Here is a 72,089-nt window from a genome sequence, read left to right as displayed (position 1 = left end):
GGAGTTCAATGATGTGGAGATTGATGAGGAAGATCCCGGCATCAAGGAAAGCGTGAGGTGGCTGGCCCTGGCTAGGGTTCACACCGACAAAACCTTCTCACCGGCGGCCTTCTACAAGGATACGAGGGCGGCCTGGAATCCGGCGCAACCAGTACGGTTTTGTCCGGTTGGCCCCAATAGATTCGCTGTCCAGGCCTCGTGCCTTGGGGATTGGGAGCGGATGATGAAGCAAGGGCCCTGGCTCTTTCGCAACATGGCAGTCCTTATGTGCTCGTATGATGGTTTTACCAAAGCATATGATGTAGTCTTTGATCACATGCCTATTTGGCTCCAGATACATAAGCTACCGGATCCCTACTCTAAACAGGGGATCGTGGAGAGGCTCCTCAAGGGGGCTGGTGAAATCTTGGAGATGAGATTGAACGGCAACACCCGTGGGGATTATGTTAGGGTTAGGGTTAACCATGACATCAAACAGCCGCTTACAAAGTTGGTGAGCGTTGTAAATGCTCAGGAGAGACAAGTCTATCTGGTTCGATATGAGAAGGTGGCTCGTTTTTGCAATTTCTGTGGTCTAATTGGACATGACCATAAGGAGTGTGGTTCTGGTGTTCACGATCAGAAGAAACTTAAGTTTGGAGATTGGTTGTAAGCGGATGGGCCTAACCACCAGTGTCCTGAGCAAAACCCTAGCAGGGCTAGCGAGCCACTACAAACGAAGAACAACGGCAGCCCGAGTGCTCTGTTGGTTCCTGGCGGTAAGGGAGTTGATCCTGAGACCCTGGATACGGCCACGAGCCCTGTGAAGAACCTGGGGGTGAGCATGGAGGTTGATAGAGAAGCTAGGAAGAGACTTAATATGGACAACCCTGGTGATGATGTTCTGAATACTACCAGCACCCCGAAGGCGATCTTGGCAATCACTGATGACAATGGTCAGGACTTAGGGGATAATGCCTCCCCCTCTAGCAGCACCTCTAGCAGTAACGTGTTAAACTCAGTTTGATCCATGACACAAATGAGATATCAGCGGCTTCCCGTGAGGAAGACCGCCGGACACAATGAATACCATGTTCTGGAACTGCCGGGGGGGAGGGATGTTGGAAATATGCCCTAGAGGCAATAATAAAAGTGTTATTATTATATTTCTTTGTTCATGATAATAGTCTTTTATTCATGCTATAACTGTATTATCCGGAAATCGTAATACACGTGTGAATACATAGACCACAATATGTCCCTAGTGAGCCTCTAGTTGACTAGCTCGTTGTGATCAACAGATAGTCATGGTTTCCTGGCTATGGACATTGGATGTCGTTGATAACGGGATCACATCATTAGGAGAATGATGTGATGGACAATACCCAATCCTAAGCATAGCACAAAGGTCGGTTAGTTCGTTTGCTAGAGCTTTTCCAATGTCAAGTATCTCTTCCTTCGACCATGAGATCGTGTAACTCCCGGATACCGTAGGAGTGCTTTGGGTGTATCAAACGTCACAACGTAACTGGGTGATTATAAAGGTGCACTACAGGTATCTCCGAAAGTGTCTGTTGGGTTGACACGGATCGAGACTGGGATTTGTCACTCCGTATGACGGAGAGGTATCTCTGGGCCCACTCGGTAATGCATCATCATAATGAGCTCAAAGTGACCAAGTGGTTGATCACAGGATCATGCATTACGGTACGAGTAAAGTGACTTGCCGGTAACGGGACTGAACAAGGTATTGGGATACCGACGATCGGGTCTCGGGCAAGTAACGTACCGATTGACAAAGGGAATTGTATACGGGGTTTAATCGAATCCTCGACATCGTGGTTCATCCGATGACATCATCGAGGAGCATGTGGGAGCCAACATGGGTATCCAGATCCCGCTGTTGGTTATTGACCGGAGCGTCTCGGTCATGTTTGCATGTCTCCTGAACCCGTAGGGTCTACACACTTAAGGTTCGGTGACGCTAGGGTTATTAGGAAGACTTGTATGTGATTACCGAAAGTAGTCCGGAGGTGAAGTTTTATATATGGGAAGTTGTCATACGGACACCGGAAGAATTCGGGGTCCTATCGGTATTGTACCGGGGCCACCGGAGGGGTTCCGGGGGTCCACCGGGAGGGGCCACCCCTCCCGGAGGGCCACATGGGCCACAAGGGGCAGGGAGTCAGCCCCTGGAGGGCTGGGCGCGCCCCCCACCTTGGGCCCATGCGCCTAGGGTTGGGGGGGAAACCCTAAAGGGGGCGCCCCCCTTGCTTGGGGGGCAAGCCTCCCCTCCCTGGCCGCCCCCCCCTCTAGATCCCATCTAGAGGGGTCGGCCCCCTTGCCCCTTCCCCTATAAATAGAGGGGTGAGGGGAGGGCTGCTGGACACAACTCAAGGCGCAGCCCCTCCCCTCCCCAACACTTCTCCTCCTCCGTACGTGCTTGGCGAAGCCCTGTCGGAGTACTGCTGCACCAACTACACCACGTCGTCGTGCTGCCGTTGGAGCTGCCTTCCTCAACCTCTCCTTCCTCCTTGCTGGATCAAGACGGAGGAGACGTCATTCATCCCGTACGTGTGTTGAACGCGGAGGTGCTGTCCGTTCAGCACTTGGTCATCGGTGATCCGAATCACGACGAGTACGACTCCATCATCACCATCCCCTTGAACGCTTCCGCACTCGATCTACAAGTGGTATGTAGATGCAAACTCACTCCCTTGACTCGTTTCTTAGATGAACTCATAGATCTTGGTGAAACCGTAGGAAAAATTTTAATTTTCTGCAACGTTCTCCAACAGTGGCATCATGAGCTAGGTCTATGCGTAGTTCTCTTTGCACGAGTAGAACACAATTTTGTTGTGGGCGTAGATCTTGTCAACTTGCTTGCCACTACTAGTCTTATCTTGCTTCAGCGGTATTGTGGGATGAAGCGGCCCGGACCAACCTTACACGTACGCTTACGTGAGACCGGTTCCACCGACTGACATGCACTAGTTGCATAAGGTGGCTGGCGGGTGTCTGTCTCTCCCACTTTAGTTGGAGCGGATTCGATGAAAAGGGTCCTTATGAAGGGTAAATAGAAGTTGACAAAATCACGTTGTGGTTATTCGTAGGTAAGAAAGCGTTCTTGCTAGAACCCAATTGCAGCCACGTAAAAGATGCAACAACAATTAGAGGACGTCTAACTTGTTTTTGCAGCGATTGTTCATGTGATGTGATATGGCCAGAAGTTGTGATGAATGATGAATGACATATTGTGATGTATGAGATCATGTTCTTGTAATAGGAATCACGACTTGCATGTCGATGAGTATGACAACCGGCAGGAGCCATAGGAGTTGTCTTTATTTTTGTATGACCTGCGTGTCATTGAAGAACGCCATGTAACTTACTTTACTTTATTGCTAAACGTGTTAGCCATAGAAGTAGAAGTAGTCGTTGGCGTGACAACTTCATGAAGACACGATGATGGAGATCATGATGATGGAGATCATGGTGTCATGCCGGTGACAAGATGATCATGGAGCCCCGAAGATGGAGATCAATGGAGCTATATGATATTGGCCATATCATGTCACTATTATATAATTGCATGTGATGTTTATTATGTTTATGCATCTTGTTTACTTAGAACGACGGTAGTAAATAAGATGATCCCTTACACCAATTTCAAGAAGTGTTCTCTCCTAACTGTGCACCGTTGCTAAAGTTCGTCGCTTCGAAGCACCACGTGATGATCGGGTGTGATAGATCCTTACGTTCACATACAACGGGTGTAAGACAGATTTACACATGCAATACACTTAGGGTTAACTTGACGAGCCTAGCATGTACAGACATGGCCTCGGAACACGGAGACCGAAAGGTCGAACACGAGTCGTATGGAAGATACGATCAACATGAGAATGTTCACCGACGATGACTAGTCTGTCTCACGTGATGATCGGACACGGCCTAGTCGACTCGGATCGTGTAACACTTAGATGACTAGAGGGATGTCTAATCTGAGTGGGAGTTCATTATATTAATTTGATTAGATGAACTTAATTATCATGAACTTAGTCTTAAACCTTTGCAAAATATGTCTTGTAGATCAAATGGCCAACGCTCATGTCAACATGAACTTCAACGCGTTCCTAGAGAAAACCAAGCTGAAAGATGATGGCAGCAACTATACGGACTGGGTCCGGAACCTGAGGATCATCCTCATAGCTGCCAGGAAACAATATGTCCTAGAAGGACCGCTAGGTGATGCTCCCGTCCCAGAGAACCAAGACATTATGAATGCTTGACAGTCTCGTGCTGATGATTACTCCCTCGTTCAGTGCGGCATGCTTTACAGCTTAGAACCGGGGCTCCAAAAGCATTTTGAGCATCACGGAGCATATGAGATGTTCGAGGAGCTGAAACTAGTTTTCCAAGCTCACGCCCGGGTCGAGAGATATGACATCTCCGACAAGTTCTATAATTGTAAGATGGAGGAAAATAGCTCTGTCAGTGAGCACATACTCAAGATGTCTGGGTTGCACAACCGTATGACTCAGCTGAATATTAACCTCCCTGATGAGGCAGTCATTGACAGAATCCTTCAGTCGCTCCCACCAAGCTACAAGAGCTTTGTGATGAACTACAATATGCAGGGGATGGTAAAGACCATTCCTGAAGTATTTTCTATGCTGAAGTCAGCAGAGGTTGAAATCAAGAAAGAACATCAAGTGTTGATGGTCAATAAGACCACTAAGTTCAAGAAGGGCAAGGGTAAGAAGAACTTCAAGAAGGACGGCAAGGAGGTTGCCGCGCCTGGTAAGCCAGTTACCGGGAAGAAGTCAAAGAATGGACCTAAGCCTGAGACTGAGTGCTTTTATTGCAAGGGGAAGGGTCACTCGAAGCGAAACTGCCCCAAATACTTAGCGGATAAGAAGGCCGGCAACACTAAAGCAGGAGCTGCGGAATGAGCGGAGACTGGCGAAGGACGAGGTGACGATGCGCGTCGGGAATGGTTCCAGAGTCGATGTGATTGCCGTCGGCACGCTACCTCTACATTTACCTACGGGATTAGTTTTGAACCTTAATAATTGTTATTTCGTGCCAAGTTTGAGCATGAACATTGTATCTGGATCTCGTTTGATATGAGATGGCTACTCATTTAAATCCGAGAATAATGGTTGTTCTATTTATATGAGAGATATATTTTATGGTCATGCTCCGACGGTCAATGGTTTATTCTTAATGAATCTCGAGCGTAGTGTTACACATATTCATAGCGTGAATACCAAAAGATGTAAAGTTGATAACGATAGTCCCACATACTTGTGGCACTGCCGCCTTGGTCACATTGGTGTCAAGCGCATGAAGAAGCTCCATGCTGATGGACTTTTGGAGTCTCTAGATTATGAATCATTTGACACATGCGAACCATGCCTCATGGGCAAGATGACCAAAACTCCGTTCTCCGGAACAATGGAGCGAGCAACCAACTTGTTGGAAATCATACATACCGATGTGTGCGGTCCAATGAGCGTTGAGGCTCGCGGAGCATATCGTTATGTTCTCACTCTCACTGATGACTTGAGTAGATATGGGTATGTCTACTTAATGAAACACAAGTCTGAGACCTTTGAAAAGTTCAAGGAATTTCAGAATGAGGTAGAGAATCAACATGACCGAAAGATAAAGTTCCTACGATCAGATCATGGAGGAGAATACTTAAGTCACGAATTTGGTACACACTTAAGAAAATGTGGAATCGTTTCACAACTCACGCCGCCTGGAACACCTCAGCGTAACGGTGTGTCCGAACATCGTAATCGCACTCTATTGGATATGGTGCGGTCTATGATGTCTCTTACCGATTTACCGCTATCATTTTGGGGATACGTTCTAGAGACAGCTACATTCACTTTAAATAGGGCACCGTCTAAATCCGTTGAGACGACACCGTATGAATTATGGTTTGGGAAGAAACCTAAGCTGTCGTTTCTAAAAGTTTGGGGATGCGATGCTTATGTCAAGAAACTTCAACCTGAAAAGCTCGAACCCAAGTCAGAAAAATGCGTCTTCATAGGATACCCTAAGGAAACCATTGGGTATACCTTCTACTTAAGATCCGAGGGCAAGATCTTTGTTGCCAAGAACGGATCCTTTCTGGAAAAAGAGTTTCTCTCGAAAGAAGTAAGTGGGAGGAAAGTAGAACTCGATGAAGTGCTACCTCTTGAACGGGAAAGTAGTGCGGCTCAGAAGAATGTTCCTGTAATGCCTACACCAACAGAAGAGGAAAATAATGATGATGATCAAAGTACTTCAGATCAAGTTGCTACTGAACTTCGTAGGTCCACAAGGACACGTTCCGCACCAGAATGGTACGGCAACCCTGTCCTGGAAATCATGTTGTTAGACAACGGTGAACCTTCGAATTATGAAGAAGCGATGGCGGGCCCAGATTCCAACAAATGGCTTGAAGCCATGAAATCCGAGATAGAATCCATGTATGAAAACAAAGTATGGACTTTGACTGACTTGCCCGATGATCGGCGAGCGATAGAAAACAAATGGATCTTTAAGAAGAAGACGGACGCGGATGGTAATTTCACCATCTATAAAGCTCGACTTGTCGCTAAGGGTTATCGGCAAGTTCAAGGGATTGACTACGATGAGACTTTCTCTCCCGTAGCGAAGCTTAAGTCCGTCCGAATCATGTTAGCAATTGCCGCATACTATGATTATGAGATATGGCAGATGGACGTCAAAACAGCATTCCTTAACGGGCATCTTAAGGAAGAACTGTATATGATGCAGCCGGAAGGTTTTGTCGATCCTAAGAACTCTAACAAAGTATGCAAGCTCCAGCGATCCATTTATGGGCTGGTGCAAGCATCTCGGAGTTGGAATATTCGCTTTGATGAGATGATCAAAGCGTTTGGGTTTATGCAGACTTATGGAGAAGCATGCGTTTACAAGAAAGTGAGTGGGAGCTCTGTAGCATTTCTCATATTATATGTAGATGACATACTCCTGATGGGAAATGATATAGAACTTTTGGACAGCATTAAGGCCTACTTGAATAAGTGTTTTTCAATGAAGGACCTTGGAGAAGCTGCTTATACATTAGGCATCAAGATCTATAGGGATAGATCAAGACGCCTCATAGGTCTTTCACAAAGTACATACCTTGATAAGATTTTGAAGAAGTTCAAAATGGATCAGTCCAAGAAGGGGTTCTTGCCTGTGTTGCAAGGTGTGAGATTGAGCTCGGCTCAATGCCCGACCACGGCAAAAGATAAAGAAGAGATGAGTGTCATCCCCTATGCTTCAGCCATAGGATCTATTATGTATGCCATGCTGTGTACCAGACCTGATGTAAACCTTGCCGTAAGTTTGGTAGGTAGGTACCAAAGTAATCCCGGCAAGGAACACTGGACAGCGGTCAAGAATATCCTGAAGTACCTGAAAAGGACAAAGGACATGTTTCTCGTTTATGGAGGTGACGAAGAGCTCGTCGTAAAGGGTTACGTCGACGCTAACTTCGACACAGATCTGGATGACTCTAAGTCACAAACCGGATACGTGTATATGTTGAATGGTGGAGCAGTAAGCTGGTGCAGCTGCAAGCAGAGCGTCGTGGCGGGATCTACATGTGAAGCGGAGTACATGGCAGCCTCGGAGGCAGCGCATGAAGCTATTTGGGTGAAGGAGTTCATCACCGACCTAGGAGTCATACCCAATGCGTCGGGGCCGATCAAACTTTTCTGTGACAATACTGGAGCTATTGCCCTTGCAAAGGAGCCCAGATTTCACAAGAAGACCAGGCACATCAAGCGTCGTTTCAACTCCATCCGTGAAAATGTTCAAGATGGAGACATAGAAATTTGCAAAGTACATACGGATCTGAATGTCGCAGATCCGTTGACTAAACCTCTCTCGCGAGCAAAACATGATCAGCACCAGGACTCTATGGGTGTTCGATTCATCACAATGTAACTAGATTATTGACTCTAGTGCAAGTGGAAGACTGTTGGAAATATGCCCTAGAGGCAATAATAAAAGTGTTATTATTATATTTCTTTGTTCATGATAATAGTCTTTTATTCATGCTATAACTGTATTATCCGGAAATCGTAATACACGTGTGAATACATAGACCACAATATGTCCCTAGTGAGCCTCTAGTTGACTAGCTCGTTGTGATCAACAGATAGTCATGGTTTCCTGGCTATGGACATTGGATGTCGTTGATAACGGGATCACATCATTAGGAGAATGATGTGATGGACAATACCCAATCCTAAGCATAGCACAAAGGTCGGTTAGTTCGTTTGCTAGAGCTTTTCCAATGTCAAGTATCTCTTCCTTCGACCATGAGATCGTGTAACTCCCGGATACCGTAGGAGTGCTTTGGGTGTATCAAACGTCACAACATAACTGGGTGATTATAAAGGTGCACTACAGGTATCTCCGAAAGTGTCTGTTGGGTTGACACGGATCGAGACTGGGATTTGTCACTCCGTATGACGGAGAGGTATCTCTGGGCCCACTCGGTAATGCATCATCATAATGAGCTCAAAGTGACCAAGTGGTTGATCACGGGATCATGCATTACGGTATGAGTAAAGTGACTTGCCGGTAACGAGACTGAACAAGGTATTGGGATACCGACGATCGGGTCTCGGGCAAGTAACGTACCGATTGACAAAGGGAATTGTATACGGGGTTTAATCGAATCCTCGACATCGTGGTTCATCCGATGACATCATCGAGGAGCATGTGGGAGCCAACATGGGTATCCAGATCCCGTTGTTGGTTATTGACCGGAGCGTCTCGGTCATGTCTGCATGTCTCCCGAACCCGTAGGGTCTACACACTTAAGGTTCGGTGACGCTAGGGTTATTAGGAAGACTTGTATGTGATTACCGAAAGTAGTTCGGAATCCCGGATGAGATCCCGGACGTCACGAGGAGTTCCAGAATGGTCCGGAGGTGAAGTTTTATATATGGGAAGTTGTCATACGGACACCGGAAGAATTCGGGGTCCTATCGGTATTGTACCGGGGCCACCGGAGGGGTTCCGGGGGTCCACCGGGAGGGGCGACCCCTCCCGGAGGGCCACATGGGCCGCAAGGGGCAGGGAGTCAGCCCCTGGAGGGCTGGGCGCGCCCCCACCTTGGGCCCATGCGCCTAGGGTTGGGGGGGGAACCCTAAAGGGGGCGCCCCCCTTGCTTGGGGGGCAAGCCTCCCCTCCCTGGCCGCCGCCCCCCCTCTAGATCCCATCTAGAGGGGTCGTCCCCCCTTGCCCCTTCCCCTATAAATAGAGGGGTGAGGGGAGGGCTGCTGGACACAACTCAAGGCGCAGCCCCTCCCCTCCCCAACACCTCTCCTCCTCCGTACGTGCTTGGCAAAGCCCTGTCGGAGTACTGCTGCACCAACTACACCACGTCGTCGTGCTGCCGTTGGAGCTGCCTTCCTCAACCTCTCCTTCCTCCTTGCTGGATCAAGACGGAGGAGACATCGTTCGTCCCGTACGTGTGTTGAACGCGGAGGTGCTGTCCGTTCAGCACTTGGTCATCGGTGATCCGAATCACGACGAGTACGACTCCATCATCACCATCCCCTTGAACGCTTCCGCACTCGATCTACAAGTGGTATGTAGATGCAAACTCACTCCCTTGACTCGTTTCTTAGATGAACTCATAGATCTTGGTGAAACCGTAGGAAAAATTTTAATTTTCTGCAACATTCTCCAACAGTGGCATCATGAGCTAGGTCTATGCGTAGTTCTCTTTGCACGAGTAGAACACAATTTTGTTGTGGGCGTAGATCTTGTCAACTTGCTTGCCACTACTAGTCTTATCTTGCTTCAGCGGTATTGTGGGATGAAGCGGCCCGGACCAACCTTACACGTACGCTTACGTGAGACCGGTTCCACCGACTGACATGCACTAGTTGCATAAGGTGGCTGGCGGGTGTCTGTCTCTCCCACTTTAGTTGGAGCGGATTCGATGAAAAGGGTCCTTATGAAGGGTAAATAGAAGTTGACAAAATCACGTTGTGGTTATTCGTAGGTAAGAAAGCGTTCTTGCTAGAACCCAATTGCAGCCACGTAAAAGATGCAACAACAATTAGAGGACGTCTAACTTGTTTTTGCAGCGATTGTTCATGTGATGTGATATGGCCAGAAGTTGTGATGAATGATGAATGACATATTGTGATGTATGAGATCATGTTCTTGTAATAGGAATCACGACTTGCATGTCGATGAGTATGACAACCGGCAGGAGCCATAGGAGTTGTCTTTATTTTTGTATGACCTGCGTGTCATTGAAGAACGCCATGTAACTTACTTTACTTTATTGCTAAACGTGTTAGCCATAGAAGTAGAAGTAGTCGTTGGCGTGACAACTTCATGAAGACACGATGATGGAGATCATGATGATGGAGATCATGGTGTCATGCCGGTGACAAGATGATCATGGAGCCCCGAAGATGGAGATCAATGGAGCTATATGATATTGGCCATATCATGTCACTATTATATAATTGCATGTGATGTTTATTATGTTTATGCATCTTGTTTACTTAGAACGACGGTAGTAAATAAGATGATCCCTTACACCAATTTCAAGAAGTGTTCTCCCCTAACTGTGCACCGTTGCTAAAGTTCGTCGCTTCGAAGCACCACGTGATGATCGGGTGTGATAGATCCTTACATTCACATACAACGGGTGTAAGACAGATTTACACATGCAATACACTTAGGGTTAACTTGACGAGCCTAGCATGTACATACATGGCCTCGGAACACGGAGACCGAAAGGTCAAACACGAGTCATATGGAAGATACGATCAACATGAGAATGTTCACCGACGATGACTAGTCTGTCTCACGTGATGATTGGACACGGCCTAGTCGACTCGGATCGTGTAACACTTAGATGACTAGAGGGATGTCTAATCTGAGTGGGAGTTCATTATATTAATTTGATTAGATGAACTTAATTATCATGAACTTAGTCTTAAACCTTTGCAAAATATGTCTTGTAGATCAAATGGCCAACGCTCATGTCAACATGAACTTCAACGCGTTCCTAGAGAAAACCAAGCTGAAAGATGATGGCAGCAACTATACGGACTGGGTCCGGAACTTGAGGATCATCCTCATAGCTGCCAGGAAACAATATGTCCTAGAAGGACCGCTAGGTGATGCTCCCGTCCCAGAGAACCAAGACATTATGAATGCTTGACAGTCTCGTGCTGATGATTACTCCCTCGTTCAGTGCGGCATGCTTTACAGCTTAGAACCGGGGCTCCAAAAGCATTTTGAGCATCACGGAGCATATGAGATGTTCGAGGAGCTGAAACTAGTTTTCCAAGCTCACGCCCGGGTCGAGAGATATGACATCTCCGACAAGTTCTATAATTGTAAGATGGAGGAAAATAGCTCTGTCAGTGAGCACATACTCAAGATGTCTAGGTTGCACAACCGTATGACTCAGCTGAATATTAACCTCCCTGATGAGGCAGTCATTGACAGAATCCTTCAGTCGCTCCCACCAAGCTACAAGAGCTTTGTGATGAACTACAATATGCAGGGGATGGTAAAGACCATTCCTGAAGTATTTTCTATGCTGAAGTCAGCAGAGGTTGAAATCAAGAAAGAACATCAAGTGTTGATGGTCAATAAGACCACTAAGTTCAAGAAGGGCAAGGGTAAGAAGAACTTCAAGAAGGACGGCAAGGAGGTTGCCACGCCTGGTAAGCCAGTTACCGGGAAGAAGTCAAAGAATGGACCTAAGCCTGAGACTGAGTGCTTTTATTGCAAGGGGAAGGGTCACTCGAAGCGAAACTGCCCCAAATACTTAGCGGATAAGAAGGCCGGCAACGCTAAAGCAGGAGCTGCGGAATGAGCGGAGACTGGCGAAGGACGAGGTGACGATGCGCGTCGGGAATGGTTCCAGAGTCGATGTGATTGCCGTCGGCACGCTACCTCTACATTTACCTACGGGATTAGTTTTGAACCTTAATAATTATTATTCCGTGCCAAGTTTGAGCATGAACATTGTATCTGGATCTCGTTTGATACGAGATGGCTACTCATTTAAATCCGAGAATAATGGTTGTTCTATTTATATGAGAGATATGTTTTATGGTCATGCTCCGACGGTCAATGGTTTATTCTTAATGAATCTCGAGCGTAGTGTTACACATATTCATAGCGTGAATACCAAAAGATGTAAAGTTGATAACGATAGTCCCATATACTTGTGGCACTGCCGCCTTGGTCACATTGGTGTCAAGCACATGAAGAAGCTCCATGCTGATGGACTTTTGGAGTCTCTAGATTATGAATCATTTGACACATGCGAACCATGCCTCATGGGCAAGATGACCAAAACTCCGTTCTCCGGAACAATGGAGCGAGCAACCAACTTGTTGGAAATCATACATACCGATGTGTGCGGTCCAATGAGCGTTGAGGCTCGCGGAGGATATCGTTATGTTCTCACTCTCACTGATGACTTGAGTAGATATGGGTATGTCTACTTAATGAAACACAAGTCTGAGACCTTTGAAAAGTTCAAGGAATTTCAGAATGAGGTAGAGAATCAACGTGACCGAAAGATAAAGTTCCTACGATCAGATCGTGGAGGAGAATACTTAAGTCATGAATTTGGTACACACTTAAGAAAATGTGGAATCGTTTCACAACTCACGCCGCCTGGAACACCTCAGCGTAACGGTGTGTCCGAACATCGTAATCGCACTCTATTGGATATGGTGCGGTCTACGATGTCTCTTACCGATTTACCGCTATCATTTTGGGGATACGCTCTAGATACAGCTACATTCACTTTAAATAGGGCACCGTCTAAATCCGTTGAGACGACACCGTATGAATTATGGTTTGGGAAGAAACCTAGGCTGTCGTTTCTAAAAGTTTGGGGATGCGATGCTTATGTCAAGAAACTTCAACCTGAAAAGCTCGAACCCAAGTCGGAAAAATGCGTCTTCATAGGATACCCTAAGGAAACCATTGGGTATACCTTCTACTTAAGAATCGAGGGCAAGATCTTTGTTGCCAAGAACGGATCCTTTCTGGAAAAAGAGTTTCTCTCGAAAGAAGTAAGTGGGAGGAAAGTAGAACTCGATGAAGTGCTACCTCTTGAACGGGAAAGTAGTGCGCCTCAGAAGAATGTTCCTGTAATGCCTACACCAACAGAAGAGGAAAATAATGATGATGATCAAAGTACTTCAGATCAAGTTGCTACTGAACTTCGTAGGTCCACAAGGACACGTTCCGCACCAGAATGGTACGGCAACCCTGTCCTGGAAATCATGTTGTTAGACAACGGTGAACCTTCGAATTATGAAGAAGCGATGGCGGGCCCAGATTCCAACAAATGGCTTGAAGCCATGAAATCCGAGATAGAATCCATGTATGAAAACAAAGTATGGACTTTGACTGACTTGCCCGATGATCGGCGAGCGATAGAAAACAAATGGATCTTTAAGAAGAAGACGGACGCGGATGGTAATTTCACCATCTATAAAGCTCGACTTGTCGCTAAGGGTTATCGGCAAGTTCAAGGGATTGACTACGATGAGACTTTCTCTCCCGTAGCGAAGCTTAAGTCCGTCCGAATCATGTTAGCAATTGCCGCATACTATGATTATGAGATATGGCAGATGGACGTCAAAACAGCATTCCTTAACGGGCATCTTAAGGAAGAACTGTATATGATGCAGCCGGAAGGTTTTGTCGATCCTAAGAACTCTAACAAAGTATGCAAGCTCCAGCGATCCATTTATGGGCTGGTGCAAGCATCTCTGAGTTGGAATATTCGCTTTGATGAGATGATCAAAGCGTTTGGGTTTATGCAGACTTATGGAGAAGCATGCGTTTACAAGAAAGTGAGTGGGAGCTCTGTAGCATTTCTCATATTATATGTAGATGACATACTCCTGATGGGAAATGATATAGAACTTTTGGACAGCATTAAGGCCTACTTGAATAAGTGTTTTTCAATGAAGGACCTTGGAGAAGCTGCTTATACATTAGGCATCAAGATCTATAGGGATAGATCAAGACGCCTCATAGGTCTTTCACAAAGTACATACCTTGATAAGATTTTGAAGAAGTTCAAAATGGATCAGTCCAAGAAGGGGTTCTTGCCTGTGTTGCAAGGTGTGAGATTGAGCTCGGCTCAATGCCCGACCACGGCAAAAGATAAAGAAGAGATGAGTGTCATCCCCTATGCTTCAGCCATAGGATCTATTATGTATGCCATGCTGTGTACCAGACCTGATGTAAACCTTGCCGTAAGTTTGGTAGGTAGGTACCAAAGTAATCCCGGCAAGGAACACTGGACAGCGGTCAAGAATATCCTGAAGTACCTGAAAAGGACAAAGGACATGTTTCTCGTTTATGGAGGTGACGAAGAGCTCGTCGTAAAGGGTTACGTCGACGCTAACTTCGACACAGATCTGGATGACTCTAAGTCACAAACCGGATACGTGTATATGTTGAATGGTGGAGCAGTAAGCTGGTGCAGCTGCAAGCAGAGCGTCGTGGCGGGATCTACATGTGAAGCGGAGTACATGGCAGCCTCGGAGGCAGCGCATGAAGCTATTTGGGTGAAGGAGTTCATCACCGACCTAGGAGTCATACCCAATGCGTCGGGGCCGATCAAACTTTTCTGTGACAATACTGGAGCTATTGCCCTTGCAAAGGAGCCCAGATTTCACAAGAAGACCAGGCACATCAAGCGTCGTTTCAACTCCATCCGTGAAAATGTTCAAGATGGAGACATAGAAATTTGCAAAGTACATACGGATCTGAATGTCGCAGATCCGTTGACTAAACCTCTCTCGCGAGCAAAACATGATCAGCACCAGGACTCTATGGGTGTTCGATTCATCACAATGTAACTAGATTATTGACTCTAGTGCAAGTGGGAGACTGTTGGAAATATGCCCTAGAGGCAATAATAAAAGTGTTATTATTATATTTCTTTGTTCATGATAATAGTCTTTTATTCATGCTATAACTGTATTATCCGGAAATCGTAATACACGTGTGAATACATAGACCACAATATGTCCCTAGTGAGCCTCTAGTTGACTAGCTCGTTGTGATCAACAGATAGTCATGGTTTCCTGGCTATGGACATTGGATGTCGTTGATAACGGGATCACATCATTAGGAGAATGATGTGATGGACAATACCCAATCCTAAGCATAGCACAAAGGTCGGTTAGTTCATTTGCTAGAGCTTTTCCAATGTCAAGTATCTCTTCCTTCGACCATGAGATCGTGTAACTCCCGGATACCGTAGGAGTGCTTTGGGTGTATCAAACGTCACAACATAACTGGGTGATTATAAAGGTGCACTACAGGTATCTCCGAAAGTGTCTGTTGGGTTGACACGGATCGAGACTGGGATTTGTCACTCCGTATGACGGAGAGGTATCTCTGGGCCCACTCGGTAATGCATCATCATAATGAGCTCAAAGTGACCAAGTGGTTGATCACGGGATCATGCATTACGGTACGAGTAAAGTGACTTGCCGGTAACGAGACTGAACAAGGTATTGGGATACCGACGATCGGGTCTCGGGCAAGTAACGTACCGATTGACAAAGGGAATTGTATACGGGGTTTAATCGAATCCTCGACATCGTGGTTCATCCGATGACATCATCGAGGAGCATGTGGGAGCCAACATGGGTATCCAGATCCCGTTGTTGGTTATTGACCGAAGCGTCTCGGTCATGTCTGCATGTCTCCCGAACCCGTAGGGTCTACACACTTAAGGTTTGGTGACGCTAGGGTTATTAGGAAGACTTGTATGTGATTACCGAAAGTAGTTCGGAATCCTGGATGAGATCCCGGATGTCACGAGGAGTTCCGGAATGGTCTGGAGGTGAAGTTTTATATATGGGAAGTTGTCATACGGACACCGGAAGAATTCGGGGTCCTATCGGTATTGTACCGGGGCCATCGGAGGGGTTCCGGGGGTCCACCGGGAGGGGCCACCCCTCCCGGAGGGCCACATGGGCCGCAAGGGGCAGGGAGTCAGCCCCTGGAGGGCTGGGCGCGCCCCCCACCTTGGGCCCATGCGCCTAGGGTTGGGGGGAAACCCTAAAGGGGGCGCCCCCCTTGCTTTGGGGGCAAGCCTCCCCTCCCTGGCCGCCGCCCCCCTCTAGATCCCATCTAGAGGGGTCGGCCCCCCTTGCCCCTTCCCCTATAAATAGAGGGGTGAGGGGAGGGCTGCTGGACACAACTCAAGGCGCAGCCCCTCCCCTCCCCAACACCTCTCCTCCTCCTTACGTGCTTGGCAAAGCCATGTCGGAGTACTGCTGCACCAACTACACCACGCCATCGTGCTGCCGTTGGAGCTGCCTTCCTCAACCTCTCCTTCCTCCTTGCTGGATCAAGACGGAGGAGACGTCGTTCGTCCCGTACGTGTGTTGAACGCGGAGGTGCTGTCCGTTCAGCACTTGGTCATCGATGATCCGAATCACGACGAGTATGACTCCATCATCACCATCCCCTTGAACGCTTCCGCACTCGATCTACAAGTGGTATGTAGATGCAAACTCACTCCCTTGACTCATTGCTTAGATGAACTCATAGATGGATCTTGGTGAAACCGTAGGAAAAATTTTAATTTTCTGCAACGTTCTCCAACAAGGGAACCGCCGGACAGTTTGTGAGGTTTTGGCCCTCTCAAAAGTCAACAACCCCAAGCTAGTTTTCCTTTGTGAAACTAGGCAAGTATCAGTTAAACTGGAGAAGTTGCGTTGGAGACTCGATCTGAAAGGATTTCATGGCGTGGATAGTGATGGTAGAAGTGGTGGCTTGGCTCTTTTCTGGGATGAGTCTTTGTCTGTTACGGTTCTTGATTCTTGCAGTCGCTTTATCGATGTTAGTGTGGTTGATGCTGGTTCAGGCGCGTCATGGCGTGCCACGTTTGTCTATGGTGAACCCCGATTGGAAAATCGATACCGTATGTGGGAGCACCTGTGCAGGCTCAGGGCGAGTTCACACTTGCCATGGATGGTGTGTGGTGATTTCAACGAGGCTTTATGGAAGCATGAGCACCTCTCGAGGACCATGCGTTCAGAATCTCAGATGGTGGCGTTTAGGGACTGCCTGGAGGTCTGCGAGCTAGAGGACCTTGGCTTCTCAGGCATCCTGTACACATACAATAATGGTCAGGACTCATTCCGCAATGTGCAGGTTCGGTTGGATCGTGCATGTGCGGATGAAGCATGGAAAGATATGTTCCCATTTGCAAAAGTGGTACACTTGGCCACTTCATGCTCTGATCACTGCCCCGTGGTAATTATGATGGAGGGGATGCAAGACCAGCGGCGCCGGGCATCTTGCCCATGCTACGAAATTATGTGGGAGCAGGATCAAACCCTACCGGACATGATCGCCGGGGCCTGGACCAAAAGGAAGCCCATGGGAGGCCTGGGTTCGGTGGCCCGGTCACTGAAGAAAACATTGAAGGATTTGAAGGATTGGAGCAAGGAAAAATTTGGAAATGTGTTGAAGGATATTGAAAGGCTGCGCTCGCAGTTGGAGGAGCTACAAAATTTAGGTGCAGACCGTGCTGAAATCCGGTCCAAGATGAACCAACTTGATGAGCTGTTGTATAGGGAGGAAATGCTTTGTCTTCAAAGATCACGAATCACTTGGTTGAAGGAGGGCGAACGCAATACCAAATACTTGCATCTTAGAGCGGTTTGGTGTCCCCGCAGGAACCTTATTCAACGCTTACAGAAGCAGGACGGGACTTGGTGCAATGCTCCAACGGAGATGGAGAGGATGGCTCAATCCTACTTCAAGGAGATTTTCACTAAGGATCCAACTCTTTCCCCCGATGAGGTTCTTGACTGTATAGTACCGAAGGTCACTGATGAGATGAATGATACGTTAGGAAGCCGTACTCTGATGAGGAAATCTCTAACGTCCTATTCTAGATCGGTCCCCTCAAAGCGCCAGGCTGTGACGGTTTGCCGGCCAGGTTCTTTCAGCGTAACTGGGCACTGCTGAAGGTGGAAATTGTTTTTGTTGTCCGTGAGTTTTTTGTGGCTGGTGTTATGCCTGAAGGAGTTAATGACACGGCTATTGTGCTAATTCGGAAGGTCCCTCACCCTAAGGACCTGAAAGATTTTCGGCCAATAAGCTTGTGTAATGTCATTTACAAGATTGTCTCGAAGTGTATGGTGAATAGATTGCAGCCTATTTTGATAGAGCTTATTTCAGAAAACCAAAGCGCCTTCATTCCTGGGAGGATAATCACTGACAACTCCATAATTGCATTTGAGTGTCTCCATCACATTCAGACTGCGAGAAACAATGCCCAAGTCTATGTGCATAAAAACTTGATTTATCTAAATCCTATGACCGGGTAGATTGGTCCTTTTTGGAGAAAGCCCTGGCTAGGTGGGGCTTTTCAGAGCTATGAATTTCTCGTGTTATGGCATGTGTGTCCTTGGTCAAGTATTCGGTGAAATTTAATGGCAAGTTATTGGAGTCCTTCTCTCCCTCTAGGGGACTCCCAAGGTGACCCCTTGTCCGCTTTCCTCTTCTTATTTGTTGTTGATGCCCTGTCTTTGTTGATGGAGAAGGCTGCAAGAGAGGATAGGCTCAAAGGTGTTACGATTTGTAGAGGGGATTCGGAGATCACACACCTCTTATTTGCGGATGACTCACTCTTGTTCTTCCATGCTACGCAACAACAGGCATTGTTGGTGAAAGGAGTGTTGAACACGTTTGCGGCGGCGACTGGACAACTTATTAACCCGTCGAAGTGTTCCATTCTATTCTCATGCCAATGTCCATCCAATGTGGTACAAGAGATAAAGTTTACGTTGGAAATTTCACAGGAGGCCTTTGAACCCAAGTACTCGGGCCTGCCTGTGCCCAAGGGGAGGATGCACAAGGGGGACTTTGAGTCCACCCAGGAGCGTTTGAGGAAAATTCTCATTGACTGGAGCGAGCAATATATGTCCACGGGGAACAAAGAGATCCTTATCAAATCTGTTGCACAGACCATCCCTGCATATGTTATGAGCGTATTTAAACTCCCTGCCTCGGTTTGTGATGATATCACACGTATGATACGCCAGTATTGGTGGGGAGTTGAGAATGGAAAGAAGAAGATGGCTTGGATGAGTTGGGAAAAATTGAGATTACCTAAACCCATGGGAGGATTGGGTTTTAGAGACATGAGGGCGTTCAACCAAGCTTTGCTCGCTAAACAAGCCTGGAGATTACTGGACAGACCGGACAACTTATGTGCATGTTTAATCAAGGCGAGATACTACCCCTCAGGCCAGCTTTTGGACACAGTGTTCCCGGGCACTGGCTCGGAAGTTTGGAAAGGAATCTTGCATGGTCTTGAGCTGATTAAAAAGGTGTCATTTGGCGTGTCGGCAACCGTATGAAGATCTGCACTTGACATGACCCATGGCTCCCCCGACCTTACTCCTTCCGCCCAATCACCCCGAAGGGAAATTGCCGCTTCAATAGGGTTTCCGATTTCCTGGATGGCAACGGTGCATGGTGGCAGGATCGACTCAGCGAGTTTTTCTGGCCTATGGATGTTGACCAGATACTGAAGATACGTACATCGCCTCGCTAGAGGGACGACTTTCTGTCCTGGTATCATGAGAAGAGTGGTTGCTTTACTGTGAGAAGTGCCTACAAACTGGCCACGCATGATCAGAATGTTGCAGTGGCCAATGGTGGTCCAGCACCGCACCGGAGGGGAACCGTTCAGTTTGGAACCTCGTCTGGAAGGCTGCGGTTCCTCAAAAAATGAAGATACACGCATGGAGATGCATTACGGGGACGCTGGCCACTCAAAGATGCAAGGTTTATAGACATATATCGACAAGTTCTACCTATCGGCTCTGTGGGATTGAGGAGGAAGACTCATTTCATGCTTTGGTTGTTTGTACTCATGCGAGAATTTTATGGACTAACATGAGGCGTCGTTGGCCGATTCCGGGTGATGATCTTCTTATATTTGATGGGAAGGAATGGTTTGCCTCCCTCTTGGCAAAATGCACGGCCCAGGTCCGGGATATGCTCATCATGTTGATCTGGAGGATCTGGCACCTACGCAATGAGCTGACACATGCGAAGGAAGTCCCACCAGTGCCGGCCACGGTCGAATATCTGGACAGCTACTACAAGTCAATCTCGATCGCTGGGAGCTTCTCAATGGAGGAAATCATCAAGGGCAAGATGCCTCTTTCGGCTGTTCCTGTTCCTTGTCATAGTGACAAGCCACCCGAAGCCCCCTGGCTGGCGCCGTGCCAAGGACGACTTGCGTTGTCCGTCGATGGCTCGTTCCTCAAGGACGACGGCTCAGCTGCTATTGGCATGGTACTCAGAAACGAGAAGGGAGAGGTCCTCATGGCGGCCTATCGTTTTATCTTCTATTGCAACGACCCGCTTGAGGCAGAACTACATGCGATAATGCAGGGCTTGGCCCTTGCAATTCAGCATTCTCATCTTCCGGTGGTGGTGCAAACGGACTCCTCGGAAGCGCTATCATGTCTGACCAATGGCGCACTTCTTCGCTCGGCTTACGGACAGATTGTCTTGAAGATCAAGGACCTGTTAGGTAGTAGGGAGTTTTTTCCTCAAAAGATTTCTAGATTTCAAAATAGAGTTGCTGATCATTTGGCTAAGTATAGCCGCACCGAGCGTGCCACTGCTGTTTGGCTAGGCTCGGTTCCACCCTGTATCGAGAACTTGTGGCCTCTTGACTGTAACTCTTTACCCATGCAATAAACTCCCTTTACCCTCGCAAAAAAAATCACATACTTAGCGAGGGTGCATATCATGAAGAAGTTCGGATCACATTCTTCTCTCCCACGCAGCCAGACAGAAACACAAGGGAGCACTAGAGTTTGAACGGACATTGCTAGCTCAAGTGGCGTAAAGCAGTGTGCTATACCCCCTCCATTTGGGTCATCAAGTTCAGACAAGACAACCGATCACGCACTAGAGATTCTTGATAAAGGAATTATTTTCATGTCACTGTTCTTTATAAAAGTTGGGGAAAATTATATCCTTAGTCCCTGGATTATGAATAGGTCTTCAATCTGGTCTCTCGATTCCAGTACCACAGCACATAGGGTGATAGAGATGCCACAGATTATGCTCGCAAGTCTAGAATATTCTTAACTCTAGAGAGTGGTTTTGACAATCAAGCAGCCATGGTCTCGTGCACGTGGCAGCCCAGTCACCACATACAAAAACAATACATATGAAAAATAAGGGGAAATTAAATTAAACGGAGAAAAACATAAACATTCCGAAAAGGCCACTCGATGTACTAGACATTTTGGAAATGCAAACTATGCGAGAGTACTCTCCAAAAAAACTCAAAGGCTTTCTTTTCCTCAATTTGTGGTTTTTTCAGTTTAAACTTTAGATTAGTAATAACTCCCTTGGATATTAGATTTTCCTCTAAATTCCCATTTTTACCACATTTTTATGTCTTATTTGTTATATTACTTATGTTTTATTTAAGTATATTAAAACTGTGAGATTTTATCCTAAATTTTCCTCTTCATCTATATTTTATTGTTTTAGTGAACATTTCAATGTGTTCTTTTCCTAGATATTTCTTCAATGTATAGCAAGTTTTTCCAATAAATTATCACTTTCCTTTTTTTGTTGAAAATGTTTTTTATTTTCCTTGATTTTATTGTTTCAGAACAATATTTAATGGACGGGCTGCCACATGTGTGAAATGCCAACCATCAATATTGTTTCAAGGTTTTCACACGTTGCCATCTTGCATCCGCATCCTAAGAATCAAGAAATTCCTGCCATGGCATCATCGATCATCACATTATCAGAAATGTTTGTCAAAATAATATCAGAAAGAAGTGTCACCTTCAGGGAACCAACCATCCAATACATGATTGATTTTCTAGATGATGTAAGCTTTATTTGCCCCCAGCCTCTGGATCCTAAGACGATGTATATAGCCAGATTAATATCTTGTATAAAGAGATCAAAGTTTGATATTGCCAAGAGGAGAGAAACATCAAAAACACGGACGACAAACTAAGACGAACATGCCAACAAAAAAGTCCAATCTAAACACTAAACACTGAGAAACGTATCACTCGCACGCCGTCCAAACCCGAACGTGAATTCTCCGGTGATCCACTCGAGCTTCTTTCATCACAATTTTTTTATCTGGACTAGAACAGGTAGACTCCATCTAGGCATTGCCAGAAATTTGAGAACTTCACAAAGAAAGGCAAGATGAAGGTTTATCCGAAAGGTAAAGAAGATGGCTCCAACCTCCAGCATTTATGGTTAAGGTCATCAAAACTATCATCTCATTGCAGGGCCAGCAGCCGCTTGTATCTCTCCACCTTGTTGCTGTTGTCTTTCTTCTTCTTCTACCTCAAGTGCATTTCCCTCTCCGGGACAGGTCAAATTATCATCATTCGAAGACAAGTTTCCTCTCCTCTCGCTGCAACGATTCTCGAGCTCCAAGCACTCCTTAAGCTGGGCCACGACCTCCGCCATAGTAGGCCGCTCCCGGGAGACCTCTTGCTTGCAATGCAGTGCCAAGTCAGCAGCTTTCCAGACAGAGTTGATGTCATAGTCCCCTCCCATCTTTGCATCCACAATGCTCTCGATGTTTCCTTGGTCGAGACTCTCGTGCACCCACTCACCAATGTGGATGCTCATGCTGTCGCTAATCGGTATGACCGGGGCATGGCCCGTGATGAGCTCCAGGAGGACGACGCCGAAGCTGTACATGTCGCTCTTCTCGCTGATGTGATAACTGCGGAAGTACCTGAACAATTGGTAGACGAAGGGGTCCTTAATTATGACAAAGTAACAACACTTCAGGCAATGTTGAAGAAGTAGAGTATACAGGAGAAGATATTGATGCTGTGTATGACGTACTCAGGATCTAAGTACCCAATGGTACCAGCTGGCTCGGTAGTTATATGTGTTTTGGAGTCGCTGAAAGCCTTGGTCAGGCCAAAATCAGCAATCTTAGCCCCAAGATCTGTGGTCAGGAGGATGTTCCTGCTCTTCACATCTCTGTGAATCAATGCTGGCTTACAGGCGATGTGCAGATACTCAAGACCTGTCATAAAATAATAAGTATTCCTACTTTTTTGTTAATAGTCATGTGCAAATGAAATCACAGGACCTAGTAGATGGCAGCTATGTCCGAACCTTGTGCAGCATCAAGGGCGATCTGAAGACGCTGCTTCCAAGTGAGTGGTTTACTAGTAGAAGTGGCTTCGCATGTCAACAGAGATTAAACATAGTTAGCTTAAAGAAGATTCTGGAAAACTTCATGGACTCAGTTAGTAATTACGGATAATTGAAGGTATATGCAGTTCTCGTTTGAATGAAATGTAATGTTTCTGTAATCCGATTTTCAGGATACAGCACATATATAGCTGGTTTAGTGCGCCTAAAAATTTGATTAGCCAATATAAGAATCCACATTTGAATGGCCAAGATGAACCTCTCAGATGATCCTGCAGGCTCCCTTCGGGCATGTACTCGTAAACAAGAGCCAGATGATTTCTGTCCTTGCAGTAGCCAACCAAAGAAACTAAGTTCTTGTGATGAATCCTTGTCAAGTGTTGAGCCTGCAATATAGCATGCAGCACTGTCATTCAGATAATTTAAGTAGAACTCATAATGAGCATGATTAGTAAGCGTAGTTTTGTAAAACTACACACACAGAAAAAAAATATATTAAAGAATTCATTCATCAAAATTTGTAAACAGATGACTACACGAAGAAATCTGGGGGACAGACAGATGAAAGGATTACACATGAATATTTTAATTGTGACACATAGAACTTCACATTGATTTTTGTTTTTACCTCAGCCAGAAATTCTTTACCCCCTTGGGAAGATGACTCAGAACGCACTTTCACAGCAACTGGGTTTCCATTCTCCAAATAACCCAGGAAGACAGGTCCAAACCCACCCTTTCCAATCTCTTGGCTAAAGTTATTTGTAATATGCTTCAGTTCTTTGTAAGAGAACTCTCGGCTCCCAAGTAATGCTGATCCATCTTCATGACCAGTAGCCTTTCGCTTAGCTGAATACATCCACAATGTAATGGCAAGCATTTTATTTTATTTTTATAACAAAAGGCAAAATAAATGAAATACAAAACAGAAACCATCATTTCCATCTGACCATGTTACCTTTTCCTTTGAGCGCTTGGCGCAGCAAAAATAATATAACAAATAGTGTGATGGCAATAACTATTGGTACAACTATTGCAGCGAGAAGTGTCCCATTGATCTTCTTTCGAACTGGTTTGCAGGAAGTACCATTGCCACAAAGATTTGGATTGCCACCGACCCTGGCAATTATAAATATACACAATAGTTAAATTATAATGTGCTTCCATGGTGTTCCAAATAAAGAGAGATGACCAACTATAAATGCTGGAAGGAACCACTACTTCTCTATAAATACACTGATCAATCAGACCTAATAGTTAGCTAGTAAAATGTAATACTGACACTATTTTTAAAGGTGCTTTCATAATGCATGCTCTTGAAGAAATGAAACTACCCATGAAATGCACTGGGACAAAGTAAACTGATATATAAGATTCTTCCAACCGTTAGCATATTATTTTATTCACTAGAGTTACTGGTCCTTATTGAATTATCTAGTACAGTTGATAAGTAATGATGACGTAACTTATCTTTCCAGCTAACCAGAAGTAATACACCTTACTGAATGAGCAGTCAAAGAAATTGAAAAACAAAAGGCCCAAATAGCAAAGCATACAAGTTAAAGCAGTTAGTATGATATTAAATCATCATTTTTTTAAATATTACTCACATCATCCAAAAACAATGAGCATTTACTGATTTACATATTAGTGTGTATTTTTTTTCTTTGAAAAATATATTCAAAGTTAGTTAAATTTTGGCAGTTGAACATACCTTAGTGATAGGGATCCATTTTGGGACCTTTGTAAAAGGCTGTAGGGAATTGGTCCACTCAGATCATTGCTGGACAAATCCCTTTAAAGGAAAAACATGGTATATGAACCATTGCCCGGAAACAGTTGTGCCCAGATTCAATAACGAACAGATAAGTAATAAGACTTACAGAAACATTAGTGATGAAAGTTCCCCAATAAAATTTGGAATAGGACCAGATAAGTTGTTGTGTGACAAATCCCTGGAAGGAGTAACAGATCTTGTGAATTGCAGCTAATAAGGGAAGTGGGAAATACAACGTTTTTGGAAGTGTTATTTTCAGCGATTCCTAGACACTCCCCCCGTGCCCCCCGCGTCGCCCTCCCCGAGCGAGGCGACCGGGGCGGCTCCCCACCCCTCCCCCTCCCCGCGAGTCCCCGCCCCCCCTTCCCCCTCGCCGCTGCCGCCGGCGGGCGCGGCCGGGCGTTGCCCGCGCGGCGCCCCGCAGTCCGGCGGTGGCGGCCCTCCTTCTTCACCCGTCGCTGGACCCCGGCTCGGGTGAGCGGTCCTGGCGGCGGAGCCCTTCGGCCGGCGGCGTTCCGGCGCGGATCTGGACGGCGGCGATGCGGAGGCGTTGCCCCTTGGCGGCGGTGACGGCCCATGGCCTGCGGCGGCCGGCGGCGCTCGGCTGGCCCAGATCTAGGCCCTACGGGCCCGATCTGGGTCGGGGCGGGCCTGCTGGTGGCCGCAGTGGGCTGTTCTCCGGTGGTTTCCGGCGAGCTCCTCGCGACAGGGACGGCGGCTGCTGTGCCGCGACTGCTGCAGCACGGCGGCGAAGCTTCACGGGCCCACGCAGGGCCTGGCCGGACAGGGGGTCTGGTGTGCCTCTGCTGCTATGCCCGGTCTGGTACCGCCTAAGCCGGTGGAGGTTGTTCCCTCCCTCGTGGCTGCGGTGCTGCCGGTCCTTGTCTTCGGGTGTCTCGTTTGGATCCGGCCGGCCTCGCTTCGTTGGCCGTGGTGAGACGACGGCGGTGTCCTCGTGACTGTTGGCGCATGTTGGTGGGCGGCGGGTGTGGTGGAGCCGAAGGTTGGTCCTGGGTGGTGGGCGCGAGAGGTCGGGAGAAATCCATGTCGGGTCTTGCCGGCACCAACGCGGTGACGCCTGCGGGCGCCACCATCCTTCTTGAAGGGCGTCGGGTGACCCTCTCCCCCCTCTACCCTCCGTGTACCGGGAGAAATCCTAGGACTCGTCCGGGCAGCAGCGTCGTCATCGTCGCATTCCTTCTTGAAGGTGGTGCTTGGTACACGGCAACTCGGTGGCTTTGGAGCGTGGTGGTTATCTTCGGTGGGCGCAACGATCGCGGTGTGCCGTAGCTTTCGTCGATCCGGCGTTGTTGGCATTTCTTCTCTTATTTTCTCTTGTTATTTCTTTTGGGCGTGCTTGTGCTGTTTGCCCCAGCGTGGATCGGATTGTTGTATCGGGTGGTTGCTATATCAATATAGCGGGGCGTAAGCCTATTTCGGTAAGTGTTATTTTCAGCTTCACTGCATGACTGAATACAAAAAGCAAAAGTATGCATCTAGTCACTGCATATGATGAAGAGTTACGTTTGTCTCCCAAACTATATCATTAGTTTTCTGACAGTATATTTCTGGTGAACGGTGTAGAAAAACGAGGAAGCACATATCATGTAACCAGAGTTCCTATATGTAGATACAGACAGTTCTTTCTTTTTCCTAAAAACATGGAGACACAGACAATTTAAGAAATGTATTGTTATCCACTGGGAAGTTCAAGAGAGTTTCTCTGTACTACTGTGTAAATTTTTTCAGGTAATTCTCTCCATAAACAAGCTAATCATCTTAAGAATATCAGTACAAGCATTCCTTTTTTGGTAATTTTCAAACGTCTGCGAATTAGGTGCATATAGATTGGCTTATACAAACCTTCGTGTTTTAATAACAAGTACACTACTAGTTCCTACATATACTAAAAAACGCAGGTGGGGAGAATATCCATGTGGGTTTACTTTTAGTATAAAAAAAGATAGTAGCATGTTAAAATTCCACAGTGAGAAATGATTATGAGAAGTAAGAACCTACAGATAGTGGAGTGCTTTGAGATCTCTAAAGTTAGTAGAGATGGCACCAACTAACCCAAAGGAAGACAAGTTTCTGCAAAAAAAGTAAGCCAAGAACAGTTAGCTTCTCTTGTTCATTTGTCCTAAACGTTTCTTAGAAATGTCCAAATATTCAGCGTATGAGAATGGGTTTTCCTTTATTTCATCCAAACATAGTTATGAAACTTACAGTCCCATTATTTCAGAGGGGCTTGCCGATGGATATGAGCAGTTTAATCCTCTCCATATAAAAGCTTTCGGAGTGCATGGATCACCCATCCAGTTTTTTACCACACCAAAATTGTCTTGGATTGCCATCATAGCTCTAGCTGCTTTGCAAGAACAAGGAAGATGGTTAATTAAACGAATAGACAAGCAGGCAAGCTTTTAAGATGCTAATACACCTCGAATGTGATAAAGAACAGTCTAATCCGACCCTCTTTACTGCTAGGAAAAAAGTCTACTTCTCAGTCTTGAACTTACACCACAGCCATGAACAAACAGACACTACAACAACAAACAATCGAAAACAAGCTCCACCATTTGGATAGAAGAAACTTCCACAAAAAAAATGCTAAAACATAAGAAAAAATGGTACAAACAGATCAATAAACGGAACTTAGTGACATGGCAATGGCATGGCAGTAATGTGGTGGACACGTGGCATGCATGTTACACTAAATCACTAGTGAGACTACCCGAGGTTATAAAAAATGATGGTTTCAATAGTTTGAGGTTGTCAATCGAAAGGTTTTAGAATTCAGAGTTGAAAAGTGAACTTTTGTCAAGGTTCAGAGTTGGAAAGTGGACTTTTGTCTATTGCAAATTAGACAGGACCCTTAACATAGTAACTGTAGCTGGTTATATACCCTCTCTAGTACGTACTAATATTGCATCACTAAATCCATACCGTCTCCAGGATCAGTTGCAACCGCAGTTATCAGTTTCACCAAGTACATCTCCATGGCATTGAGGATAGGTGGAAGTGTTGCATTTTTTGTGGCAACAAGTAAGACACTATAATTTTCCATCCCTTGCACAACACCGGAAAAATAATTGGCGAATAGGAATGTTGGGGTGTAAGGTCGCCTGTTCCATGTCTTGTTATTGATAATGATATCAAACTGCCGCACCGCTTTGCTCGGTACATGCTGCAGCTCAGCAAAGTAGAAAATAAAGAAGTATTTGGAGTTTATGTTCGCCGATGGATCAGATGGATTCCATGAGAAATCAATTCTTGAGCTATTAACAGTTGCTGCATTTTGCATAACAGATGGTGGCACATCGTAGACATCCCTGAGGTTATTATGCATTGGAGATGTTGCAGATATCTTTGTACAGTTCGGAATTGCATTATATGTCGTCCAGATGCGGTCTAGGGGGTCCGAGGGGTACCTGTTTAGACCAATGAAGTATATGTTTTATGCAGTATTGTAGTCCACTGAATTAACTAGAGTCAAAACAACCATCTCTCTGTCAAAAAATACACCTTGCAGATAAAACTTATGCAGTACGTATAAGGCTAAAAGCGGCGGTTACAGCCTAGAGTCATTTATAAATATATTTTTCTGCAGGATATTCAGCGACCAAAATTTTACTTCTGTTGATCAAGATGGTGCTAATGCGGATTTATGTTAAAATTTGATAACCACAATTCTAAGTCGAAACTAACCTGATTATTGAATTGTCTGTGGGTCCCATGTGGAACCGATTAGAATTAACCAGCACGAGCGATTGACTTGCATTTACCTCTGGGTAGAGGGTGGTATTCAGTGGCCTCAAATCCAGCCCAGAAACAAATGGATTACCCATACCTTTGTTCACCAAACAAACTTGCAAGTAATCAGTAGGAGCCACAAGTATGATGTCCATCCAGTTGAATGCTCCTGCATCACTATAGTTAACTTCATGCCAGTAGTTTGTCCCCAGGTAAAGATCAAAGACAGGAGGTTTGCCCAGGCCATCATAGTTTCCATAGTAGAAGGATGCACGAACAAGGTACTTGTTTCCCATCACCAAGGATCTCAGGGTGTAGCAATTCCTCGGACCGTGTGGAAAGAACCGGAGATTGGAATAGCGTTTCGCTAGTGACGGCTCCATGTAATCTGAGGAGATGATGCGGTTTTCTCCCGTGGTGATGAAACCATAGTCTGATACATATACTATGTTTGTAATGGAATCTTGGTAGGTAGAATTCAGTGGGATACCACAATCGATGCTTATGAAACCTGGAAACACAATACAAGTCAAACAGATTTATATCACCATTGGTTATGCACTTATGCATCACGGATTTCTATCATTGACCTTGAATAAACTTTTGGCTATGAGCAACAGAGGTGCTTCTCGTTGTGCATTTTCTAAACAGAAAGAGCAGTAAGAAATAAGAATTGAGGGGCAACGCACCTTGATAATCAGGCTGTCCATGGATCAACTGGAACATGTAGAAAAGGAGAACTGCTACACATAACTTCATGCTTATTCTTTACTCTTGTGAGCAAACTAGGAGAGAGAGAGAGAGAGAGAGAGAGAGAGAGAGAGACTGTCATATATGCATGTCCATGGGAGTAGCAAATGCTTTCACATGGTATTACGGTTGTCCTATTCCATAATGATAGATCAAGAGGGTAAGTGTGCAGTGAGCTAGTGCAGCTGTTTGGAAACACTTTCGTCATGATAATGAAGTATCTTCCACCAATAGAAAGGATACAGCTGCGAAATAATTGCAACTTTTAGACTTGACTCTATGATCCCTTTGTTGGCATTAGAAAAAGACTGTCCTCCCATGTGGTTTGGTCATCTCGTAGTAGAATAATAAATCAGAAGGGCAAGTAAACCCCATGGCTGAAGCATTTCATGGTATGTACTAATCTCCGGAATGGAAACAGTGTGGAACTAATTGCATCCCAACCGATATTGTTGTGGTGATCTTGTGGCCGTGGACTTGGTGCCTAGCTTAACTGCTAAAGCTTGTGCTCTAAACTAACAAGATGTTCCTAACGAATCTTACAAGTGGCACACAAGCATAAAGTTAGGGAAGAATAAGGTGCCTCATTGCTTACTTATTAGTACTATGGGCTTAACTACGGAGCAGTTAATAATTTTAACAATTGGCATTACCGCAGAGAAGTCCTGATTTTTCACCCGGATTTCATGCTCTGCCAACAGCTTCAGATGGCGCCCCGCAGCTGCACAGCGACCACGTACCGTACCTGGCCAAGACAAGGGCGAGCGCCGCATTCGGAGACCCTGAGGCGCGGTCGGCACGCGCAATCCGTACGTCCCCCGGGGCCCCGACGGCGACGTCGCGTGTACGAGCCCACGGGTGCGGCCGCGACAAGACACCACCGCACCAACTACTCGGCCAGTGGATGGCAGCGAGCGACCAGATAGTGGAGTCGTCCCTGTCGGTCTCCTCTCCTTGACCTCGGTCTCAGTGGGCATGTCGGCACGCACTGCACTGCCCCGAAGGAGATGCAGTGCAGGCAGCCGAGGGAGCCATTACGCCGAGCACCCTGCGCGCGCGGCGACCGGAATCGACCCCGGCACGCACGCGCGCGTCCGCGCCGAGAGGAGAAGCGCGGCGTCAAGGTCGCCGGTCCCCCAGAGGGACGCGCACGGGGCGCGACCATGGCAGGTTGGCAGCGCTAGCTGTGGCGATGACATTTCGTCGAACACGCATCGGGCACTGCTTCTCGAGCATTACCACCACCAGCACCCTCTCCGTGGGCAGCGGGGAGTCAACATGGAAATTTCGCGGTGCCACGGAGGGAAACTGGACTGCGGGGCCCGATGTCAGTGATGGAAAAACCTTTCCCGCCTTCCCTCTTGGTCAACTCAACGTCAACCATCAATCTGGTGATGTTTTATTCTCTTTTTTTTTTCGAAATTTCATTCCTACACGAATGAAACAAAGTAAAACCTATACGAATTAATCAACAAAAAGAATGTACAAATCCACCCATCCATCCATCGATCCTAATAAAAAAATCGCCTTCTCCCACTCTTTCTTTTCCCACATTTTTCTCAGTTATTCAATTAACACTCCTACAGCTGAGCATATTCACCGGCCGGCGACGAGCCGCTTCACAGGTCTCGTTGCTCCCGTAGCCGCTCCTCCGCGTCGAGCTCCATGAGCCTGGAGAAGACGCCGACCATGGGCGCGGTGTTGTACGTGCAGGCCTCGGTCTGCATGTACGCGCCGCGCTGGTCGTTGAACCGGTCCTCGCCGTCGGGCCCGCCGACGACGGCGCCGACGAGGTCGTGCGGGTTCTCCTCCCCGGCGCTGTACCACGAGTCGAACCCCTGCGCGCACCCGATGAACCCCTTCTCGTCCGCGAACGACGCCGTCGACGCCGCCCGGTGGTGCACCCGCCGCGGGTACTTGTCGCTGTACCCGACCAGGTAGCTCGTCTCCATCGGGTTCGTGCCCAGGATGTAGTCCGCCTGCGCCTTGGCGAACGCCAGCACCTCCTCGGCCCTGACCACGACGTCCGCCGCCGTCTCGCCGCCCGTGTCCGAGGTGTCGGCGTCCTCGTCCACGGTGCAGCGGAGGGGCTCCCCGAGCGCGGCCAGCAGGTCGGAGTGGACGGTGAGGAGGAATACGGCGTTGGTCACGTACTGGAGGTTGTTCCAGGGCCGGATGAAGATGAGCCCCGCCGGGGTGCGGGGCGCGTTGCGGGCGGCGCCGCCGGGGTTCTTGTTCATGTTGGAGCACACGTAGAACTCGGCCTTGGCCCGGAACTTCTCCAGCACCGCGCGGTACTCCGAGCTCAGGTCCTTCTCCTCCAGCAGCAGCTGAACAATGGCCCAGAGAGAGAAATGTTAATCACACGGATCAAAACAAACTATGCTAATCAACAGGATCGCAAGAAAAAATGAGCCCTAAACAGCTGATGCATGGCTTATTTCGTTTTTAATTGACCGCTAATTTGTAAATAAAACCTTTGGTCCCTTTGACCTTTTGCAAATAAAACCTTTGACCCTCTCTAAAAAATATGTTGACCTCTAGGCTCTAGAGGCTGCATGTCGACCAGGAAGATTGTGATCTGCACCTTCTAGTAGTCAAACTATGTGCCAAACTTAATAGCAGGGTTGACTTGAGCAGTGATCGCTGGTAGTCAAACTATGCGCCAAACTTAAATAGCAGGGTTGAGTTGAGCAGTGATTGTTGTCAACCTGTCCTCCATGTGTCTGGTACTATTATATACGAGTGCAGAATCTTGACATCAACTCACCCGCGAAAAAAAAAAATCTTGACATCAACGGACAGACGCCATGGCGGAATGGCATCCATCGTTATGGAACTTAATTTCAGTGCCGTACCGAATTTATCAGGTTATAAACCAACCCGGCCGAACATCAAAGAAAATGGGCCGCATGGGCCACATGATCCTTGTGGGCTCAGTTACCAGTGCTCAACTCATGTTGTGATCCAACCACTCTCCTTCTCTCCCAGACATGTACTCTATTTAATCCAAAAAAAAAAACATGCAACTACTGTCGGTAGAATATATTTTTTGTCTCATGTGCTTCCACTCTTTCCTTTCTCCCATCACCAATTGAAAAGCCTGTACACATCAGTAACAGCTGCTGATGTGTTTTTCATTAAACAACTGAAGAAATGACCACTCGACCCCTCCATTCCACTTGGGCAAGTAAGCAGCTGTCTAGCCAGAGTAGGTATCCATCATTGGTTGAATCGCTTGCTTCAAACATCACATCCCAAGGACGCATGACAGAGACAAAAACAGCTTGTGGATGACCAAAGAAACAGGCATGTGATCGATGAGCCTTCACCCTCATGGCAAGAGGAGCCGGCCGCATGCTGCCTTGCGTTCTAAGCATATGCCGAACAGAAGGTGTGGTCAAAGGAGTTATGATTAGGAAGGCAGTCCATTCCTACAAGACCTCAGTGACAGTGCAGCCATCGCCTCACCCTCACAGACAGTCCAGGGTTAGGAAACCGGTCTGTTTCTGGAAGTTTTTTATATAAATAAACGGCAGCTGCCAGGAGGATAGAGCACATGTGAAAGGAATGCATTAGAAATGGTTACCAAGAGGACAAAGGCACAGGTGGGGTAGATCAAAAGATCTCTCCTAGTCTCATGGCCGGCCCCGTGTTTGTATAGTATAAAACAAATTTGGGCATCTCTCAACTTTCTTCATCCTCTTGGTGGGCTGAGCATCGCCTGCTCCCCATGATTAGCTTTTTTGCTAAGAATCATCATCAATCATATCATATGCTCACTTAACTAGGGTTTGCACATGGGTGCCCCTCGACGAAAATCAACCTCTACGCAAAAACTAACGTTGCAACGTACCGCAAGAAAGTTAGGGGTAGACGATCAAGAAGTAGAAGAGATGGGGCGGGCGGAGTTGTTGGGCATGGCGCATCATCCATCAACTCCAACGGAAGCACCCCAAGAAAGCATGCTAGGTAAGGTAGGGGTAGCCATGCTTGCAAGCTAGAGAGAGAGGGTAGCTAAGCAAAAGCTAGGGTGCACCAAACACGCGGCTTGCTCCTCATGCTATCAATATATACAAAACCGGTGGCACAACCAAATCAACAAAGTCATACTACGTCTGTCAAAATTAACCATATTGATCCCATATGGTAACCCCCTACTATTTAGTTACTCCAGTAAATTAACCAAAAATTACTAGTACTATACTGGTACTACTAACTAGTAGTAATTTTTTAATTTTTTTTGCCAACTAACTACTGATAGTAATTTTTTAAATTTGGACTAAACTAGTGAGTAGTAATTGACGTATGCCTTTGACTAATTTACAGCTGCCGCGATCGGCGGTGGAATGACCCTATTTTTGTGTGGAAATCATTCTGATGATGCATGCAGCGATGAAAAGGTAAACAAGTTTGACCAGCTGAAGGAAAGGTCGCTAGGTTGGTGCAGTGCATGCATGCATGGGTTGCGTGCATGCGTCAGCAATGGAGAGACAGAGAGAGGTACTGATCAGTGATCACTGATCGAGGTACTACTGACCTTGGAGGCGAGGACCTGGAGGCCGGGGTACTTGATGTCCCAGCTGAACTCGGAGACGCCCCAGCCGGTGCCGCCGAAGTCGTCGGCGTTGGCGACGGCGTAGTCGAGGTACTCGCGGCCGCCGGTGGCGCGGTGCAGCCACAGCGCCGCCCACAGCAGCTCGTCGTTGTACCCGCTCGCCGACGGGTAGTAGCTCTTCACCACCCGCACGCTCGCGTCGTACCGCCCCCGGTACTTGTCCGCGAACTCGAACAGCTGCACGTAATAATACGTACGTACAAATTAGTTAGCAATACGCGTACGTATAAATACGACGACATCTATACGTAAAAAAAATACTACGACATAGCCGAAGCGTCAAGCGTGTGTGTGTGTGTACGATGGACGTTGAGCTGCCCGCTGTCGCGTACCAGACCCAGCTGCAGCTAGTGGATCGAGTGTCGTATTTTTTAATCGTGAATTCTGTGTAAAGGGAGCTGACAAAAGCTTAAAGGGAAATTAAGCTGGTGCTAATCTAGTCTGATTTTTGTGCTTTATGTTTGATTAATTTTCTGTGACAAGTATGTAGTACGTGACAGCGTACCTGCTGCGCGTGGTGGAGGAGGAGGTGCGCGTAGTGCGCGTCGCCGGCTCGCCGGAACACGATGGACGCGGCGGCCATGGCGGCGGCCGTCTCGGCGGCCACCTCCGAGCCGGGGTGCTCGGCGTCCACCTTGTACGCCCGCCGCGACGTCGTCATGTCCTCCGGCCGCTGCCAGCAGTAGTGGTCCGAGTCGCCGTCGCCGACCTGTATGCGCGCGCGCCACACGTCGATCGGGTCAGAAAAGATGCAGTGTGTGTACGCTACGTACGTGTTTACGCTTCACATTCTGCGCGCGCGGCCGGTCATGGCGATGGCGGCGTCGATCGATGGATGACTGACCTGGGTCCAGAGCTCGTTGGGCGCGGTGTGCGCCTTGATGAAGTAGTCGGTGCCCCACTTGATGGACTGGAGCGCGTGGGCGCCCTCGCCGGCGGCGGCGATCTGGTCGCCGTACTCGAGGACGGCCCAGGAGAGCATGGTGACGGTGAAGGCCATGGGGAGGCCGAACTTGACGTGGTCGCCGGCGTCGTAGTAGCCGCCCACGAGGTCCACCCCTTGCTCCAGCCCGTCGGTGAGCCCCGAGTGGCCGCGCCACCGCACCCGCTGGTTGTACGGCAGCCGGCCCGAGCGCTGCGACTCGAAGTAGAGCAGGCTCTTGGACAGCGCGTCCCCGTAGTCGTGCCGCGCGGCCGCCGCCATCACCAGCGACGCCACCGCGACGGCCGCGGCCAGCACGAACCTGCCGGTGACATCGCTCATCTCAGCGACCGCCCGTCGTCCCGCGCGCGCGCCAAGAAAGAAACCCGCGGTCGGTCGATCGGCCTCCCTTAAGAAACTCCAAACCAAGCGCCTACGGCGCGATCGACCTTGCTCGGTCGCTCCGCGCCCGGCCGATCGATTCCCGCCGCGAACAGAAATGGCTACCGGCGGCCGGCCTGGCTCGCGGTCGCTCGCCGGAACGGGCTTCCAAGAACGGAAACGGGTCAGCGCCGCCTCCGAAAAGTGAACCTGCGCCTCCTCCTTCTCCTCCTCCCTGGTAATTGAAGCTCGAAACGGAAACTGATAGATAAGATAACCGACGGAGTAATTGGCCCCCGGCCTGCCTAGCTCCCGAGTAGAGTAGTAAATAATGGCTAATGATCGGCTTCCAGCTTTAGCGGCGGACCTCCTCCTCCTCTTCCTCCTCCTAACCCTCCTCGACAATATCTTCGCTGTACATGGCCGATGCTGCGTTTATATATGGGCGCGCAGATATACAAAGTAGTAGGAACGGATCGCGATGTTGGGTTGGTGGGCTGTGTTGAAAGAAAGGGAGGGAGGGAGGGAGGAAGGAAGAAGGCTTTGGGGCTTGGCATGCATGGCGATGGATGGCGGTGCGGTGCGGTGGCTTGGCAGGGGGAGGACAGCGACGTCCCGAGAGAAGTCAGTACGAGCTACTACTCCAGTTCAGGATTTTTCTTCTTCTTCTTCTTGCTCAACTCGTGCACGCGCGCGAGTTCGTTTCGTTCCCTACGTTTTTGGGGGTTGGTCCACGCGGCCCCACGCCCCGGCTGCTGTGGTTGGTCGGTCCAGCCCCCCGGCCGGTCCTCGCGGCGGAACGGGGAACGCTTCCGGTGTTTCCTCCGGCGCACGATCGCCCCGGTCTACGGTCCAGATCGAGTATGGTCCTGCCGTGCGTAGCTCCACTGCCCCGGAGCCAATGCAAAAGGATAGTGGAGCAAGTGATATGAGAAGAAATGCATAGAAGTAGCGTACTTACAATGCAAACTATATATTCCACCTATTGGAGATGCCCTGATGCCGTCATCAGAATATGTTTTGTCTAACACAATGAATAACACTCTCTCTCCTTTTCAAAATACTTGGCGTGGTTTCAGTTCAAAATGAACTGAAACTAATACAAGTACTGTAGTTTAGAACGGAGGGAGTGCTTTTTCTACTAGTTGGAATGCCACATGACATGATCGAGAAAATTTTGAGCGTCTTCCAGGTCCATAACAAGGTCGGTAATAAAAGATAGACAAACTTAATCATTTAATCTCAGCCACTTAAAATTATACACCATTTATAACCAACCTAAAACTGAGCAGTATGGTGCAAGTCTGCAAATTTAGCAAAATGTAACTGCAGTTATTAGCATTAATTTAGTTCCACAACTTGTGTCGCCATGATAGGCACATTTTATTTGCGAATAAACGATAAACATGGCTATTATTATTTCTTAATAAAAATCATTTTCGTTGTTTGTTGTTGTGTCAATAAGTTGTCGATTTTCCGTTGTGTCTGATTTCAACAGAGATTGGCACACACCACAAGGACAGTGCAAATATATTCAAGGAAATGCATTTCAAAGTCCAAACTGTGCTAACCGGGCCGGCCGGTGTAAGGAACGATAGACCAATGAATCCTTTTGGCCATTTCTCGGCTGTTGGTCCAGAACTGTTGTGATCTCATCGTCGCACACCTCTTAATTAGGTCAAAATTTGTGGAGCACAAGTGCGCAAAATTAGCAAAATGCAACGAGAATTCTTGTCCTCAAACTGAGTTTCACGCAACCTACGAATAGACAAACCAGCCGCTTTTTCATTCCCATGAGAAGGAAGGAAGGAAGGTGCATGGAGGAAGCCACATACTACTCCTACTAGGTTCTTTGATTTTTGGCAAAGCTAGTGTGTACTTTGTGTGGCTAGCCCTTTCTGTTGTAGGTGAGTCGGGCCGTTGCGGCGTCGCCGTCAGGTGGTGTGGTACATCGTTAACCAAATCGTGTGATGGGTCCCGTCCGTGGCAAGCGAAGGCGCGCATCAGCGTGCGGCCGGCCGGTGCCCATCGCCGCAGGACGATGCTTCGGTTGGAATCAAGAAACGAAAATACTACTGTGGCTAGCTCCATTGACACTTGCTTTTATTTCAAAAGTGCTAGTACTATTATGCGACTAGCTTCATTGACACTTGCTCCACCGTGTTCTGGTGGGCAGGCGGCCCACGTTTAGTTTTCGGGAGACCCACGTTTAGAAGAAGAGTAATACTGGAATATGCAAACTGTTAGGCGAGGAGGCGGAATTGGGACCTTGACGAGGAGAGCCACTGGAAGCTGCCACGATGCTACAGTACCGGTTATTGGTAGGAGTACGTGTGGGGAGAAACCGAGTGCTCACCGGAAACACCAGTTGTTGCGTAGCTGAACGTCAACGATCGATGTCGCGCCTCGTTCCACCGATGACTTGTTCCCAGCGTTACATTACATTACACAAGCATATAATATATGTGCACATGCACGCATGTATGGTACTCACTGTCTGTGTATATGTTTGTCCTTTTGAGATTTTGACTCACTCTTCAGTGCAAGACCCTGTCAATTGCTTTCCATTATTTTTAGTTAAAAAAATTAATTTTGTAAATATTTTTAATGATACATATAATTACAATTGTGTTCTCACTATAAATAAGAAAAACTGGTACTACGGGGGTGCCCTAGGACGTTATTTATTTGTCAGTGCTGCTAGTAGGTGCTTACATGAATATGTTTTTTCTTGCTAGAATGCTTATTGATAAATAATTGAGGAATCATTTCTCCTGATGCAGTGGTTGTATCTTGCAAAAACTGCGTGTGATGCCCTACTTTGCTTTCATGTTTGGTGAGTGCTACACACTTGGGCTACGACAGCACCCTGGGTGCTTGAGAAAAAATAATCCATTTTGCTAAAGTTCTTTCCCTTAAGTCTGAAAATCAACGATTCTCGATCTTTAAAGTGTCAAAACCATATTGACGGCAACGTGTTGGCAATTTCGAACATGTGGGCAGCCCACTTGCCAAATGCTGTTATGAAACAAGAAAATCAAGAAAAAGAATCAAAAGAAAAATCCAAAGACTGATGGTTTATTGGGAAACTTTTGTTATACATTGAAGAAATATTGAGAACAGGTCCACATTAAAATATTCACAATTTAAAAAAAGTATAGATGAAGAAATCGGTTTTCAGATACAATGCCATTTTTGATATATTTAAAATAAAAGGGTAGGAAATAACAAATAAAACATTTAAAATACGAAGTATTGGAGGAAACATGGAAATTTAGAAGAAAAACGAAATATTCAACGCATTTGCTGTTGAGCAGGCGTCAAAGGGGCTGTCAGTTTTCTAAGTGCATTTGCTCTATTTCTTTTTTTGTCGATTTTTCTTTGCCAATATGGGTATGTGTGAATGGTGTGTGTGTGTGTGTGTGCGCGCGCGCGCGTGTGTGTGTACGCATAAGTATTACGTAATACGTCTGTAAATTATACTAGAGTGCAAAATTTGCATAATTATATGCTTATTTTTGTATATGCAAAAATATGTGTTTGTGCGCGCTTTTTTTTCATCATTTGCTATTAGTTTATTTATTTTCTTTCTTATTTAATGGTAATACCAATGCCACTAGTTAATTCTTTCTTATAAACAAACATTTGTGTGAAATCTCACTATTATATGCTTATTTTTTCATCTTATAAATTTATTTGCAAATTATGTGCAATTTTTTTCATTGTTTGTTTTAATTTCTTCCTCTTTAAAGTTAAATACCACTACATAAATTTATTCTTTTGTAGAAACTTTTATTTTAATTGTATTTCCTTTTAGCATGAGTATAGGGACGAGAAAAAGGCTAGAGAAAGAAGAAGGTTGGACCTTCGGATTTTATCAGGTGGTGCATAGTGGTGGAGAGCGATTTTACTGAACGTCCAAAAAATTCAGCCACCTGTGTAATAGTTGCTTCCAATATTCAAGGAAGTTCCTGAAAAACTAAAACTTGAAACTAAGAAAATCATAAGTTGGGGAACAGAAAATGGTTTGCATTTATAAAATATCTAGTACCTCGGGAGACCTTTTTTTGAGTTTTAATTTTGTACATGATGAATGGGTTTCCACGTGCACAAGACCATCGTTGCTTGATCGTCAAACTACTCTTTAGAGTTGAGAATGTTCCAGACTTGTTTGACAAAGGATAATAAATTGATATCAAGAATATATCACTTATATATGGCCTCTGCAACGATACAATATCAAGATACAATCTCGACATTTAGGTTGCACACAACCAAAATGATAAAAAAAAAGAAGGAAAAGAGAGAGCCGGCGTGACAATGACACGTAACAAGCAAACAAGTAGCAACATCAACCACCGTTATTTTGCAACACATGGGCTATAAGAAAGATTCTTCGTAAGCAACACACTAGAAAGGGAACGATGCGCAAGCTCCTCCTCCGCCAAATCCAACAACAGACGGTTGCATCTTGGGTTTTCACCCGAAAATGGTACACATGAAGAATCTTCAAAGCAATGCCTTTAATAAGGATGCGAAAACATCGCCGGTACCAGGTGCAGCCACTGAAGGCCGGACCAAGGGTTTTGACCCTGGAGGTTGAGACCCCGTACTAATAAGGCACCATGTGTGCCACCACCACTTGCCGAAGAAGACAATATTGCCTAGTGAGGCACTTCCACACACCATGATCACGAGAAATTTGGCAATGTGTCGGCAGTTTCACACATGTGGTAGCACACTCGTCAATGTTGTTATGAAACAAAAAACTCAACAAAAAATAACAAATAAAAAAGTTCAGATAATTGATGGTATATTGGAAAACTCTTGTTATACATTGAAGAAATATTGAGGAAAAGACCACATCAAAATATTCACACTTTCAAAAATATAGACGAGTAATTCATTTTATATAATTTGCTATAATATATTTAAAAGAAAATGATTAGAAATAAAAAATAAAACATTAGAAAATACATAGAACTACCGAAAACATGGAAATTTTGAAGTAAAGTGGATATTCAAGGAAGTTACCGAAAATCAAATTTTGAAACTGAGAAAAAAAATCATGATTTGAGGAAAAGAAAACCTTTTGAATTTTTCAAGAATATCTGTGTCGTTGCATTTCAAAATGCCTAGTACCTCATGTGACCCTTTTTTTAGTTTTTTTTGTACGTGGTGACTGGACTGAAGAAAATATGCCCTAGAGACAACAATAAAGTTGTTATTTTATATTTCCTTATTCATGATAAAGGTTTATTATTAATGCTAGAATCGCATTGATCGGAAACTTAAATACATGTGTGAATACATAAACAAATACCGTGTCCCTAGTAAGCCTCTACTAAACTAGCTCGTTGATCAAAGATGGTTAACGTTTCCTAACCATGAACATGAGTTGTCATTTGATAACGGGATCACATTATTAGGAAAATGATGTGATCGACAAGACCCGTTAGCTTAGCATAATGATCGTTCAGTTTTATTGCTATTGCTTTCTTCATGTCAAATACATATTTCTTCGACTATGAGATTATGCAACTCCCGGATATCGGAGGAATGCCTTGTGTGATATCAAACGTCACAACGTAACTGGGTGATCATAAAGATGATCTATAGGTATCTCTGAAGGTGTTTGTTGAGTTGGCATAGATCGAGATTAGGATTTATCACTCCGAGTATCGGAGAGGTATCTCTGGGCCCTCTCGGTAATACACATCATAAGCTTGCAAGCAAACTACTAAGGAGTTAGTCACGAAGTGATGTATTATGAAACGAGTAAAGAGACATGCCGGTAACGAGATTGAACTAGGTATAGAGATACCGATGATCGAATCTCGGGCAAGTAACATACCGATGGACAAAGGGAATTATGTATGTTGTCATAATGGTTCGACCGATAAAGATCTTCGTAGAATATGTAAGAGCCAATATGGGCATTCAGGTTCCGCTATTGGTTATTGACCGGAGAGGTGTCTCGATCATGTTTACATAGTTCTCAAACCCGTAGGGTCCGCACGCTTAACGTTCGTTGGCGATATAGGCCCCCTTTGTTTGGGCTACAGATTCCTGAGAATCACCTTCCTATGGATTCCTGAGAATCAGCTGTGGCTTTGGATTCTTGAGAATCAGAATCTGATTGTTTGTTTACCCCGTTGTTTGTCAGCTTTAGGTGTTGTGGGTGTTGTGAAATGTTAGTAACGTCCTCGACTGCTGACTATGTTGTTTATATGCAGATTTAAGGACATGCTATCTGTTTTGACTCGATAAAGTAAGAATTGGCACAAAAACACAATATATAGAATACATTTTTCTTGAAATGTCAGGTCTGTCTTTTACACGGCCAGAGATGGTACTGGTGCTGAAATTAGATTCAGGTCTGTCTTTTACAAGAACATCATCAACAGAATGTACACTAGGTGGGCAATTTTCATACTTCCCAAGCTCATCAGATGAACATGGGCATGGATCCACTGTCATTGGAATAGCCGATGAATCTGCAGAACTGGAACTAGATTTATCTTCAGGCTTCGACACGATGCAGGGGACGGGGCAGGGCTGGTGGAGGTAGGGGACGGGGTAGGGCCGGTGCAGTCGGGGGCCAGGGTGGAACTCCGGCGCGATGCAGGGAGCTCTGACGGCGCAGGCGGAGAACAGGGGAGCCGGGGACGGCGGCGCAGCGGGTCTTCGGTGCCGGAGTCTTGTGGGGAAGGGGCACGGATCCGCACTCCGTGGCGGCGGCGGGCGGCGAAGGTGGCGGCAGCGGGCGACGAAGGTGGCGGCGGCCGAAACCCTAGAGAGCCATCGCCTCTCTCGAGTCTGTTCGGGTCTGTTCGCTTGGTTTGGGAACGAAGGAGAGACCCTGTCCGTGGAAGAGCTGGGTTGAGGGCGCGGTGGCATTTTCATCATAATAACGGTGAGAAGTTGGCCTAAATCTGAAACGGGGTAAGTGGCAGCTCGGGAATCAGCAAAATTGTTGATTCCGGCTTCCGGCTGCCGCTAGTGCATTTCTACGAATCTGATTCTGTAAAGTTGTGATAGGAATCTGCTGTTTGTTTCAGAATCCGATTTTGGATGAGCTAGAATCCGGGAATCACTAGCTAAAGCCCAAACAAAGGCCACCATAGTGTTATATGAGTTATGTGATTTGGTGACCGAATGTTATCCGGAGTCCCAGATGAGTTCACAAACATTACGAGGAGTCTCGAAATGGTCGAGAGGTAAAGATTGATATATAGGACGATAGCATTCGGGCACCGGAAGTGTTTCGGAAGGTACCGGGTACTTATCGGGTCACTAGAGAGGTGTTTTGATACATCTCCAATGTATCTATAATTTTTGATTGTTCCATGCTATTATATTATCCGTTTTCGATGTTTAATGGGCTTTAATATTATTTTCTATATTATTTTAGGGACTAACCTATTAACCGAGGGCCCAGTGCCAGTTTCTGTTTTTTTGCCTATTTTAGAGTTTTGCTGAAAAGGAATACCAAACGGAGTCCAAACGGAATGAAACATTTGCGATGATCTTTCTTGGACCGAAAGCAAACCATAAGACTTGGAGATGAAGTCGAAGACACAACGAGGAAGCCACGAGGCAGGAGGGTGCGCCCAGGGGAGTAGAGCGCACCCCCACCCTCGTGGGCCCCTGATAGCTCCCATGACCTAGTTCATTCGCCTATATATACTCTTATACCCTGAAAACATTAGGGGGAGCCATGAAACCACTTTTCCACCGCCGCAACCTTCTGTACCCGTGAGATCCCATCTAGGGACCTTTTCCGACGTCCTGCCGGTGGGGGATTCGATCATGGAGGGCTTCTACATCAACACAATTACCTCTCCGATGAAGCGTGAGTAGTTTACCACAGACCTTCAGGTCCATAGTTATTAGCTAGATGGCTTCTTCTCTGTCTTTGATTATCAATACCATGTTCTCCTTGATGTTCTTGGAGATCTGTTCGGTGTAATATTCTTTTACGGTATGTTTGTCGAGATCCGATGAATTGTGGATTTATGATCAAGATTATCTATGAATATTATTTGGTTCTTCTCTGAAATCTTATATGCATGATTTGATATCTTTGCAAGTCTGTTCGAATTATCGGTTAGTTTGGCTTACTAGATTGATCTTTCTTGCCATGGGAGAAGTGCTTAGCTTTGGGTTCAATCTTGCAGTGTCCTTTCCCAATGACAGTAGGGGCAGCAAGGCACATATTGTATTGTTGCCATCAAGGATAACAAGATGGGGTTTTCATCATATTCCTTGAGTTAATTCCTCTACATCATGTCATCTTGCTTAATGCGTTAATCCGTTCTTTACGAACTTAATACTCTAGATGCATGCTGGATAGCGGTCGATGTGTGGAGTAATAGTAGTAGATGCAGGCAGGAGTCGGTCTCCTTGACACGGACGTGATGACTATGTTCATGATCATTGCCTTATATATCATCATAACTATGCACTTTTCTATCAATTGCTTGGTAGTAATTCATTCGCCCACCATAATATTTGCTATCTTGAGAGAAGCCACTAGTGAAACCTATGGCCCCGGGTCTCTTTTCCATATTATTGAATCTCGTTTATATCTTGCTAGTTTCTGATCTACTATTTTGCAATCTTTACTTTCCAATTTATAAACCAAAAATATTTACTTTACCGTTTATCTATCTCTATCAGATCTCACTTTTGCAAGTGACCGTGAAGGGATTGACAACCCCTTTATCGCGTTGGGTGCAAGTGGTTGATTGTTTGTGCAGGTATTCGGTGACTTGTGCGTTGTCTCCTACTGGATTGATACCTTGGTTCTCAAAACTGAGGGAAATACTTACGCTAATTTGTTGCATCACCCTTTTCTCTTGAAGGGAAAACCAACGCAAGATCAAGAGGTAGAAAGAAGGATTTCTGGCGCCGTTGTCGGGGAGATCTACGTCATGTCAAGCCATACCAAGTACTCATCATAAACTCTTCTCCCTTGCATTACATTATTCGTCGTTCCCCTCTCGTTTTCCTCTCCTCCAGTTCTAAAAAGATTTTCGAAAACCTTTGCCTTTTCTTCGCCCCTCTTCCGTTCGTCTCTTTCCACTTGCTTCTTGCGTGCTTGTGTGTTGGTGTGCTTGTTTGCTTTGATGGCTCTGCCAAAAAGCATTGATCCTCACCTTAGGAGGTTGGAAGAAATTGAAAACAATGTTACAACTTTATGTCTTTACAATTTGAGCATAATAATTTCTTCAGAAACGAGCTTAAAGAACAAAAAAGTCTTATGGAGTATATGAATAAAGAGCTCGATGATATGTCACAAAACATTTATGGTTTGAAATCTCAGTTTGATCATCTTGAAAATTTAGTAGGCCAAATTTCTGATAAACAAGCCACCTTAGTTAATAAGATGGCCGATAACCAAAGGCTCTAAATAATAATGATGAAGATCTAAAAGTGATTGATGTGACTCCTATTAAATATTTGTTTTCCAATATTAATCTTGATAAAGATGGGAGTGCAGATGAGTCAACTTTAGTTAAAAGGCGTCCCAATGATTTGGAGTTTTTAGATCTAGATGCAAAAAATGATAAAAGTGGGATTGAAGAGGTCAAGACTTTAAGTAGCAATGAACCCACTATTTTGGATTTCAAGGAATTTAATTATGATAAGTGTTCTTTGATATATTGTATTTCCTTGTTTCATTCCGTGTTAATATCTCCTCATGCTTATAATCAAAACAAAGCTTTTACTAAACATATCGTTGATGCTATGATGCAATCTTTTAAAGAAAAGCTTGAACTAGAAGTTTCTATCCCTAGAAAACTTTTTGATGAGTGGGAACCTACTATTAAGATTGAGATTAAAGATTATGAATGCTATGCTTTGTGTGATTTGGGTGCTAGCGTTTCTACGATTCCAAAAACTTTGTGTGATGTGCTAGGTTTCCGTGAATTTGATGATTGTTCTTTAAATTTGCATCTTGCGGATTCCACCATGAAGAAACCTATGGGAAGAATTAATGATGTTCTTATTGTGCAAATAGGAATTATGTGCCCGTAGATTTCATTGTTCTTAATATAGATTGCAATCCTACATGGCGTATCATCGATGTTATGATGCAATCTTTTGAAGAAAGCCTTAAACTAGAAGTTTCTATACCTAGAAAACTTTATGATGAGTGGGAACCTAGTATTAAGATTAAGATTCAAGATTATGAATGCTATGCTTTGTATGATTTGGGTGCTAGCATTTCTACGATTCCAAAAACTTTGTGTGATGTGCTAGGTTTCCGTGAATTTGATGATTGTTCTTTAAATTTGCATTTTGCGGATTCCACCATTAAGAAACCTATGGGAAGGATTAATGATGTTCTAATTGTCAGAAATAGGAATTATGTGCCCGTAGATTTCATTGTTCTTGATATAGATTGCAATCCTACATGTCCTATTATTCTTGGTAGACCTTTCCTTAGAATGATTGGTGCAATTATTGATGTGAAAGAAGGAAACATTAGATTCCAATTTCCGTTAAGGAAAGGCATGGAACACTTTCCTAGGAAGAAAATTAAATTGTCTTATTAATCTATTATGAGATCCACTTATGGATTGCATACCAAAGATGGCAATACCTAGATCTATTCGTGTTTTTATGCCTAGATAGGGGCGTTAAACGATAGCGCTTGTTGGGAGGCAACACAATTTTATTTTTGTTCTTTACTTTTTGCTCCTGTTTAGTAATAAATAATCTATCTAGCCTCTGGTTAGATGTGGTTTATGTTTTAATTAGTGTTTGTGCCAAGTAAGACCTTTGGGGTAGCTTACGGTGATAGTTGTGTTGATCCTGCTGAAATCAGAAACTTTTGCGCTTAGTAAATTAGTTTTGAAAATTCACAGAAACGTGATTTTGATCTGATTATTTTTGCTCTGAATTGGTACACAAATTTATCAGGTTTTCCTAATGTTTGAGGATTTTAGAGTTACAGAAGTATTCGAGAGTTACAGAATACTGTAGACTGTTCTGTTTTTGACAGATTCTATTTTTTGCGTGTTGTTTGCTTATATTGATGAATCTATGAGTAGTATCGGGGGGTATGAACCATAGAGAAGTTGGAATACATTAGATTTTACACCAATATAAATCAAGAATGATTTCATAACAGTGCCTTAAAGTGGTGATTTATTTTCTTATATACTAACGGAGCTCATGAGATTTTCTGTCGAGTTTTGTGTTGTGAAGTTTTCAAGTTTTGGGGAAGGATTTGATGGACTTTGGAATAAGGAGTGGCAAGAGCCTAAGCTTGGGGATGCCCAAGGCACCCCAAGGTAAAATTCAAGGACAACCAAAAGCCTAAGCTTGGGGATGCCCCGGAAGGCATCCCCTCTTTCGTCTTCGTCTATTGGTAACTTTACTTGAGGCTATATTTTTATTCACCACATGATATGTGTTTTGCTTGGAGCGTATTGTATGATTTGAGTATTTCCTTTTTAGTTTACCACAATCATCCTTGCTGTACACACCTTTTGGGAGAGACACGCATGAATCATGATTTATTAGAATACTCTATGTGCTTCACTTATATCTTTTGAGCTAGACAATATTGCTCTAGTGCTTCACTTATGTCTTTTTAGAGCACGGCGGTGGTTTTATTTTATAGAAATTGTTGAACTCTCATGCTTCACTTATATTATTTGAGAGTTTTATTTTATAGAAATTGTTGAACTCTCATGCTTCGGTCTGTAAATCAGAACGAAGGGAGTAGATCGTTGTCTACGATTTCCTTCTTCTCTTGCCCCCATGTCTTCCGAACTTTGCCGCATGTGGCATTTAAAATTATCCAGAATATGTAAGACAATTATATCTGCACCATTGTAAATTTGTCGTTGTACTATCCGTTGCCATTTTATTTGTCGTCCTATTACCCATTGCCCTATGTGGAAATTTAAATTAGTACAGAATACGAGTTGAAAACACAAACAAAGCAAATGTTGCCATCGGATCACAACCAAACACCCTCCCTCCACCCTAAAAAACCTTCGTCCAGGCGCTTTAATTAACCCATCAATGGTGAAGTTTTGAGCGAGGCGGGCTGCGGCTGGTGCATGGAGGTCAAAGAGCTCGCTTCTCAGTGAGCATGGGCGGCCTTGCTGCTCGCACGTGTACCGTCGAGCCTGCGAGGTGGACATGATGCATGCATCCCATCAAGCCTGTGCGGCGGACTGCTCGCACGCGTCCCATCGAGCCTGCACGCCGGACTTCTCGCGCTCGTCCCGTCTAATCAAACAGCTGCAGGCACGCCACTGAGTATGGTTCAATATTGACACGGTTCATATGATACAACCGTTTGTGATATTAATGTGTTAGCTTATTGTTTCAAAAATAACTTCGTTGGCTACTAATGTGTGCGCCTCTTCTCAAACTGGACGATTTTTTTACCACGGCATATATGTGCCATGTCATGAAACCAAGCCAAGTTTCATGTTTTTGGGTGAGTTTTTGATTTACTAGGATTTAAAAACTGAGATTCTCAATGTTTCAGGACGACGACAAGTTTGTAATTCATTCTCATTCCTTAAATGAGACCTAAACATGCACCCAATGACACATTTATGATTTCCCACCCATTTTGTGCTTGTAGTTCAAATTTGAATTATGGACTACATTTAATGCATAGAAAACTTAATTAGTAATATATACAATGGACATACGAACCCTAAACATGCACCCCAAGGACACATGTATGTTTTTTCTAGCCATTTTGGTGCACTAGAGCATGTATTTGCAGTTCGGATTTCAATTATGGACATTAAATGCCTCGAAAACTCAATTAATGAATAAAAAGGGTCAAACGAACCGTGAATAATTTCAAAGTTCAGCGCGAATCTCCCATTGTTCTGTACCGGTTGCGTGTAGAAAAAATTACAAGGCTAGAAGAGGGAGCGATTATCGTTTGGCCCACAAGGGGACACATTTCCCTATCGAAACCACGAGGGTTCCTGCGACAGGCTCCGATTTGTAAGAGGTTTGTAGTAAAGCTTGGCCCAAATTGGCAATGTTTTCACCACGACATATATGTGCCATGACGTGACACCATGCTAGCTTTAATGACTTTCTGGTGAGTTTTTTATGGGGATTTAAAACCAAGATTCCAAATGTTTGAGGATGAGCCAAGACGCCAGTCAGGTTGTAATTCGTTCCCATTCCTTGCATGGGACCTAACATGCACCCAAGGACACATGCATGTATAATTTTACTAGCCATTTTGGTGAAATGGAGCATGTATTTGTACTTCATATTTGAATTATGGACATTAAATGACTAGGAAACTCAATTAGTGTATAAAAAGGCCAAACGAACCCTGAATAAGTTTAAATTTCAGTATGGATATCATGTCGTTTCATGTTTCTCGTAGAAGACAATACAAGGCGAAAAGAGGGAGCGACTATGTTTCGCCACAAGGGGAACACGTTTCCCTATCGGAACCATCATGCTTCCTTGAGGGAAGCTCTGGTTTGTAAGAGGTTTGTAATAAAGCTTGGACCAAATTGGCAATGTTTTTACCACGACATATATGTGCCATGACGTGACACCATGCCACCTTTGATGACTTTCTGGTGAGTTTTGGATTTTATGGGGATTTAAAACCCGAGATTCCAAATGTTTGAGGACAAGCCAGGACGCTGGTACGGTTGTAATTCGTTCCCATTCCTGGCATGGGACCTAATTAAACATGCACCCAAGGACACATGCATGTACAATTTTTCTAGCCATTTTGGTGAACTTGAGCATGTATTTGTAGTTCAGATTTGAATTGTGGACATTAAATGCCTAGGAAACTCAATTAGTGTATATATAAAAAAGGCCAAATGAACCCTGAATAAGTTTAAATTTCAGTATGGATATCATGTAGTTCCATGTTGCCCGTACAAGAAAATACAAGGAGAAAAGAGGCCGTGATTACGTTTCGACAACAAGGGGAACATGTTTCCCTATCAGAACCACAAGGCTTCTTGTTGAGAGAAAGCTCCGGTTTGTAAGAGGTTTGTAATAAAGCTTGGCCCAAATTGGCAATGTTTTTACCATGGCATATATGTGCCATGACGTGACACCATACCACCTTTGATGACTTTCTGGTGAGTTTTGGATTTTATGGGGATTTAAAACCCGAGATTCCAAATGTTTGAGGACGAGCCAGGACACCGGTACGGTTTTCATTCATTCCCATTCCTGGGATGGGACCTAATTAAACATGCACCCAAGGACACATGCATGTACAATTTTTCTAGCCGTTTTGGTGAACTTGAGCATGTATTCGTAGTTCAGATTTGAATTATGGGCATTAAATGTCTAGGAAACTTAATTAATGTATAAAAAGGCCCAACGAACCCTGAATAAGTTTAAATTCCAGCATGGATATCATGTAGTTCCATGTTGCCCGTAGAAGAAAATACAAGGCAAAAAGAGGCCGTGATTACCTTTTGACAACAAGGGGAAGACGTTTCTCTATCGGAACCACAAGGCTTCTTGTTGAGAGAAGCTCCGATTTGTAAGAGGTTCGTAATGCGGGTGAAATGATGATATATAACATGCCAACTTTCAACCATTTCAGAGTTCATTTGAAGTGCTTTTCAATTTCAGGGTCATTTAGCTCAAAAAAATCAGTAAATGCATGAAAAATACCAAATGAAGTCAGGAAGGGTTGAAAATTGATTATGTGGCTTTGAATGGTGCATTTTGAACACACAAAAATTTTGGAGTTCAAATAAGTTCAAAAAAGTGAAATCCCTTTGTAATAGATGAGTTTCCGTTCGAAACCCTGATACTTCGAAAGAGATTGTCCATTCTGCACACGAAGTGCATCCAGGCTTTGCCGTAACCCTCTCAACTTTTTAGAACATGCTATGTGGGTGAAATGATGATACCATGCCAACTTTCAACCTTTTCAGAGTTCATTTGAGGTTTGTAATAAAGCTTGGCCCAAATTGGACAATGTTTCTAATTACCATGACGTGACACCATGCCAACTTTCATGACGTGACACCATGCCAACTTTCATGTATAATTTTTCTAGCCATTTTGGTGAACTAGAGCATGTATTTGAAGTTCAGATTTGAATTATGGACATTAAATGCCTAGGAAACTCAATTAGTGTATAAAAAGGCCAAACGAAAGCCATGTGCCTACCAAACCGTGGCCGATGTTGCCCGCGATCTGAGTCATGCGTTCTGATTGGCCAGAACCCAAACCCCACGGATCGTACGTTTACACCGTTGGATGCTCCTAGATCGAATGACAACCCTCAGCCCTTTCGACAGCACATGCAGTACATGGGTAAGCACTGTGTGCATGCGTCGTCTAGCTCACGCTTCCTTCTCTTTTATGTTTTCTAAACAGGCTACCATTTCTCGCCACTCCTCTCATCGGTTTCCCGCCTCTTCTCCCATCGGTTTCCTGCTACCAGTGTCAGTGCTAATTGAAGGCTAGGCGGCGACACACCAACCATCGCACACAGTTTCTAAAAGAGCAAATGTGCGTGATAGGAAGGAGTAGGCACTACAAGAAATATGTCAACTTGTGACCTTGACTATTGGTCACTAAAAGGTCATTGTTTTTCATTTGCGACCTTTTTGTGACCAAAAACAGAAGGTCAAAAGCTGGCGGTCGTAAACTGAAATTAATGACCTTCTCTGTGAGAAGGTCGTAGACGTTTACGACCAAAATAGAAGGTCGTTGAACCCATGACCTTTTGTTTTGGTCACTACCTGTCTGCCCAGGCCACGTCGGATCTGACATGGCAATCTGATGTGGCAAAATTGCGACCAATTGTAAAGGTCACTGACAAATTTCAGCCCAGTCCGATTTAGGTGTTTTACATGGGCCAAGCCCAACAATTTAGCCTATTTGTGTTTTTTCTCATATTAATTTTGGTCAGGTAGATGGGCCTAGCCCAACAGTTCAGCCTGGTTATTTTGGGCCTAGGCCTTTTTATTCTTGGCCTTCACCTTTTCACAATTGATTTTTAAGTGATTTTGTTCATTTTTCCTGAATTGTTTGATTTGTGGCCTTTTTAGGGCCCGAATAGTATTTGTTTCATTTCTGATGTATCAGCAATTAAGGATCATCGCCTAAAAAACAATAAATGATCAATATTTCCAATATTTCAATAACACAAATTTTCGCAAATGACATCCAAATTGAGTATATTATATATATATATTACAATCATGCGATAGTTCACATCATCCAGGATTTTAGAACACCAAGGAAGTGCAAGCACCGAGGAACATCCAGGAACATCTATGAAGTAAACAAACAACCAGAAACATCTATGAAGTAAACACCCAGGAACATAAAACTAGCTACAAAGATGAAGTGTTCCCTTCTTCGAACTTCTTCAGCCTAGAGCTCCTGTAGAAGAGAGGAAATTATCATTATCATGGCTGCCAATGAAAGCAATGTCTTCCAACAAAGAACAACTAGGAAAAGAATAATGAACAGAATAATAAACAGATACACAAGCAGCTAGGAGTCGATCCTAAAGCATAAGGGCATGGATAACAGTAGCAACACTAACGTAAGCAGCAAATTGAATACCAAACATTAGTATACTGCTGCTGAGGCATTAGTATAATGAACAGAATAATAAATAGATCCTGAAGCATTAGTATATTGCTGCTGAGGCCAGAACCAAACAAATGCAATGGCAACACTAACGTAAGCAGCAAACTATATCTGCCCACTATCATACAATACTATCATACAATGCAATGGCAATACTGACGTAAGCAGCAAAGCAGCAAAGTAGATCTACCCACTATCCGCCTAAGCAAACACAGAAGTACAATGCTTGACATACATGTATGCACCAAGAAAAACAGGCAATGCAAACAATAACTCTGGGAGTAAAAAGAACATAAATAATACAACAATCTCTGAACACCTAGGTAGTAACTAGAATGGTTGCTTGCTGTTCATGAGTGTCAACCATCAGCATGCGTGTATATCAAAAAGAAAATAATAGGATTCATATTGCCCATATACAACAACCAGCAAACATCTAACATCATTACATTACTTCAAAGGAAAATTCCAGAATTACTAAAAGGTTGCATTCTAACAAAATTGACAACAAATTCCATGTACATAAATAGTATTACTAACACTAACCAGTATGTGTTAATGGAGTGACAAAAAATTTCTCACTAGCTGGGAGTTATTGGTATATAGTGTTCTGACATGTGCAACTCTAACTAAACTGATCGTAGAAGTGGAAAGACCTACAAGAACAAGTTCAATCAGAATCTAGGCATGTAAAATTTTAACCGCCATCATAACAGATCTACAAAAACAAACCATGATCATCATGCATCAGGATTTACGGTTCTAGCAAAACAACAAAGAGATAAGAGAAAAGATAAATGCTGGGAGTACATCAAAAGTCCCAGAAATTCACATCTCCTAAGGAGCAGAAGCAGGGATAAGAGAGCATGCATGCATGCCTAGATCCTTAACCCTTGCTTCTTCCAACTTCAACCTAGAGCCCATGTCAAAACATGAATGAAGGCAATCATCTGCTTGTTGTAAAACAAAATGGTTATGAACTCAGCAGTACAAACCAAAACACCACATTAAACTTGTACATCGGTACATACCAAAATACAACATTAACTTGTTCAGGAGTGCATACCAAAATACTACAGTAAATTTGTACATCAATACTACCAAAATACTCTACATTAATACAGTGGAACCCGCACAATTTCCACCATATATATGAATGAGTTAGAAAGAAAACTAGAGTTGAACTACCCATCCTCATACATACATACATACATACATACATGAGCAAAATTTGATTACACAAGAAGGTAGCTGGAGTGGTTGTGGACGAAATCGAAATCGACGGCCACGACTCAGCGAGGAGAGGATCTCAACATTAAAGTTTTGCAAAACAGGAATTTCATTAATTTGAGAGTGGGTTTTAGTAGCTCAAGCTTAGTTAAGTTAAGCACTTAGTACTAAACAACAACAACACTTGAATCGTCACATGTCCAGAAAGGAAACAAAACATGAGACAAGTATTGAGAGCAAGTCCACGAAGGACATCCAATGGTTTCAGCCACATTCTAATAAAAAATTTGACAGTATTAGTAGATGTTGTAATAGAAAAATTTATTACAATATGTCTTCCTCCACGAATATTTTGACAGTATCAGTAGATGTTGTAATTTGGTTGCAGTATTTCATTACTAAACATTAGGTATTCTATAGAGCAAGGTCAAAGCATAAGTATTCTAGAGAAAAGACACAAATAGTTGTTCTTGTCTACTCCCTTTGTAAAGAAATATAAGAGTGTTTAGATCACTATTTTAGTAATCTAAATGCTCTTTTATTTCTCTACAGAGGGAGTATATTCTTCTAGGGAACGCGAGAAGCTGGTCCCATGCATCTTGTTAGCGCCGGGCTTCTTTCACAACAATTATGAACACTTGTTCATTTTCAAGCATCTACTGGATTAATTCACAAAGGCACACCACAATCAGACTGAGAACAAACCAAAAACATGTGTGGAGCTGAGCTACAGATATAACAGAGTTGATGGTTCACTTCACTGTCACACGCTAACTGGTGACTATGACATGCAAATATATAGTATCATGTTTGCAGAGGGATTTACTGCTGTGCAAGGGAGCAAAACCAACATGTAGTGAAGGGACTCGATCTGGTTGTCCCAGCAGGTTCCTTTCCTCACCAGCTCCCATTCCCATTGCCGTACATCATACATCTAGCTCCCCCTGGTACAGGTTCAGAAATCAGATGGTTCTTTGGTCAGCTACCATGGAGAGATAAGTATGCGCCATGAGATCGACGAGGAATAACCAGGGAAGGAGTTACCTTTGCGGAGCATGGACGGACACAGAGCAGTGCAGTAGAGCATCAACCTCCTGCCTATTCGACCTGCATCACCAACCGTCCGCAGGGAAGGGCTGAAGGCGCGTGCCGGAGTTGAAGCAGAACCCCCCGCACACACCACACTGTGGTCACCTGCGTCTGCGTGCATGAAGAAACCACATCACATCATATCACATCGAAGAGAGAGAGAGAAAGAGGGAGGGAGAGAGAGAGGGGGGACCATTACCTTGAGGAGCTCCATATCATCGGTGTTATGGTCGGAGTAGCTGAAAAGAGCGGCGTCCCCGACATTAAGCATGCGTCGGAGGAAGCATTAGCCATGGAGGATCCGGCGCGTGGTTGTGGGGAAGAAGCTGACCTCCATCGCGGCCCGGCTCAACGAGGTGTGGATCCGGAAGCACCGATCTGGCCGCCGCCAGACCTTCTCTGACTCGATCTGGGACCTCCATCGAGGGATGGAGGGAGGAAGGCTTGGTCGTGGGAGGGCGGGAGGGAGGGAGCCGCTGGATCGAATCAAGGCACGCCCGCGCCGGCACGCACGCATGCCGGATCAAGACTAGTGGATATGGGGGATGAAGGCGAGGGAAGTGGGATAGCGGAGACGAGGTCGGCGGTGGGTGGGGGCGGCGATGGTGGGTGGGGATGGCGGCAGTGGGAATCACGGTCGTGACGAGGGAGGGGAAGGCGAGGAGCAAGGTGATGAGGAGCGGCGGGAGCAGGTGGTCGTCGACGATGGCGAGGAGGAGCGGCTTGAGGTGGGAGGGAAGGTCGCGGCGGGATCGGCCACCGTAGTTGGTGGTGGCGGCAGCGGCAACGGTCCAATCGGGTGAGAGGGGAGAGGGGTTCGACGGGAGGGGTTAAGGTTTGGGCTGCGGGTCGTGGGGTGGAGGAGTGGTGTGCGGGGGAGAGGAGGAGAGGGGGAGGACTGGTGTGCGGTAGGTGAGGGTTGTGCAAGGGAGAGGGTGGCATTCGGCCACTGGCATGTGGGCCCACGAGGAATTAGGCCCACATGTCAGTGCCTTCAACGGCATGTGGTGTTCGCGAGGGGAGCTGCTTCCGGGTGGGTGTGGGTGGGGGAGAGGGTGAGGGGTGTGGGCCATTGGATCTGGTAGTACCCGACGGTATCTAATGCTTGATCCGCGTGACATGCCCATAGACCAATCAGAACGAAGTGCACGCTTTGATGATGTTATGACCATCTAAAATGGTCGTAATTGATTAACAATAGGCGCTACCAACGTAGCACCAGCGCCCGGCGAAGCTCCATTACAGCGTGAGCTCCAACGCAGCAGCACGACGCCCGTTGGTAAGTTTCCTTCTCTTTTTATGACAATGTTTGTTAAGTTTCCAAATAATTAGTAGTGCTATTCCTCGAATAATGAAAAGTCAGTTTTCCATTTTTGGAGTGCCCAAAATGAGTTTTTTTGTGAAGAACCTACCAAATAATTGTTGCAAAATTGGACCAAATCATTTTTCTAAAATACTAGGACATATTTAATGCATAATTGACCAAATGGTTGGGTGTCAAAAGTTTTGACCCACCTTTGGTGAAAAAGACAAATTTCTGCCGATTTAGTTGGAAGCGGGTCAAATTTGAACTGCAGCTACCTTGTAGTTTGCTCTTTATTTTTTTCAAAAATCATTTCTAGGTACATAAGTATCTAATTAATCATAAAAACATCAAAAAATTTCCAGTATTCAACCACTAGCTAGGAACGGTCATGCCCTCTGTTTTGACCGCATTTTGAAATGGGCGTGAAATTTAAAAAAAAATCAAAAAATTGGAAAACCTTCACATTGTGTTGTTATATGTGACCAAGTTACCAGGAAAAATAATAAACTTGTAATACGACAATTCTTTTAAAAAAGTGTTCCTAGAAACGAGCTATCATGTGTGGAGATAAATGGCTTTCAAGCCAAATGATCAATCTTATGGCCACATTCATGGCATAGTTTGTTCAAATAATCTCATATCATGCACAAGGGTGCATCTTGGAATGGCAAACAATGTTGCCTAAGGAAGTTTTCACTTTCATTCCACAAAAGAGCCATTTTCAATTTTCCGAGTGCCCGAAATGAGTTTTTTTTGTGAAGGACCTACCATATATTTGTTGCAAAGTTGGACCAAATCAATTTTATAAAATACTAGGACATATTTAATGCACATTTGACAAAATGGGTGGGTGTCAAAAGTTTGATCCACCTCTGGTGAAAAAGACAAATTCCCGCCGATTCAGCAGGAAGCGGGTCAAATTTGAACTGCAACTGCCTCATAGTTTGCTCTCTATTTTCTCCAAAAATCATTTCTAGGTACACAAGTATCTATTTAATTAGAGAAACACCAAAAGTTTTCCAAGATTCAACCACTAGCTAGGAATGGTCATGCCCGCTGTTCTGACCGCATTTTGAAACGGGCATAAAAAATTCAAAAAAATCAAAAAATTGGAAAACCTTCGCATTGTGTCATTATATGTGATCAAGTTATCAGAAAAAAAATAAACTTGTAACATGGCAATTCTTTTGAAAAAGTGTTCTCAGAAATGAGCTATCATGTGTGAAGATTCATGGCTTTCAAGCCAAATGATCAATCTTATGGCCACATTCATGGCATAGTTTGTTCAAATGATCTCATATCATGCACAAGGGGGCATCTTGGAATGGCAAACAATGTTGCCTAAGGAAGTTTTCATTTTCTTTGGACAAAAAAAATCATTTTCCATTTTTTTGAGTGCCCGAAATGAGTTCTTTTGTGAAGGACCTACCATATATTTGTTGCCAAATTGGACCAAATCATTTTTGTGAAATACTAGGCCATATTTAATGCACAATTTACAAAATGTTTGGGTGCAAAAAGTTTTGATCCACCTCTCGTGAAAAAGACAAATTTCCGCCGATTCAGCTCGAAGCGGGTCAAATTTGAACTGTAGCAGCCTTGTAGTTTGCTCTTTATTTTTTCCAAAAATCATTTTTAGGTACATAAGTATCTATTTAATCATAGAAACACCAAAAGTTTTCCAAGATTCAACCACTAGCTAGGAACGGTCATGCTCGCTATTTTGACCGCATTTTGAAATAGGCATAAAAAATAAAAAAAAATAAAAAAATAAAAAAATTGGAAAATCTTCGCATTGTGTCATTATATATGACCAAGTTATCAGAAAAAATAATAAACTTTTAATATGGCAATTCTTTTTAAAAAATGTTCCTAGAAATGAGCTATCATGTGTGAAGATTCATGGCTTTCAAGCCAAATGATCAATCTTATGGCCACATTCATGGCATAGTTTGTTCAAATGATCCCATAGTATGCACAAGGGTGCATATTGGAATTCCAAACAATGTTGCCTAAGGGAGTTTTCATTTTCTTTTCACAGAAAATACATTTTCCATTTTCCGAGTGTCTGAAATGAGATTTTTTTGTGAAGGACCTACCATATATTTGTTGCAAAATTGGACCTAATCAATTTTATAAAATACTAGGCCATACTTAATGCACAATTAACAAAATGGTTGGGTGTCAAAAGTTTTAATCCACCTCTGGTGAAAAAGACAAATTCCCGCCGATTCAGTAGGAAGCGGGTCAAATTTGAACTACAGCTGCCTCATAGTTTGCTTTTTATTTTTTTCAAAAATCATTTTGAAGTACATAAGTACCTATTTAATCAGAAATACATGGTTTGGTGGCGATACATCGAGGTTTGGACGGTGGCCGAGGGCCCCAACTATAGAGCGCGTAAGCTCGCATGCCCGTCGCATGGTCACCGCGTGATAGTGGTGTTGCCATGCGTTCTGGGCAGACTAGGAATGTCTAGTGGGTTGGGAACTCCCCAGGTAGGTGCTAGGAAGAAAATTATAACATAAGATTCTCATGGAGAGACTGAACTATGCTCAAACATGAATAAGCAGCCAAGTGTTTGATTAACGGTACGGGAATGCACATGGCCAATGGGCGTGAGTTTTGGCGAGGATGATCATATACTAAGAAGAATGTCTTCACAAATTTTTAGGGAAATCAAGAATATATAAATAACACTTCCTTCACAAAGTGCTGCTCTGAATAGAATAGGAAAATGAATATTGTTGCATTATTTTTGAACTAGGCATGGAAGGCTTTTAACATATTTGATGAAGATATGATCCAAACAATTTATGAGAATTTTTTGGGAATTTTTGGAATAGCAAAAATATAGGTTGCTTCACAACCTAGGGCAAAAATTGACACATGGACATGACACATAGGCAAAACTGATGAGATGGCGCCTAGTCATCGCAACCCACCACAATTTACAAGGCTATGACCATCTATATTGGTCGTTAACAACTAGAAATAAGGCAGCAGACCAGCGTTGTTTTCTTTATGACCATTTCGTGTAAGGAAATTACGACTTTTCTGACCAAAATGGTCGCAATGGTTTAGGGTTTGGAGCCCCCCGAACATCTTTTGACCAATTGGTCTCAAATGGTCATAGATCTATGAACGATTCTTCCAGGGTCACTGGCAGAAGGTCACTAGTTGACATATTTCTTGTACTGAGGTCCCATGAGGTGACCAACGTAAGCAAAATGGTGCAGGTACTGGCTTAACCATGTGCGATGCAAGTGCATTGTAAAATCAGCACGACTGTGCAAGCGCGAGCAAATGGTGGAGGTACTGGTTTAACCGTGTGCGATGCAAGTGCATTGTGAAATCACCACGACTATGTAAGCGCGAGCAAAATGGTGTAGGTACTGGCTTTACCGTGTGCGATGCAAGTGCGCTATGAAATCACCACGACTGCGCGATCTTGGCCACTCCCACCCCGCATCAATTCCTTTACCCAAATTTTAGTAGCCGCCGTACTTCAACCATCGCCCACACTCCTCCAGCACCAATCTTATAGTAAAATTGCAGTAGCCGAGGCATTTGAACCGTCGCCCTCCCTCGTCCACCACCATCTCCGCCCACCATTACTAAAAAATTCAGTAGCCGTGGCGTATCCTCAAACACCAACCCCCCCACCACCACAGTCCCCCACCCACCCCTCCCCCTGGAACCCTATCTCACGGCCGCCGCCAACCCATGTCGGTCTGCCCATTCCTCCTAGCTTAGATAATAAACTTCAGGTTACCCAGCGATTCCCATACTGTCGCCCTACTCCCCTGAGTTTTTAAATGAGGCATGCGGTGTCCCTCCCCACTAGATCCACATCCCCTGCTCCAGAATGTCACAGCCTAAGCTCGACCACGTATCCCGGGGAGCCCGACGAGCGTTCGGACAAGAAGTGGTTTATCATGGCCTCTCCGGCGTACGTTGGTGAGGTGGCCGCTGTTCGCCCCGACCTGTCGATCCCGGAGCAACATGTCACCGTGGAAGCTGGTGAAGACGTTTACTACATTGCCATGTCGAAGGCTTCATGTCAGCGGGCTTGCGTACTAGTGTATCTCAGGAAAGCTGTCTACGACATCAAGCTCGTCGACAGCGATGGCTTCAAACAGGCCATGTCACAGGTTACGTGGTCCATCCCCAACCCCTCTGTTCAACCTCCGTCGATCTCTTCGACGGCCTTGCCGCTGATCTCCTCCGCCAAGTGGTCAAGGATTTGCAGATCCTTATATGCCATCGAGCCCATTTTGTTATTTATGAAGGACATATTCTACGGCGGCGACTTGGAATCCTCAATTGCCAAGTCAGATCTCATCGACCACGACCATGAGGAGGGCACCCACAAAGGTTCTTCCACCATGGGTCTGTGCTCTTCCAACTGGAAGGATCCGGTCCATGAAATGTGAGTCAACATCCTATTAGCAAATCTTACCTTTTCTAGCTTGCCAACCTGTACCCTTGGTTGTAGTAGCATTTGTCATGCGGTGCTATAACTATGCCCTGTTTAATTATTTCAGTTATGCAAAAATGTATTGTTCAATAGGGCTATGTGATGTTTAAGTATGAATTGTCCACTTCAGTTTCATGAATGGGTATATTTGGTTGTTTATAGTGAGTAGATGCCTTGTTTATCTGTGTTAGGTTGTTAGGTTGGTTGTAGTGAGCATTTTTCTAGTTATCAAGCCAATGCCTTGTTTATATGTATTTTGTATTAGTTTGGTTGCAGTGAGCATTTGTCCAGTTATCAAGCATATGCCTTGTTTATCTGTAGTTTGGTTGTTAGGTTGCTTTTTTTTACCATTTGTCCAGTTTTCAAGAAGATGCCTTGTTTATCTGTATTTGCTTGTTAGGTTGGTTGCAGTGAGCATTTGTCCAGTTTTTAAGCATATGCCCTATTTATCTATATTTTCTTGTTAGGTTGGTTCCAATGAGACTTTGTCCAGTTTTCAATGGCCATATTTGGTTGTTATACTGATCATTTATGCCTTGTTTATTTTGGTCATTCACAATGTGTTGTTCATTATGTGCAAGTCGGAACTGTGCCGCTCGACTGCATCAATACCAGTTTGAATGGCTATATTTGGTTCCAGTTATGCCTGGTGTAGTTAACAGTTAACACATGCCCTTTATTTCAGCTTTACACATTTATCTAGTGATGTTTAAGCATTACCTACGTTCTATTCATTTTCAATAATACCACTTTGAATTGCAATATTTGATGGCTGTTAAGCCTGCTGTCGGTAACATTGCCTTCCATTTTATATATGCTTTAACAGCATGCTGAAACCAACACATTCAAGCTATCATTTGAAGATGATATAGTTTATCTTTGCTATATTTGTTTGATGTTAAGGTTGCCATACTTATCATGCCTTTCCACTACTTATGCAGGACAACAACGGGAGTGGCCATCATTTTCCACTGAGGTTAGCTTCATCCCTCAGCTTGTACTTCCCCGGCGTTCCATAATGTAGTGCATATAGATCCAGGCCCGCACACTTGTTAGCTTCTAATATTGACTTGTTGCTTGTAGGTACATATGCCCTTGGAAAGGATCCACGCATCGACCCTTTTTGCGTATGGGGCAATGAGATATTCATGAACAAGCATCAAGTGAGGAAACTGATAAGGATTATTAGCAAAAAGATACGAATGGTGGCAAGTAAATTATTTGTTTATGCTCTATCCAACACAACAGGAGCTGTAGGATGGTAACTACAAACTCCGTAGTCTTCTCTTTTTACTGCCCATAATGAGTTGTTAGACAACAATGTCTGAATCTTTTTTGTTTGCAGTGGTTCCCGAAGTAGTTCACTCAAGATTACCTTGCAAAGTACATGATTGGTGGACACACAATAAAGGTTAAAGTATTTCATCCAGACTACAATGAGCATCGAGAAGTCGTAATGAAGACAGTGAAGGATGGACGGGCAGCCATCACAAGAGGTTGGCCTAGAGTCGTGCGCGCATTACGCATGGAGGAGGGCACAATATGGGCATTCCGCTTCAGCTTCTCCAGCAACCATAATGTCTTTCGCCTCTCTCTGTACAGTCGTTAGTACAACTGTGGTCCATCATTCTTTACTTGGTGCTTCCGTAGTTCTTCAGTATATGTACCTATGCATCAAATTATGCATTCGTGGTTGAACCTATATTTGTAATAAACCTGGTTGGATATGAAATAAGTGATTGCCTACTTTCAAATTCAAAAAGGTGATTTGTTTAATTAGGGATTAAGTAGGGATTACACTACACACGCTTTGCAAAAGCAAAACGTCTGTGATGGACGTGGAGATCAGACATGTTTCTAGGATCCACTACGTGTGCGATCAATTTCCACTGCACACACGATCAGCCAAGAAAAAACGTGTGTGATAAATCTCCACTTCACACACGATCAGCCAAGAAAAAACGTGTGCGATTAACAACAGCATCGCACACAGTTCTTTCTTATTAAATGTTTGCGATAGTCACCTTACCACACATGCTTCGAAATTATTGACTGTGTGGGTTGTACATACTAACGGAAATGTATTCCTTGGATGGACTGTGTGGAATGTACATACGAACAGAAACGTTTAGCGGGGGCTGACTGTGTGGGGTGTACTTACGGCCGGAAATTATTTCGCATGTATAATTGTTTTTTAGCACTACTGTACGTATAACCATATTTGCTCGCTCGCCGATCGCACACGACCTCATTTTGCTGAGTGTGTGTGCGAGGAGGGCATATCTCCGACAGTTTCTGGGTTGTGTGGGAAGGGCCCTCCTATCGCCCACACACACTTGGCGACGGTTCCAAATGCCATCACGGAAAGGGGTTTAAAACCGTTTGTATAACACCGACGCATACGAGTGTGGTAGATAGGATAAATAGATCGTGGAACAAATAAATTGCAGCAAGGTATTTTTATATTTTTGGTTTAATAGATCAGAAAATAAATGTAAGAGAAAATAGATTGCAAAGGCAAATATGATGAAAAGAGACCCGGGGGCCGTAGGTTTCACTAGTGGCTTCTCTCAAGAAAAATAGCAAACGGTGGGAAAACAATTACTATTGGGCAATTGATAGAACTTCAAATAATCATGACGACGTATAGGCATCACGTCCAAGATTAGTAGACTGACTCCTGCCTGCATCTACTACTATACTCCACACATCGACCGCTATCCAGCATGCATCTAGTGTATTAAGTTCATGAGAAAACAGAGTAATGCAATAGAACGATGACATGATATAGACGAGATCCGTTTATCTATTGAGGCAGATATAGATCTCATCTTGTTATCCTTAGTAGCAACGATACATACGTGTCGGTTCTCTTTCTGTCACTGGGATCAAGCACCGTAAGATCGAACCTACTACAAAGCACCTCTTCCCATTGCAAGATAAATAGATCAAGGCCAAACAAAACTCAAATATCGGAGAAGAAATACGAGGCTATAAGCAATCATGCATATAAGAGATCAAAGAAGACTCAAATAACTTTCATGGATAAAAACATAGATCTGATCATAAACTCAAATTTCATCGGATCCCAACAAACACACCGCCAAAAGACTTACATCATATGGATCTCCAAGAGACCATTGTATTGATAATCAAGAGAGAGAGAGAGAGGAAGCCTTCTAGCTACTAACTACGGACCCGTAGGTCTACAAAGAACTACTCACGCATCATAGGAGAGGCACCAATGGAAATGGTGAACCCCTTCATGAAGGTATCTAGATTGGATCTGGTGGTCCTGGACTCTACGGCGGCTGGATAAATGTTTTGTCGCCTCCCTAGGGTTTCTAGAATATTTGGGTATTTATAGAGCAAAGAGGCGGTTCGGGGGGCACCCGAGGTGGGCACAACCCACCAGGGCGCGCCTGGGCCTCCTGGCACGCCCTGGTGGGTGCTGCTCACCTCGAGCAGCCCCTCAGGTGCTTCCTTGGCCCATTGGGTTTCTTCTGGCCCAAAAAAATCCTCCAGGAGTTGTGTTGCGTTTGGACTCCGTTTGATATTGATTTTCTGCGATGTAAAAAACATGCAGAAAACAGCAACTGGCACTGGGCACTATGTCAATAGGTTAGTACCAAAATATTCTATAAAATGGCTATAAAATGATTGTAAAACATCCAAGAATAATAATACAACAACATGGAACAATCAAAAATTATAGATACGTTGGGGACGTATCAATACCTGCACAAACAATCAACAATTTGCATCCAACGCGATAAAGGGGTTGTCAATCCCTTCACGGTTACTTGAAAAAGTGAGATTTGATAGAGAGAGAGAAATGGTAAAGTAAATATTTTTGGTATTTTTGGTTTATAAATTGGAAAGTAAAGATTGCAAAATAGTAGATTAGAAACTAGTAAGATGTAAACGAGATACAATATAATGGAAAAGAGACCCGGGGGCCAAAGGTTTCACTAGTGGCTTCTCTCAAGATAGCAAATATTACGGTGGGTGAACAAATTACTACCAAGCAATTGATAGAAGAGCGCATAATTATGACGATATCTAGGGAAATGATCATGAACATATGCATCACGTCTGTGTCAAGTAGACCGAAATGATTATGCATCTACTACTATTACTCCACACATCGACCGGCTCCTGCCTGCATCTAGAGTATTAAGTTCATAAAGAACATAGTAACACATTAAGTAAGATGACATGATGTAGAGAAATTAACTCAAGCAATACGATGAAAACCCCATCTTTTTATCCTCGATGGAAACAATACAATACGTGCCTTGCTGCCCATACTGTCACCGGGAAAGGACACCGCAAGATTGAAACCAAAGCTAAGCACTTCTCCTATTGCAAGAAAGATCAATCTAGTAGGCCAAACTAAACCGATAATTCGAAGAGACTTGCGAAGATATCAAATCATGCATATAAGAATTTAGAGAAGAACCAAATAATATTCATAGATAATCTGATCATAAATCCACAATTCATCGGATCTCGGCAAACACACCGCAAAAGAATATTACATCGAATAGATCTCCAAGAATATCGAGGAGAACATGGTATTGAGAATCAAAGAGAGAGAAGAAGCCATCTAGCTATTAGCTCTGGACCCGAAGGTCTGTGTTAAACTATCCACGCATCATCGGAGAGGTGGTGTTGATGAAGAAGTCCTCCATGATCGAATCCCCTTCGGCAGGACACCGGAAAAGGCCCCTAGATGGGATCTCATGGGTACATAAGGTTGCGGTGGTGGAAAAGTGGTTTCATGGCTCCCCTAGATGTTTTTAGGGTATAAGAGTATATATAGGTGAAGGAGATATGTCAGGAGACCCACGAGGGACCAACAAGGTAGGGGGGCACGCCCTACCCCCATGGGCGCGCCCTCCTGCCTCGTGGTCGCCTTGTTGCTTCTCCGACTTCATCTCTAAGTCTTCTGGTTTCCTTCTGGTCCAAGAAAGATCATCGCGAAATTTTATTTCGTTTGGACTCCATTTGGTATTCCTTTTCTGTGAAACTCTTAAATAGGCAAAAAAACAGAAACTGGCACTGGGCTCTCGGTTAATAGGTTACTCCCAAAAATAATATAAAATAGCATATAAATGCCTATTAAACATCCAAAACAGATAATATAATAGCATGTAACAATCAAAAATTATAGATACATTGGAGACGTATCAGCGAACGCCACCAAAGGAGCTCCGGGTCGACGAAGGGACCCGAGACCGGGTTCCTCACCAAGCGGCGTGCCCCTGAAGGTAGCACCTCCCAGTGCCAGCCCGGCAGAGCCCAGTCCCGGACATGGATCCTCTGAAGCAGGACGTCGTCGTGAACGGGTCGACGGCGAGGATGCAGGCCGGACATCGTTGACGTCGAGAACAAATACTATATGCAAATGTGACATTTTTTAAATGATTGGATTGTGACTAACTAACATTGCTGTATCTAAAATCCATCTAACTAACATTTAAATGTAACATCGTTGACGTCAAAATTCATCTAACATTTCTAACATCACTATATGCAAAATTTGACATTAATCTAACATTTGACATTAATATATCTAATTCGATCATCTAACAATTTGACATTAATGTAATTCATGTAGCTAAAACTTTGACATTAATGTAATTCATGTAGCTAAAACTTTGACATTAATCTAACATTCATATAACTAAAAGTATAAAAACAAAAAAATAGAAAACAGAAAATAATTAAGAAAAAAGTGTGTGTGTGTGTGCGTGTGTGTGTGCGTGTACTGTGTGTGTGCACGCGGGCTCGATCGGTTGATCAAGGACGCGGCCATGGCGTAGGGGGCTCACAGCGGGGCGGCGACGGGGCGGTGGCGACGACGGGCACATCGACGGGGACGGGCCGGGGCGGCCACATGGACGGGGGCGGCGACGGGGATGGGGACGGCAACAACGCGCGACGGGGGCGCAGTCGTGGACAACGACGGTGACGGCAGTGATGTCGAAAGCAGAGAGGAAGAGGGAGAAGAAACTGAAATTTTCGTAAGAGCTATTTATATAGGAGGGACCTTTAGTACAGGTTGGAGCCACCAACCGGTACTAAAGGTCAAATTTGGCCAGTTCAAGCGGCGGGAAGCGACCCCCTTTAGTACCGGGTCGTGGCTGCAACCGCTACTAAGTTCCCCACCTTTAGTACCGGTTAGACCCATGGCCCGGTACTAAAGGGGGTATGCTGGCCCAGGTGCGGTGCGCAAGTTTAGTCCCACCTTGCTAGCCGAGGGGCGACCGCACTGGTTTATAAGCCCTAGTGCGGTAGCTCTCTCGAGCTCCTCTCTAAGCAGGCCCTTGTGGCCTAAACAATCTGTGCTGCCCTGTTGGGCCTACTGGGCTAGCGGGCCTGCATCCTGGCCCAACTACTGTTGGGTTCTAGTCGTATGCAAGCCGCTGTGGCCTAGTAAGCGGGCTTTTTTTCTTTTTTTTCTTTTCTGCTTTATTTATTTTCTTTTATTTATTTCTGATTTGTTTTTTGTTGTATTTAGAATTTCTTTGTGAATATTTTTGCTTTAGGTACAAAAAATTACAAACTTTCTGTTAGTGCCAGCAGTTTTCAAATTTGAATAGTTTAAATTTGAATTATTTGAAATTTGTGTGAATCACTAGTTAGGGAATAACTTTACTTTAAAAATAGATTTTTCAGTGATTCTTTTTTCTTATGTTTAATATTAGTGTGTTTTATCATTATATTCAATTTGGTAATACTTAGGTTATTTAGAAAAATGAAATACCTTTGTAACAGATGAGTTTTCGTCCGAAACCCTGATACTTCGAAAGAGATTGTCAATTTTGTACACGAAGTGGATCCAGTTTTTGCCGTAACCCTCCCTACTTTTTTGCACATGCTATGTGGGTGAAATGATGATACCATGAAAACTTTCAACCTTTTCAGAGTTCATTTGTAGTGCTTTTCAATTCAGGGTCATTTAGCTCAAAAAAACAGTAAATGCATGAAAAAATAGCAAATGATGTCAGAAAGGTACACGTTTGATGATGTGGCTTTGAATGGTGCATACTGAATGCACAAAAAGTCTGGAGTTGTAATAAGTTAAAAAATGAATTGCCTTTGTAACACATGAGTTTTCGTCTGAAACCCTGATACTTCGAAAGAGATTGTCCATTTTGTACACGAAGTGCATCCAGTTTTTGCTGTAACCCTCTAACTTTTTTGCATATGCTATGTGGGTTAAATGATGATACCATGCCAACTTTCAACCTTTCCAGAGTTCATTTGTAGTGATTTTCAATTTCAGTGTCATTTAGCTCAAAAAATCAGTAAATGCATGAAAAATAGCAAATGATGTCAGAAAGGGTTGAAAGTTGATGACGTGGCTTTGAATGGTGCATACTGAACGCATAAAAAGTCTGGAGTTGTAATAAGTTAAAAAAATGAATTGCCTTTGTAACAGATGAGTTTTCGTCCAAAACCCTGATACTTCGAAAGAGATTGTCCATTTTGTACACGAAGTGCATCCAGTTTTTGCCGTAACCCTCTCTACTTTTTTGCACATGCTATGTGGGTGAAATGATGATACCATGCCAACTTTCAACCTTTTTCAGTGTTCATTTGTAGTGCCTTTCAATTTTAGAATCATTTAGCTAAAAAATCAGTAAATGAGCTGAAAATTAGCAAATGATGTCAGAAAGGTACGCGTTTGTCCGAAGCACAAAGGTACACGTTTCAAATGCAAAACACATAAACACCCTAACTATTACAAAGATTCCCTACTATCTGTGGGTGTGAAACTTTTTCTTCGCGTGTGTCCCTTTGCGCCGTAACCATGGACAATCTTCATCATTTAACTGGATGCTCGGGTCAATATTCACTGTGAAGGAAGCAATTTCATGAAACTTTTCATAATCTTCTGACATGTCTGTCTTGTCATCCACTCCCATGATGTTTCTTTTCCCTGAAAGAACTATGTGGCACTTTGGCTCATCGTATGATGTATTCGCTTCCTTATCTTTTCTTTTTCTTGGCTTGGTAGACATGTCCTTCACATAGAAAACTTGTGCCACATCATTGGCTTGGACGAATGGTTTGTCTGTGTACGCAAGATTGTTGAGATCCACTGTTGTCATTCCGTACTGCGGGTCTTCCTTTACGCCGCCTCCTGTCAGGTTGACCCATTTGCACCGAAACAAAGGGGCCTTCAAATCACGTCCATAGTCAAGTTCCCATATCTCCTCTATGTAACCATAATATGTGTCCTTCCCCCTACTAGTTGCTGCATCAAATTGGACATCACTGTTTTGGTTGGTGCTGTTTTTTATCTTGGGCGATCGTGTAAAATGTATTCCCATTTATCTCGTACCCTTTGAAAGTCATTATATTCGAAGATGGTAACTGGGATAGTAAGTTCAAGTCATCTTCAATAGCGGCGTCATGCATGGCACGTGTTTGCAACCAACCGGCAAAAGTCCTTGTTTGTTCACGTGTAATCCAGTCTTCAGACTGCTCCGGGTATTTGGAGCTTAGAATATTCTAGTGTTCCTCCATATACGGAGCCACGAAGGCGGAATTTTGTAGAACTGTGTAGTGCGCTTCAGTGAGAGAATGCCCATCCATACATATTATTTGATCCGGTCCTAGCGTGCCATTTCCATCCAGTCTGCCCTTATGTCGCGATTCAGGAACACCAATCGGCTTAACGTCATGAATAGAGTCAACACAAAACTCAATGACCTCCTCATTTTCATGGCCCTTGGAGATGCTTCCTTCTGTCCTAGCACAGTTATGAAGATATTTCTTTTAGACTCCCATGAACCTCTCAAAGGGGAACATATTGTGTAGAAATACAGGACCTAGAACGGCAATCTCTTCGCATAGGTGAACTAGGATGTGCGTCATGATATTGAAGAAGGATGGTGGGAACACCAACTCAAAACTGACAAGACATTGCACCAAATCATTCTCCAACCTTGGTACGATTTCTGGATCGATTACCTTATAAGAGATTGCATTGAGGAATGCACACAGCTTCACAATGGCTAATCGAACATTTTCCGATAGAAGCCCCCTCAATGCAACCGGAAGCAGCTGCGTCATAATCATGTGGCAGTCATGAGAATTTAGGTTCTAAAACTTTTTCTCTACCATAGTTGTTATTCCATTTATATTCGACGAGAAGCCAGACGGTACCTTCATACTGAGCAGGCATCCAAAGAAGATTTCCTTCTCTTCTTTGGTAAGAGCATAGCTGGCATGACCCTGATGTATGTCGTCCTTTTCGTGCATACGTTGCTGGTCCTCCCGTGCCTCCGATGTATCTTTGTCTTCCCATACATGCCCAAGAAGCCAAGCAGGGTCACACAAAGATTCTTCGTCGTGTACATCACGTTGATTGCAGAGCGGACCTCTAGGTCTTTCCAATAGGGAAGGTCCCAAAATATAGATTTCTTCTTCCACATGGGTGCACGTCCGTCAGTGTCTTTCGGAATAGATTGTCCGCCAGGACCCTTTTCAAAGATTACCTTCAAATACTTGACCATATCATGTACATCATCACCGGTATGATGGCGAAGCTTCGTCCGGTGATCTGCCACACCTTTGAAATTCTTGCCTTTCTTTATTACGGGATGCCTTCTCGGAAGAAATCAACGATGTCCCAGGTACACATTCTTGTTAGAATTATCCAAATATATGCTGTTGGTATCATCCAAAAAGTGCGTGCATGCGCGTTATCCCTTGTTCGTCTGTCCTAAAAGGTTACTGAGAGCAGGTCAATCATTGATGGTCACAAACAGCAACGCATGTAGGTCAAATTCTTCCTTTTTGTGCTCATCCCACGCACGTACACCTTTTCCATTCCACAGCTGTAAGAGTTCTTTAACTAATGGCCTTAGGTACACATCAATGTTGTTGCCGGGTTGCTTAGGGCCTTGGATGAGCACTGGCATCATAATGAACTTCTGCTTCATGCACAACCAAGGAGGAAGGTTATACATACATAGAGTCACAGGCCAGGTGCTATGCTTGTTGCTCTGCTCCCCAAAAGGATTAATGCCATCAAGACCAAACCATACGTTCCTTGTGTCACCTGCAAAGTCCTCCCAGTACTTTCTCTCGATTTTTCTCCACTGCGCCTTGTCAGTGGGTACTCTCAACTTCTCATCTTTCTTACGGTCTTCTCTGTGCCATCACATCGGCTTGGCATGCTCTTAGTTTTGGAACAAACATTTCAACCATGGTATTATAGGAGCATACCACATCACCTTGGCATGAATCTTCTTCCTGGGGCACTCGCCCTCGACATCACCAGGGTCATCTCGGCTGATCTTATAGCATAATGCACCGCATACCAGGCACGCATTCAAATCCTCGTACTCACCGCGGTAGAGGATGCAGTCATTAGGGCATGCATGTATCTTCTGCACCTCTAATCCTAGAGGGCAGACAGCCTTCTTTGCTTCATACGTTCTCTCGGGAAATTCGTTGTCCTTTGGAAGCATGTTCTTCAACATTATCAGCAATTTTCCAAATCCCTTGTCAGAAACACCATTCTCTGCCTTCCGTTGCAGCAATTCCAGTGTGGTGCCCAGCTTTTTCTTGTCAGCTTCGCAATTCGGGTACAACAATTTCTTGTGATCCTCTAACACGCGCTGCAACTTCCTCTTCTCCTTTTCACTTGTGCAGTTTCTCTTTGCATCGGCAGTGGCTAGACCTAGATCATCAGCGGGCTCATCTGATGCCTCTTCTTCAGCTTCTTCCCGCATTGCCGGCTCAGTCTCTTCCCCCATTGTTGTACCATCGTATTCAGGGAACCCATGGCTAGGATAGCTGTCGTCGTCCTCTTCTTCTTCATTGTCTTCCATCATAACCCCTCTTTCTCTGTGCTTGGTTCAAACATTATAGTGGGGCATGAAACCAGACTCAAACAGGTGGACGTGAATGGTTCCTGACTTAGAGTAATTTTGATCATTCTTACAGCCAGCACATGGACAAGGCATGAAACCATCTGCCCGCTTGTTTACCTCGGCCGCAAGCAGAAAAGTATGCACGCCATTAATGAACTGGGGAGAGCATTGGTCATCGTACATCCATTGCTGACTCATCTTCATTACACAGCACCTAAAAGACCAAATTAATACAAGTTCATACAACACTTATTCTCATAAAACAACATACAAATAACTCTCTAGCTAAAGCATTTAAATGCAACAACAAATGCGATCAAAATCGCAACTAAGGTAACAATTGATCCAACATCATAATGATACCAAGCCTCACTATCGATGGCATATTTTCTAATCTTTCTAATCTTCAAGCGCATTTTCTCCATCTTGATCTTGTGATCATCGACGACATCGGCAACATGCAACTCCAATTCCATCTTCTCCCCCTCAATTCTTTTCAATTTTTCATTCAAATACTCGTTTTCTTTTTCAACTAAATTTAACCTCTCGACAATAGGGTCGGTTCAAAATTTTCGGTTCACATACCTCCTAGATAAAAATATCTATGTCAACTTGATAGGCATAATTTTTCATAAACATGAAATGCAACAAATAGTTATAAAAGGGAATATACCACATCCGAATCATAACCCGGACGAGGGCCAATGAGGACGGATATCAAAACCATGGCACTATGTATAACAAACAATGTACGGGTAAGATAATTATACAAGTAACAATATATCTAAATCACACAAACATGATTTTTTTATATTAAAAAGGTAAGAACAAGAGTCTCACCACAAGGTGGAGCCGGCGACGGGACGGTGCGGGCGATTGACGGTGATTAGGACGGAGACGGGAAGGCACTAAGTAAACCACACCTACATATGCAAACTAAGAGTTATTTTGACCTCAAATTGCATATAAATCAAATACTACCACATATAATTCCTCCCAAAATAAAACCCACAAATCACTATACTTATAA

The 72,089-nt window shown here is 44.4% G+C and overlaps 2 protein-coding genes across 2 annotated transcripts; both read right to left on the bottom strand.

The window, feature by feature from the left end:
- Nucleotides 1–21,905: 21,905 nt before the first annotated feature.
- On the bottom strand, nt 21,906–30,878 carry LOC119323011 (probable LRR receptor-like serine/threonine-protein kinase At1g05700). Its single transcript, XM_037596567.1, has 13 exons — nt 29,473–30,878; nt 28,739–29,294; nt 27,977–28,461; nt 27,257–27,395; nt 27,050–27,121; nt 25,137–25,208; nt 24,968–25,048; nt 24,212–24,372; nt 23,882–24,102; nt 23,513–23,639; nt 23,215–23,280; nt 22,936–23,122; nt 21,906–22,822 (listed from the first exon to the last, which is right to left on the bottom strand). Exons 1-13 carry the CDS (start codon nt 29,540–29,542, stop codon nt 22,351–22,353), a joined length of 2,709 nt encoding a protein of 902 aa, XP_037452464.1. The 5' UTR covers nt 29,543–30,878; the 3' UTR covers nt 21,906–22,350.
- Nucleotides 30,879–30,911: 33 nt separating this feature from the next.
- LOC119323012 (endoglucanase 5-like) lies at nt 30,912–35,918 on the bottom strand. Its single transcript, XM_037596568.1, has 4 exons — nt 34,996–35,918; nt 34,657–34,860; nt 34,074–34,328; nt 30,912–31,863 (listed from the first exon to the last, which is right to left on the bottom strand). The coding sequence occupies exons 1-4, from the start codon at nt 35,413–35,415 to the stop codon at nt 31,153–31,155; spliced, it is 1,590 nt and encodes a 529-aa protein (XP_037452465.1). The 5' UTR covers nt 35,416–35,918; the 3' UTR covers nt 30,912–31,152.
- Nucleotides 35,919–72,089: the final 36,171 nt, after the last annotated feature.

The sequence above is a fragment of the Triticum dicoccoides genome, chromosome 6B, assembly GCF_002162155.2.
Source record: "Triticum dicoccoides isolate Atlit2015 ecotype Zavitan chromosome 6B, WEW_v2.0, whole genome shotgun sequence".
Taxonomy (NCBI): domain Eukaryota; kingdom Viridiplantae; phylum Streptophyta; class Magnoliopsida; order Poales; family Poaceae; genus Triticum; species Triticum dicoccoides.
This window is presented reverse-complemented; position numbering and strand designations above follow the sequence as displayed.

Coding starts and splice junctions, on each gene's coding strand:
- LOC119323011 (XM_037596567.1), bottom strand. CDS start 29,542: ATGAAGTTATGTGTAGCAGTTCTCCTTTTCTACATGTTCCAGTTGATC. Junction 29,295..29,472: donor TGGACAGCCTGATTATCAAG/GTGCGTTGCCCC, acceptor TTGTGTTTCCAG/GTTTCATAAGCATCGATTGT. Junction 27,396..27,976: donor TGCAACTGATCCTGGAGACG/GTATGGATTTAG, acceptor CTTGCAAAGCAG/CTAGAGCTATGATGGCAATC.
- LOC119323012 (XM_037596568.1), bottom strand. CDS start 35,415: ATGAGCGATGTCACCGGCAGGTTCGTGCTGGCCGCGGCCGTCGCGGTG. Junction 34,861..34,995: donor CCAACGAGCTCTGGACCCAG/GTCAGTCATCCA, acceptor GCGCGCATACAG/GTCGGCGACGGCGACTCGGA. Junction 34,329..34,656: donor TCCTCCACCACGCGCAGCAG/GTACGCTGTCAC, acceptor TATTACGTGCAG/CTGTTCGAGTTCGCGGACAA.